Source organism: Arachis ipaensis, chromosome B3, assembly GCF_059453495.1.
Source record: "Arachis ipaensis isolate K30076 ecotype BB chromosome B3, ASM5945349v1, whole genome shotgun sequence".
Lineage (NCBI taxonomy): Eukaryota > Viridiplantae > Streptophyta > Magnoliopsida > Fabales > Fabaceae > Arachis > Arachis ipaensis.
The window spans coordinates 9,455,370-9,525,328 of NC_142438.1; the positions used below are offsets into that span (position 1 = coordinate 9,455,370).

The following is a 69,959-nucleotide window of genomic DNA, read 5'->3' on the forward strand; positions in this document are numbered from 1 at the left end:
AAAATAATCTTTAGTAAAAAATTTATTTTTTGTGATTAAATTTTATTTATCAAAATACCTTTAATAAATTATTTTTTTATTGATTAAATTGTATTTTTTTTAAAATATTTTTTTTAAAAAAATTAATAACCTAAGATACCCTTCAATAATTTTTTAATTATTAAGGAACTTATTTTGTAAAGATGTGAAGGAATGAGATGTTAATATTTTAAATTTAGGATTTATCTATCTCAATTTATTTTTAAGTTTTGATAAAGTTGTTAATAATTTTTAATAGTTCTATGAAATAAATTATTTATTAATATTAATTGTTATAACAAAGGTAAGATTTTTTTAATTTAATATTAAAATAATATATATTGATATCGAAAAATTAATAGTAAAGTATAAAAATAATTGTTAACAAAAATTTTGGTAAAATCACAATTTAATAATTTTTATTAAAAAATTATTGAAGAGTATCTTGGAAAAAAATAATTTAATCATTAAAAAAATTTAAAACAATATTCTGGTAAAAATACAATTTAATCAATAGAAAAAAAATTATTAAAGGGTATTTTAGTAAATAAAATTTCATCACAAAAAAATAAAATTTTTACTAAAAGGTATTTTTGTAAAAAATAATTTATTTTTTCTCAAAAAATGGATAAAGTTAACGACTTAACGTTACTTAGTACAACAAATTTAAAATGGATTAAAGAGGGGATATTTTTAAAAGTTATAAGGGAGGGGAGTGTACATTTTATAAATAGAGAGGAGGAGAGTGTCATTTTAACATTTCTCAACAAAGGAGAGTGAAATTTTTGCTAATTTTTAATATGTTGTATTTGAGGTCGATACAAAGTTGGTGTAGTGAGTCAATATGTGTGAGTTTGAGTGTATACCCATCTAGGATATGAGCTCTATATGAGAGTTTGGTTAATGTATTGCTACATGTACAAAATAAAATTTGAACCTCCAAATACCTATTTAAGTAAACAAGTGAGCTAATTACTCGATCAATCAAAGTTAGTTAAGTATTTATAATTTTTTTAGACATATAGTTAAGTGTTTATAATTTTTTTAGACATAGACTTACATTGTGTATGTAATAGAAATTGTTTTTTCCAATCTACTTTCTTCATTTCATAAACCACACATATATACATCTAATATTCTCATACAACAGCAAAATTTTTCTAAAATATGGAGACTAATTATAAACTAAACAATAGAAATCTTCCTAAATTATATACAAATTGATACTATCTATATTTACTTATATTTCCAAATTACAACTTAGCTATTGATTGATATTTTCTATATTTGGTAAGCTTTATGTTATTTTCTATATTTAGCTAAGTTTTTCGTTATTACCTCACCTCAAGTTGGAGCATGTAAGTCATGAATGTCCAACTTGACCAAGATTGTTGTAAATTTGTGTTGGGACATATGATGGAAGAAGACGCTACTGCACAATTTCATCCCGAATAAGGTGGACCTCAATGTACTTCGTGCGTTCGTGAAAGACCAAATTTTTAGCGATGTACAGGGTTGCTTGACTATCACAGTATAGGCAAATGGGGGCAGGATAAGGTACGAATAAATCAGAAAGAAGATCCTTAATTTACTTCAGTTCGCGTGTCATCATAGCCATTGAACGATACTCAGCTTCAGGCTTCAGCAGAGGAGGCATAGATTGTCTGTTGTTTCTGAGTTTTTCATGAAATGGGAGAGTTGCCAAGTTGAGCAAACCACCCTGTGAGAGACTTGCGAGTTAGAAAACAACTCACCCAATTGGAGTCAAACCATCCATACAAGTATAAATCATTGTTCCGTGGGAGCAGAATACCTTGGCCAGGATGGCTCTTTGAATAACGAACAACTCTCAAAGCAGCTTACTAGTGTTATATGCGAGGAGTTTGCATAAATTGAGACAAAATATTCACACTGTAAGCTAAATCAAGTCTAGTAAAACATAAATAAATCAACCTTCCAACAATTCGGTGATAGGTACTAGGATCATAAATGATAGGACCAGTAGCTGATGCCAACTGATGATTTTCATCACACGGTGTAGTGGCCGGCTTAGCACCTAACATCCCCGCTTCAGTGATGATGTCCAAAGCATATTTTCTCTGACACAAGAAAATATGAATGAGAGACCGAGTAACCTCAACCCCCAAGAAATACTTTACCCAGTCGAGATTTTTCATGTGAAAGTACTGGTGCAAATATTGTTTAAAATTATTAATTGCAGCACCCTTATTTCATGCAACATACACAAGCACAACCAGTTGTACACCAGAGCGACAAAGACTAAATAGGGAATAATCCTTTTGAGATTGATGAAAACTATATCGAATAAGAGTAGAAGACAGTTTCGTAAACTAACAGTGAGGAGCTTGCTTTAGCCCATACTAATATTTTTGGAGCTTACAGACGACACCTTGTTGAGACACTTAAAAATAAACCAGGAGAAAGCTTCATATAAACAACAATATCAAGGTCTCCATGTAGAAAAGCATTGTGGACATCCATCTGGTGTAGTTTTCAGTTCTAAGCTGTTGCTGCTACTGTAAGAGTCGTTCGAATGGTGACGATTTTCTCAACCGAGAGAAAGTTTCATTGTAATCCAATTCTTCCACCTAATTATTTCCCAAAATGACTAGTCTTGCTTTGAACCGTTCGATTGTCCCATTAGCATTATATTTTATTTTGTATATCCACTTACAGCCAAGTGTCTTCTTTCTTGGAGAGAGAGTAGTGAGCGTCCACGTATTATTGATCTCAAGAGCATGAATTTTGCGAGACATAGCTTTTCGCCATTCCTCATCTCTCACTACTTGAAAGAAAAACAGAGGCTCCTATTCTGTTTGGAGAGCAGCAAGGAAAACACGGTGTTGTGGTAAAAAAGAATTGCAATTGACAAAATTTTGTACAGGATAGGACAGTAGGACACACCTGAGGATTCTGATGGAGAGGAAGACTGGACGGATGGGCTCATTTGGATTGTGGTAGCGGTGACGAAATTGCAAAGACGAATAGAGGATGCCTTCACACGATGGCCGCAACCGAGTGAAGCTTCCATTGTTGGTGGCAAATCAGTGGACGGGCGCATCCACAGATGGTGGTTCAGTGAATGGCGCTGAGTCATCTGAGTTATCCAGTCTTGGGTCCAAGGCAGTGGCAGCATGGTCGTCAGTTTCAGCCTCGAGTGCATGACCCCCCTATTGTTGGTAGAGTTTGCAACTGTGTGAGACTCCCCCATACATTCATTTTGGTTAGATGATTGGGGCGCAGGTATTGAAATTGACCGTGTCCTATGAAAAATTCTTCTTCAAATATTTCTTCAATCATAGGGGCCCGCGTAAGTGCTGTTCCAAGAGCATTGGTTTGGGCTTGTTTGAAGGAAATATATGCTTAACGAAACAAACATCACATGACACGAAAAATAATTTATTTTCCAAGTCAAACAATTTCCATTCTTTTTGTCCAAATGGATACCTTTTCGACTTTGACCTTTAAATTTTTCCTTTTGTCAGTTTTGATTGTGAACATAGCAAAGGGAGCCAAAGATTTTCAAATACTCGCCGAGACGTCGCTTGGGTCACCAATCTTGGCGAGGTTAACAACCCCACTATGGTGACATAGTTTAGATTCACCAATCTTGGTGAGGTTAGCAACGCCACTATGGTGAAAATAGCCATAAACCCACCTTGGTTGGCCAAGCCAAAGATGCACCTCTTACTCTCAAAGAGCCTATAGGAAAATAAGCACACAGCTTATTTCATATTCAAATTAACTTCAACTCTTTTTCATAAATAAAAGGTACATGAGTTATTTATACTAGTGGGAGAAGGAAAAGTCTTCATAACTTGGACGATGTGGGACTAATACATAACACAAAGTTCACTATTCTAAACAATATGAGACTTGTATTTCCTTATTATAATTAACTAATATAAATAACCTACTAACTCTACTTGCTCCCGCATCACATAGCTTGGAGCTTTTCCATGAAATACTTTATAGGGAGTTTTTCCCTGCAATATTTTTTATGGAGTTCGATTAATTAAGTACCCGGCTATCAACACACATTCTCCCCAAAATTGAGTAGGAGGATGGGCTTAAAAACGTAAAGATTGGGCAATATTCAGGATATACCGATATTTATGTTCCACTCTTCCATTTTGTTGTGGGTGCCAATGCAAGAAATTTGGTGAACAATTCCTTGTTGAAGAAAATATTGTTTTAAACAGGCTTGTTGTACTGTTGATCAACTAAGATTTTTTTTTCAAAGTAATTGAAACTTCTGTCTTTTCTTTTAACAAATATATCTAGACTGTACGTGAACAATCATCCACAATAGTTAAGAAATATGATACTCTACATGAAGAAGGGGTTCTATAAAGTCCCCAAAAGTCACAATGAATTAAATAAAAAATATTTGATGCATGATACTTACTCAAAGGAAATTTGTTTCTTGTTTGCTTGGATTTTTCACAAACTTCACAAATTTTGTTCACCTCATTACTGGTACATTTCTCATTTAAAACAGGAAGTATTTGCACAATTTTAAAAGTTGGATGTCCTAATATCTTATGCCAAATATCGAATTGATTCTCTGTTTTGATGTGACAAGCTTGAGTCTTGTATGTGTCACGATATTAATAAAACCCATCTTTTCGTTCACCTACTCCAATCAGCATCCTGAAAGTGCGGTCTTGCATAACACAAACTTTGTCAGTGAAATTCACAACACAATTTTTTTCATCTATTAATTGAGAGATTGAGATCATATTGCATTTTAATTCGGGCACATAAATAACATTTTTCAACCCACGCCCTCCGTCAAGGATCACTGTTCTTGGCTTGCATGCTACCCACATGTTCACCATCAGATAACCCCACTAGGCACTCGCGTATAATTTTTCTTTCCCATAAATTTTTCAAAGTTCTAGTCATGTGGTTGGATGCATCACTATCAATGATCTACAAATTAAACATTCTCTTACCGGTCATTTTTTCAGAATCATCAGGTTTTTGCTTGCCAATCATATCTAGTATCACTTTCCGTTGTTCATTAATAAACCTACTTTCTCAAGTTTATTCGCGTCTATATCATTGGCCTGACTTCCATTAACATGCATCACATTTACCCGTGCTTGATCTCCACAGTTTTGAGCCCCTTGATGCCATGAACTTTTGCCATTGCTCTTTCCTTCATATTTGGATCGGTTGCTCCACCATTCCGGATATCCCGCAATTTGAAAGCATTCTTTTACATCATAGTCATTCTTTCACATTTCAAGCAAGTCACCGTCTTTTTTCCATAGTATCCACGTCATCTCGCCTTGCTTCCTATTTGTATTACAAGGCCCACAACCATCCCTCATTCTTCTGTTGACTTCGTGATTGTTCTCACTCTCTCCTCCTGGATCAGCATCGTGTAGACATGGCTCAATGAGGGCAAGGGATCTGCTGCCCAAATATTTTACCTTACCGTGTCATAGCTTGTATCATCCAATCCCATCAGCAGATGATGAACCTTCTCTTCCTCTTTTCGTTTCTCAAGTTCACTCCTAATTCCGCACTTGCAACCGTCACAGGTACAAGTGAACATTTGTTCACAATTTACTAGTTCATCCCATAGAACTTTTAATTTTCCAAAATAGATTGTCATGTTCATACCCTCCTGCTTGCATCTTGACAAATCAGCCTTTAGTTGCTGGATCCACAGGCCATTCACCACAGAAAACCGTTCCTTGATGTCTTCCCACAACTCATGTGCGGTTTCTGCATATGCCACAATCGATCGCAAGCTTGGTTTGATTGTATTCAAGATCCAAGATACGATCATGGACTGCACTGTCCACCAATCCTCTAGTTCGGCTGGGGTTGTCGCTCGCACTGAGATCATATGACGAGTAAGTCTTCTTGGTCCCTCCTTCTGAGAATTTTTTATTTTTCTCCAATGTTCTTCTCTGGTTCTGCAATTGATGCCATGGTTTTACGCTGCCCTTTGTTCTTTTTTTTTTTCGGATATCAGAGCACGCACTCTGATATCATAATAGAAATTGTTCTGTCTAATCTACTTTTTTCATTTCATAAACCACACATATATACAAGTATACAACTGATATTCTCACACAGCAGCAAAACTTTTTTGAAATATTGAGATTAATTATAAACTAAACAACAGAAATTCTTCTAAATTATATACAAATTGATACTATCTATATTTACTTATATTTTCAAATTACAACCCAGTTATTGATTGAGTATTTGCCTAAATTTTCCGTTATTTTTTATGTTTGGCTAAATTTTTCGATATTAGTATGTGACTTTTTTTGGGCTATATTCCAATTTTATTGGGCTCCTGTTTCTTTTGGATTGAGAACCAGGTAGGGGCAGCTATAATAGTTTTCGAGATGGTGGATTTAAGCCAACTTTCGTGGTATGTGGATTAAAAGAAAACTAGAAGAAAAACGTGTTTGGTTGGCCTATTTGGGCCTACAAGGCTTGAATTGTAATTATTTCAAGAGGAAAAGAAATCATGAAAAAAAAAAAAGAAAAAGAAATATATTTGCAAAAAGGAACACTATGTTTTTCTTGATAAATTGCAACATTTTAAGTAACAAATTCACTAATTAAATTATCAATACAACCAACCAAGTTGGGTTGGTCTAGTGGTTAGCTCACTAGTCCGCTTTAGTAAGTGTCAGGGGTTCGAATTCCGCCTTATGCATGCAGCAACCCATTGACCAATGGCAAACCCTTAAATGGAGCTTAGTATTGCGACGGATTAGTCCTTAACCTGTCGGATTGTTGATTAAATTACTTCTCAACAATTTATTTATATGATTAAATATTTAAAAGAATGTTATCTTCAACAATGACCAATATAGATAATGAAAATTTTCGCATATTAGTCTAACTTTCCTCTTTTTCAATCAGAATATAACGGATCTTGATATTTCAAAACATAAAGTACATAATAATTTTTTGTTAGCGGATATATTAAAACTATAAATTACTATTAAGATGTGAATTCAACAACTATATAATTTCATGACAATAATTATACAAAAACCAGCGTTGTTATGCATACTTCATCTCTCCTATCACTTCAAATCTATATAAAATAATTGTGCATAATACCCATAATCAAAATCTAAAGATTTTAAGTGCCAACTAGGTACGGTAACATTAATTATATTTCCCTTCCTAAAAATGGGTAACTAAGAATGCAGCAGGAGTATAAAACTCCCCCCAACTTTATTATTCATTTGGAACCAAGAATCTTGCACTTCTGTTATAAGATTTTGATGTTAGAGAATAAATACAACAGGAAAACTGTGGGCTGCTATATAGTACTGGGATATTATATAGTACTACTATCTTTTAACAATTATGAAATAATGGTTGGCATATACTTGAATTGTTACAAATTTGTTGGTGGGACAGTATTATTCAGTCTGAACTAATTAAATTTCTGCCTACTTGTGTGATTCTCTGAGCATTTTAATTACATGAATTGAAGAACATGGCCGAATATAAGGAACCCATATTACAAATAAATGAGTCTATATTATGACGTAGTACCAATATATATTGATGTGTTTGTTGTTTAGTAAATAATCATCTTTGGAAACTCTTAACACCATTAAATTGATTTATTTATACGTGTTTTACATATCCTTTTAACAAAATAATCAGATATTAATATAATCAAAATTTTCACACTATCTGTCGATAAGTGACTTCATTTTTGGATTTTTTTTAAATAAAAAAATATTTTATTTATTGAAATAAATAATATGTAAAATAATTACAAAAATACTTAACATATCTTATCTCGTTTACGGTGTAAATGAAATAAGACAGATGGAATGACATGTGTATATCTCGTTTAGTGTGACTCACTCGTTAAAAAAGAAGTAAGCGTCTGACAAAAAATAAATGATCAGAATTAGAAAAAATAAAGTCCTAATAATTATTGACATAACAAACTGATTTAACTATTATATACATTTATTTAACAGAAATTTATAAATATGTACTAACTGAATTTATTTAAATAAAACTTTTTACGTTCATAATTACTAAGTTAATTAACAAATATCTCCTCAATACGTTAATTAAAATAAAAATATTTACTAAAATAATTAACAATCTAATTAATAAATTTTTACTTAGTAATTTAATTTAGGTAAAAACAAAATTACATAATTATTTAGTTAAAAAATAATTTTTACTTGGATAGTAATTATTAAATTAACTTTATGAAAAATATCTACTACAACATATAATATCTAAATTAATAATTATGTGCTTAATAACTTAATTACAAAAAAAATAGAACCACATTCCTAAAATCATATCCTATCAGTAAACCGTTATTAAGATACATTCAGCTACCTAAACCATAAATTATGTACTAGTTCTTGACAAGTATTCTAACCATGGCTAGAATAGAAGAGAAGAAAAAATTGTCGAAAAATTAGAAATGGAGCCCGAAACGTCCCTGTTAACCACATATATAGGCCGCACCCACTTTTTTTTCGTTTACAATGTAAACAAGATATACACATGTCATTCCATCTATCTTATTACGTTGACATGCTACGTATTTTCATAATTATTTTACAATTTATTTATTTTAATAAATAAAATATTTTTTATTTATTTAAAAAAATTCCTTCATTTCTTTCCGTAAGTCGATCAATACAGTAAATTAATTAAAATTTGTATCATAAATGCAATAAATAAAAAGCAGCCAACAATATGTTCCTTTAAGCATTTCTCATATAAAAGATATAACGCCACAACGAAATGACAGATTAGAAACTACTTTTTTTTCAAGTCATACATTTGAATTTTGAAAGCGTTAAAGTTAAAAGGTAAGAAAATTTTCAAATTTTCCAAAAGCATTAGTATTTTAAGAAGAGTTTAAGTAAAATTTTTTACACAGTCGTATAATTATATCTGTCATTTTTTTAGATGACTATTCACATTTATTTTTGCTAATAATGTGGTGTTACTTAATTGGATGTATTAAAATTAAATTCTTTTAATAATTTTAACTGTTTATATATAAAATAAAAATCAATAGCTAAAACTGTCGGCACAAAACACTTAAAAACCTTCCTAAACTATCTATTTTGGATTCGCATTGCAAATACAAACAACTTTACATTATTGCATCATGCACACAATTTTGACAGATCTTCGAAATGATTGCCTATGCTTGTTCATTTCAGTGTGATGATTCATTGAGTAATCCCTAAAACTGAAAGTAATTTTAGTTTATTATAATTTAACTCTCAAAGTTTATATTAACTACTATATAAGTGATTCGGATTTATACAAAAAGAAGTTACACTATTCTTGCTGTCTGGAGTAAACTTAGAGAGTAATAATAATACGTACACGTGAATCCATTAAAATTATACGTCACTAAGAAATAATGATTATTATAAAATAATAATTATTGTGCTGTGTGTGTGGGTGAGTTGACAGATTACTTATAATATAAGGCAAATTGCTAGTAGTCTAGTACTTAAGCTTTTGATTATTGCAAGTTGCTTTAATGGTTGATACAGAGAAACCCGTGATTAGAGCTTTAATTAATTAATTTGTGGTTGTAGCATATTTTGGAGGCAAATTTTCAGCCATCAAAATTTTTAAAGTAGTTCATTGATATTTCGTACGCACTATTTTCCCTTTGCCGACCGATTTATTGGACCAAAAATTTGGCACCGACGCTGCTTCCAATTAATTCAAATATATCAAAACAAGTTACTTTAAACCAAAGCAAAAGGATCATAAATTAAGGAACAAAAGTAAAAACTCGAGAATAATTAAGTTAGGATAAGGCTATTTTAATACAATAAAAATAAAAAAATATTGTCTATATACATTATTAGTCGACACACATTTTTTTAACAAATACTTATTTTATATTAAATTGATGAAACTTTTTCTCATCATATCTTGACATATTATGACCTCATATAGGATGAAATAAAAAATATTATATATACATAAAAAATTATATTTGTGTATAAGGAAAAATATAAGTAATTAACAATATTTTTTAACAATGTGAATTAATAAGGTTAAAAGAATAAATTTAATTAGTAGCATTAAATTACGGTGTAGTGTATTTTCATTTGATTGGTGGTTGTTCATGTTGTTTAAAATATTCATTGTTTACCTAGCACTCCCCTTATGTATAAATGTATTATTGTTAAATTTATTTGTATTATTGGAGCTTCTTTCACCTTGGGAGGAGTTTAAGAGTAGTCTTAAACGGGACTGTCCCTCTATTTAAGCAGTTCCTTGTTTTGTTTTTTTTGTTTTTTTTTGTTTAATTTATTTCAGTCACAAAAAAAAATATTTTATACTAATAACTGATTTGATGATTGATATTTTATGATATTTAACATGGTATCACTATGAAATATATTTAATAAGTTGTCTATGATGCACAGAACACTGACACGGGACACGACACGACACGGGACACGCCGACACGCAAATTTTAAAATCTTGCATGACACGGGACACACATACATATAAAATATAAAGCATTTTTTAGATAAATTGTAATGATATTTTGATATTTTATTGATATTAAAATATAAATTAAAATTTTTAATTATTTTTAATATCTTATTTTAATTATATCAAGTATTTAAAATATTTTTTTGTTTTAATAAATAATAATATATACTATATCTAAATTTATTTTAAGAATATATGTTAAGAATAAGACTGGACACGCTGATACGTGATGGTATTTAGGTGTGTTTAGGTGTGTCCGAAAAAGAATTTTTTATTTTTTATTAAGACACGGTTGAACACAATAAACACGCGTGTCGGACGAATATCGGTGAGTGTCATATCCGAAATGTATCCGACACGTAAACACGACAACTCAGCAAAGTATCTGTGCTTCATAAATAATAACTATAGATTGAAATTAAACTCTGATCTGAAGCAAGTAATAATGTAATATGATGCATATAGCTTGGAAAAAGATTAACAGAATAATCACTTGTTTATAAATAAAATTGCACATTTATAATTTGTCTTTTTTATACAATTTCATGGACGTAGTAGGGTCCATGTTCACATGTTCCGAAACTGCATCATCACTCATGCAAAATCTAAAGAAAGAGCGAGGAACCTTATTTGCATTACGTGACAGAAATGAGGAAAAGAAAGTGCGTTGGGTTCACGTACTTAATAACGTGGCAGTCATACTGTTTTGTTTTCTGCATCAGACAGAATCCTCACATAAGGCGTTGCTATTCGTTCCACCAACATGCATATATATATATATATATATATAATTATCTTTTTAACTACCAAAAACATTTTGTTTGATTTAATTTGATTCAAAACTTTGTACTTAATATACTATATAATTATTCGTAGGGTTGAACAACTTGTGGGTACGTAGATAATAAGGACAATTTAGGCAAATTCATGTAGGGCATTATCTCCTGTGACTACACGTCTATTAATAATACCATAACTTGCCATATGGATGGGACATATACATGGGATCTGTCATATAAACTAACCAAAACTAGATATTATATTTAACACTGTAGAGTCACGGCATAAAATCAATTAAAATTCAGTAACAAAACAAATCATCACTATGTGGAATAAGAAGGAAGAAGCAAGAACGATGGTAACAAGCCAATACAATCAAATAAGATAGGTCAGAATAATTTGGTGGAAGTTTTAGCTTAAAGGAGGAGCATATAATTTAGGATAAACTACACTTATTTGTTTTGCAGTTAACTTACACTACACATGTTTAATTTGTCATACTTGTACTGATGTTTCCAAAGGAAAAAGTAGTGTCACAGTTTTAACAAAAATGCTATTTGTATATTAAAATCAGTTATTAAAATTAGTCACTGATGTATTTATGTATAAATATCAATATAATTTAATTTATTTTTAATATATATTTATATTTTAACATATTTTTTACTAGTAGTTAATTTTAATATACAAATAATATAATTATATCTTTAAAAGGGGAGTCAATTATAGCGTGGCTATGTTAATTTGATAATACTTAAAAAAATATTGTTAAAAGAACATTATCTTAATTTTAAGGATATGTTTTAAATATTATCAAAATTGTAGAACTATTATAAATCCTAGTAATAATAGCCATTACAGCATGCAACTTTTAAAGAATATATAAAAATTAGGTACTACTCAAATAAAAATATCAAAAATATTTTTTCGTAAAGATGTTTTGTTTTAAAAAATATAATTTGTTTATTTAGCTACATTTTAAATAAAGTCAATATTTTCATAACATATCAAAATTTAATCTTATAATCTATCATTTAAGGGTAAAAAAATATATACTTTTATATAAAGACAATTATAAAATCTTTGTTGGAGTATCATCTAAAAATTAAACCTTTGAAGAGTAAGTGTTGTGATATCTCCTATTCTATGGAGTGTTCACTCTACAATTTAGTCAGACAAGTTGCGAATGACCAACCAACCCCCCCCCCCTCTTTCTTTTCTTTCCTTTTTCTCCCTTTTTTTCTTTTCACTCCCTCCTCATCTGCATATATTAAAACTAAAAAGTCACCAAAAAATAAATAAATAAATAAATAAAAAAGAAGGTACCCCACTTGGGGCTAAAAGATTAACATATATAACCTGGCCATAGTGTGATGATAATAGAAGATTAACATATTCAATCATTTTGTCCCCCTCTCAAAAGGACTCATCACATATACAAAATCAGAGTTTTATCTGTCTTTGTTCAGTGCATGAAGTAGCTATGCCGAAGCATTGTGACATGCAAATCAATATTGATGGTCAGCAGATATTCCTATTGAAAGAGGTACTCATTTAGTGTTATTTGATAATTATATTCAATATATACCATATATATGATGAGTTCATGATGTTTCAATCAAGAGAGGGGGGGGGGGGGGAAGCCATACATAATCACCAGATTTTCAAGAGTGATGATTATTCTAGTTCACTTGTTTTTATTGCAGAAGGTTATGTCAAAATACTGTGGAAAGTTGAAGAGAATCTTGAATCATCAAAAGAGATGTAATGTTACGAAGTTGGGGATTAGAATCAATAACTTCCCTGGAGGCCCAGATGGGTTTGAACTTGTTTCAAGGTTCTGTTACAATAACGGCAACATTCCAATCACTGTGGCTAATGTTCCTCTCCTCTATTGCTGTGCCATTTATCTTGGAATGGCAGAAGGGGTTTTCAGCAACAATCTCTTGCAACAAACAGAAACATTTCTTGATAGAATCTCTCAGTGGAAATGGCATGATATAATTGAAAGTCTCATGAATTGTGAGCATGTGTATGCATATGCAGATTGCTATGGCCTCTTAGAAAGGATCATTGTTGGTGGAGTGTTACCAAAGATTAATCAAACTCCAAATTCTTCAGATGTAAGCTTCATCAATTCATGTTCTTCACCATCCTCATATTCTTCCCCAGAAAGCACTTCTGGTAATAAGAGATTCTCTTCCTCATCAAACAAACTGGCTAATACTCCAGAAAAAATCAGGTCAACTTTGCCAAGCAAAGCATGGTGGTTTGATGATTTGGCAACTTTACCCCCAAAGATCATTGAGAAACTCTTCCAATTTCTTGGTGCATACAAAACTGACAACAACAATTTAGTCCTCACAAGGTTTTTGTTGCATTATCTGAGAAAAGCAACTCAAAAAACCAGAGTTGTTGATTGCAAAAACAGCAGTGAGAGTGAGTATGCCGCTCTTGCAGAAACAGCAGCTTATGGTGTCATTTTTGTTGGAAAGGAAACATTTTCATGCAGAGGGCTATTTTGGGTAATAAGGATTGTATCCGGTTTTGGTTTGAGTAAAGGTTGCAGGACTGAACTTGAAAGATTAATTGGTGGTGTCCTTGAACAAGCTACTTTGGATGATCTTTTGGTATCTGGCCATGATATGGGAGTTTATTATGATGTTAATTTGGTCATAAGATTGGTTAAACTCTTTGTTGATATCAATGGTTCTGATGAAGGGGTTTCATTACAGAAACTGAAAAGGGTTGGTAGGTTGATTGACAAGTATTTGAAGGAGATATCACCTGATCAGAATCTCAAGATCTCTAAGTTTCTTGGAGTAGCAGAATGCTTGCCAGATATTGCAAGGGATAGCTTTGATGGGGTCTATAGAGCCATTGACATCTATCTTGAGGTGAATATCACATACCCTTCTTTTACTGTTCTTATCTGCAGCATCATCTTTTAGCACAAATAATATTGTTTTGGTTAATAAATTTTTCGTTCTTGTAAAATTGTCGATTGATGATTTTTATTACTGTGAAACTTTTTCTTGTGGTTTTGGTCTCCAAAAGGTTTCCAAATTGAAAGTGGTCCTTGTCATCATTCTACCTGCATATTACTTTACACCTATGGTTCAAAACATAAGGAACTGTCTTCGAATTGATTTGTATGAGAGATATGGTAGGGACCAATTTTACTTATTTTTTAAAATTGTTTTTACTAAAACCACAGAAAATTTTTTTCATAAAGTCCAAAATCATAAATCACTAATTTACAAGATAAAACTTAATTAACCCTGATAACATTCAGGTTTTCAAATCTACTTTGTTTTGTATGGGACCTCTTTTTAACTTAATCTGTGTAGTAAAGAAATTAAGATGAAAAACCTTAAAATTGTCACTTTTACTCACCTTTAGTTGTTTCGTTCAGCCTAATAATATATATTGCTCAATCTTTGTCATGTGGTTAGTATTATGTGTCAAGTGCAATAAATAAATAAATAAATAAGATGGAAACAGGAACTAAAACGGAAAGGGAAAGGAAGATGCATGTCCAGATTACATACAAAACTATATCCATAAAAAATTCCATGCATTATTAACTTTATGCTTGGATTTATGTATGTAAGAATATAATTTTTTGTTGACATATTCAACATCAAATATGACTTAAAACCCATATTGTATTTTTCTCGTCTTTCTCTAAGTGTATCTCTAGCATTGTCTATAGTGCTTCGGTAGTCAAAATACAAAATTAGATGTTTTATTGTCAGATTTTTCATATTAAGATTTTTTGTAATTTGTATTTTTGTTTTTTCTTTCACCCTTCTGTTATTGTGGTCTAGAAATCTCATCATCCTTCATGTGCTTCGTCATAGAGTAGAGTAATTTGGATGTATTATTAGATAACATGGGGAAAGGGAAACATATATAAATCCAAGGCATGTGCATACTGCATTGTGCCCCTTAGTCTAGGAATTCTCACACCTGCGTGTCTGATACTGCTGTAGAGTTCACATTCAAACAAGTGTTTTAGACTGAGGAAATGAAAACACTTGTCATTCATAGACACATGCTGTCATTGATCTTGATTCTTGAATATTTTCTGAGTAATGTGGACAAATAAAACACAGAGCTGGCCACCCTTAGTATTTGTTTCTATATGCAATTAACGTTACCTTTTTTACTTTTTTCTTTGACAGCACATATTATTACTTTAACCTAGCAGCAAAAGTTTGTTGTTCATTAGATTTGTTACTTATACTCACTTTTATCTCATACTTTATAACCTTTTGTAATTATTAAATTTTGTATTTTCCTAATTTACTCCCCACCTTGTTCAATTTTTTTCACAAATATTAACAACACTTAATATAATAAGCTCTCGTCATGCATGTATTTGACAACTAGTATATTACATTATTATTATATAAATTTTTCTAATTTTGGTAGCCAATGAAATTGCAGTCTCATCCTATGATCACATTCGAGGAAAGATCAAGATTGTGTAGATGTCTTAATTACATTAAACTCAGCTTTGAAGCTAGTAAGGATCTGGCCAAGAACCCCAGAATACCTCCAAGGATTGCAATGCAGGCTCTTATTTCTCAGCAATCAAAGATTGCAACACTGGACTATGATGAGACTGAGACTCCAAGAAAGAAGAATCCTTATCAATTAGTTTTGTACAAAGAAGGTAAGAGGAACAGCTTCTCCAAGGAGAAAAAAGACATGACACTAAACATGGATAAAATGCAATGGAAGGTAGTAGAATTGGAAGAATTATGCAAGGAAATGAACTCAAAGATGGTTAACCGGAATGCATTGTTTAATCATGCTCGTGCCAGATCCTCACCAAGATTATGCTGATCATCTTCAACTTGTGTTAGTACTTGAATTGTACAAAGCTTAAATTGTATTTTTATTTTGTATTGGGTAGAATCTCAAATTGATACAAGATATAAGAGATTCCTGCATTGTTGCGGGCTGCATTTATTCTCAACTGGTTTGGTTCGATTTTTGAACCTAAAAATCAGTATGTGGTTTGGTGTGGTTTTTCTAGTGAACCAAATCATGCCCAGTACTAATTGCAGCACTAGAACCTATTGAAATACATAAGTAATATTCGATAAGATTGTACAAAACTAGGACCATAATGGGTATAAAGTTTTTGCTACCTAGTCATTGCAAGTTTGAGGAGTTGCATTCTGCTTAAGACAATATACAGCTACGTGAATTTAATTGATAGTATTACATTATACATATTTTCCTTTTTATCCATTCACAAGTACAGGAAGTGATATGCTAGCAAACTTAATATGCATATTATGTTAGAAATAAGTAAGTAAAGAGGATATTGGAGAAAGAAAAGATAGCGGTTATTAGAAAGTTATACTTGTGTCATGAGGCAATACTCTCTTTATATTGCACTATGCACTTCTCAACAGTCAACACCTATATCTTGTTACTTATTTGAGTTAACTAACATTGTTTATCTTCAAATACACAAGTAAATGATTCTGTGCATTTCAACAATTGCAACCAGAAAATGACATGTAAGCACCAAATTTCATCTAAGTTGGCAATTAATTAAACTAGGGTGAGTAAAATTGTGATTGTGACCTCTTGGAGCTTTCCAAGTGCTTGATCCCGGAAGCTTTCCCAAATCAGGTTGCAATATGAGATCCTTCTTATAGCACGCAAGAATAACTTAAATTCTGATGCAATGGATCTTCAGAAAGACTTGGATCCTATTTGCTTCATGATGTTGTGACCAATGAAGACAGTTACATGCCCTTTTATAAAAGCATTGCTGAACCTATATTTACATCAGCTAGCAGCACAACGAACATAAACAAAATTAGAGGAAGAGAAAGGCGCCCGGGGGGGGGGGGGGGGGGTGGAGGGAGTAAGCAGACTGATAATAGTAAGTGATAATGATGAGCAATAACTATTTACAAACTTCAGAAGATATTAAAGAATCCCTCACCCACAATTGGCACCGTCCGCAACCATGGTTCATGAATCAACAAAAACACCATTCTACAAGTTCAGCAAAAAGTAAAAAATGAATCTAATAAAAGTCAAATTTGATTAACTTAAAAGTTAAAATCACAATCTACACATAATGTTCTTACATCCTTCACTATAATCTTGTCTGGAAGTCCAATTCTTGGTAATAACCATTCCAACACATACAATGAGGAGTTTTCAGAATTGTTTATAACAGGTTGATCATCTGAAAAGCAAGAATATGCTGAAGTCATGGCTGATGGATAAAAAAAATTAGTTATTAACAACGGGAATGGAGCCCAAACCTGAACGGCGTAGAAGTATTCTATGTGTAACAAAGGACTGCAAGAACGTAAGGGGCGCCATAAAATTAGAAATATTAATAGTGACTGTAAAAAAAAAAGGTACAAGACATAAGCAACATTAGGAGCCAACATCAACCACTTCATAATATACATGATGTACTAGTAACAACCTGTACCTGCCAGACTGAAGGCATGTACTCACGATACTGAATATGTTGTGGGCTTCTTGTTACATTTCTTGAACACCTTTTCAAGAAGTACAGTAATATTAAAATTAGAACAGAAACTACGGCTTCTCAGTAATGAATTTGCAAAGCAACACAGTAAAAACGTTTAATACAGAAATGGAGACCAATTGGGTATCATTTAATTGTCCTACCTTAAGAATGTGCTGAAAAACAAGAAAGAGATAAATAAGGACACAGAAATAAAAAGGCCTGAAGGTTGCATTGCACCATAGTTTCGACTTCATACATTTATTTATACTAGAAAAAAGTGTATATAATAGGGTGATTGTCGATCAATTTCTTCTTAGTCTACCCCTAATTAAATCCTCTTACTAATCACCATTGAAAAGGGTCAGTACTTCTTTAGCTCATGACTTTCATAAACAATTTAACACGATCGATTCTCTTGACATAGTGGAAGAATTTTTATTGAAAGCAACCGTTTTCAAAAATACTTTTCTCTCTAGACACAATTACATACAATATTTCCAATTAGTCCTATACGGATAATGAAAGAAACGTGCTTTAATTTCTCTAACCACCATGGATTGATGGAACTCACCCGTTGACCTCCTCTGAAGCCGTAGAGTATGTATTTCCAAAAATAACCGACTTTGTGGCTATAACTAACATAGGATGCACCTGAAGTAGTTTTTTAATATCTTGAACTACAGCTTCTGATACACTCTGTAAGAAAAGCTTTTTCCTGCATCACAAATAACATCTTCAAGTTAAACTTTGCATATACCTGAATCATGGATACTATTAAGAGAAACTCTTGCAATTATCAACTTTCCCTTGCTTTCTGTCTATGTTTTTACCCTTCATTCAAAAAATATATATAGAAAAAAGAAAACAAGCAAGCCACAGAATGATCATCTAAGAATTCTAAATATAAATTGAACTTCAGAGGATTCTAAAGCTTGGAAAAAAAAAAAAGCGGCATGCATCAAACAAGGGTGGTGATGGGTATTAGTTACCTATTATGTTCTTTTAGAGACAAGAACATTGATGCCCGATCTACCCAATGAAAAGCTCCAATGCTGTCAAATACAGTTTGGACACTCAAACTTTAGTTATCAAATCAAAATGTAGTTTCTGCATAATAATGAGTTAATGATGCCATTTCAAGTAACATTGATTAATTTGATAAATTTTGTTTTTTAAAGAAAAAGCAGCAAGAAACCAACCTGTCAATCAGTAGCAGTTGCACACTAACCCCATGATCTTTCTCCCTTTTTAAGCGATAATGTAAACTCTGTTGGTCAAGAGATGCATAAGCAGGTATTAAAAATAATAAACAATGTTACAAGGTAGTGTGCTCTCTCCCCCATAAATTTTTTTGTGCTGTTTGTGTATAGAAATTAATCTTATATCTTCATCACAATGACTTTAAGTATTTCACATGAATCCAATTAGGCTTTATAACTACTTGGACTAATATCAAACATTCTCTCATGCCAACAAAAGTAACTACCTTTCTCCCTCCGCTACTTGAATCATCATAAAACGGAATTGAACCTAAGTGGATCGTCACACCCTCAATGCATCAAGATTAAGCTAATTGAAGTAACTTTAGAGTAAGAGTGGGTATAGGATGAAGTGACCTTGAGAGTCTGAAGGAATTCGAAGCTGTTGGAACACCGGGCATACAAGAAGCGTTGCATGCACAAATCATACAGGGTCTTATCACAATCCCCAATCGCATTACCTTCCATAATCCGATGAGTGAGCATTTGCGAGAAGCGCGAGATATCGAAGCGACAATCGAGGTCAAGAAAGAGCACGGAATGGTCAAAACCACCGTAGCGAACCCCGTTCCATTCTTTCGGAAGTACACAATTTATAGCAACCTGAGATTTTTCAGTTATTGCAAATTAAATTTTGATGAAATAGAAAAGAAATTTTTGTGTGTGTTAGTGTTACGGTTGAAGAAGTTGTTCAAGTAGGTACTTGAATGAGAATTTGTGTTTTGGCGGAGGGTGAGGGACCGAAGATCTCGATGACGTTGCCGAGGCGGAGCGGAACCCTGTGCAGCGGCGGAACGAGGAGGGTGGATCGGAGGGCGGAGATCCTACGTAGCATATAGTGAGCGGTTTCATCGCCGTCGATCCAACCTTTAACTCCTCCTTTCTCATTCTCCTCCTTCTTGTTCATATGCTATCAATTAATCAATGTTATGAATTATGATTTTGGTTTTCAACCTCTTCTTTTTCTCTACTCTTCCAATTCAGTTCTGTTCTGATAAACGATAATCATATGAATTAAAATTAACCTCTCCTCAGCTGTCGACGGATTCTGCACCGGACTGCTTCCCGCGCAAACTAACCATTGGGCCTAAAGAGATACATGTTTATTGGGCTCGGCTCTTCTTTTTTGGTCAAGTTGGATTCATATAAGTGTGAAAGTAATAAATAATTTGATTAATCGAGTGGTTAATTCATTTATCTATTTAGATAAGTATATGGAGTTTGACAGATTAATTCTTGATCTGCGCAGCTTAAAAATACCGCCAAAAGAAAAGTATGAAAGGTATGTTTTTGGCAATTTATTTACTTTGTTCTTTGAATTTAAAATTTAGCTGAAGTCAAATCTTTATAAAGTATTATATGTGTAATATATGTAAATTTATAATGTTATAATATTTAAGATTGGAATAGATATAAAAGTTATATACTTATATTTTATGCAATATAAGAAATGTGATTAAGTGAGAGGGCTTTATTCTCCCTTCTTTATTTAAACGTGGCGGAATTTTTTTATTATTTTCATGTTAAAATAAAAATGGTTGATGATATAAATATTATAGTTAAAATTTTGATTTAACTCTTAACATTTTTTAATATTATAATTTTAAATAAATTTATTAATTTTATAAAATTTATACTAAATATAATAATTTTACTATTTAAATCTTATTATAATTATATATTTTACGTACTTAATGAACTTTTTTTTTTATTTTAGTTAAGATCTCGATTTTTTTTATCTTGATACAAACACACGACGCTAAAATGAATGTTTGACCGAGATGGTGTAGCAGAGTGGAATGCATACGCAGGCATGCGGTTTGCACATGGCAGTTTGTGGTTGGCGTTGCGTAGAAGAAAGACAACACGTGAGGCTCTTATTTGCCTTAAAATTCTCACTACGTAACAATTTCTATTGTCCACAATTAATTCATTTAATTAGTTACTTCCTTTCTCCCACCTCGTCTTAGTTGTTATCTTTCTCCACGCACCACCCTCTATTTCTTGATAATATTAGCAAATCAATAATAATTTTATAATAATATTACTCTACTAAAATTGCACCTTCAACCGTCATTAAGAGAAAACACAAGTTCCATAAACCATTTTTGTACCTGAATTTCATTTGTACCAGGTTTGCTGTCTTTGCTAATTGCTATAGTAAACCTTTAACATAGTTTCATGTCTTTAGATTCTGTGTTTTACTCTTTTGTCTCTTTTTGCCATAAGCATGTTTGCATGATGATTACTTGATGAGATTTTTAGCTCATCTTTTGGTTTTGATGATTAATTTTTACACAAAAACAGGGGGGGAAAATCTCATTCCACTGTTTTATATCTGTTATTTCTCTTGTTTCTTGTTTTGGTAAAGTAGAATCAGGTCAATTGTTCAAACCTTTGATATAGGAAGACCTTTTTGATATACTTACTTGATGCAAGTAGGATGGTTACTTAATTGTCTCTATATTATCTTATTCATGGTATTTTGTTCATACATTAGGTAATGATTTCAAGTAGTTTGATAACCAACTTAGGTTGGTCAAATGGTTAGCTAACTCGTCTGCTTAATCAAGTTCGGGTTTTAATCTCGCCTTGTGTATGCAAATCTGAGAAGTGCTCAAATCTGCGGCATACTAGTGTTAGGCCTGCCGAAGTAGGGTATAGTGGGAAACCAAAAATATGATGATTTCAAGTAGCTTTATAATTGTTTTCCTTAAAGAAGGTCCGGAGTTTGAGTCTTGTGAATGAGAAGATTAAATTCAGTGCTGAGATAGCTTTATTCTGCAGTGACGTGGCACGATGAACATTATGTCGACCAACCAGTGTGGTTGGCCTCTGAGAGTTCACCATGATCATCATACTGATAAAGGAGGTATTATTAAGGCTCCGTTTTTAGGATCCAGAGGATTGGACTTTGTTAATGCTGCTCATAAATGTCATCATCATGGTGCAAGGAAATGTAGGCCAATTTCTTGCAGTGCAGTGAGTGACAATGTGGATCCTTACGACTCAGATGACATTCAAAAGAACAAATCTCAGAAGGGTGAAACTGGAGGAGTATGTTCACTTCCCAATTTCCCTTATTTTCATGTAATTCATTGCATTGCAATTGAATCATTTGTTTTTATTGTTTTTGACCAACACTTTTATCCATTAGTCCAATTCCTTTAGTCTAACAATCTAACAATATACTTTTAGCTTACACTTCTAAACATTTATTTGCTAACTGTTGGCCAAAAACAATAAATTCTGCTGGCCCTCCAACATTTCTCGTAAGCTTATTAGGTGATATTATACGCGACACTCGTTTGTTTGTCATGCATATTTTTTTTAGTTTTCTTTAAAGGATTAATTTTATGTTTGCATTAATTCTTATTCATACTTTTAATGATTAATATGTTGATTATTAACTTTCGTTTGCTGTGCATATATCCGAATCTGATATGTTTTGTGAAATATGCTTCAGGTGAATAGTGAAATGCTTAGAGAGAGTCTTGAGAAAATAGTTGGTACTGATGATTCCACGTTTAGTGGATTTGACCTTGCTACACTCATTAGGAAAAAATATGGCAGGTCTTATGATGTTCAGCTAATAAAGAAGGTAAGCTTTTGACAAAGTGCAATTAAGTGCGAGATTAAAACTTGATATCGGTATGATGTTTATTTCTTTTGTTCTTTGGTTATATTTCCTTTCCTTATTTTGTTGTTACATGATTTGTAATAGGAATTCATGGGAAGAAATCTGCTTGCTTTGAATGTCATGTGGAAGTACATGGAACAGGTAATGTAAAAGCATTTCTGTGCTACATCTGATGGTTTCATACCCTAGGCTACATGATTGTACATTCTTTTTCCTTTTCCATTGAAATCTGCAATATATTATGAACAAAAAATGAATGGAAAGTACTGGACAAACAGCATTTGAATAAGTACTTTGAATTGCTAAGGCATTGTTTGTATACAAGGAGATTACACTTGAGAATAATGAGATTCTTATCCTTGTATGATAGCTCATCCTTACATGCTCTTTACTAAGTACTTTACACGCTCTCTGTTAATTAAACAAATCTTAGCTCTCCATTTATTATATTTTATATCAATGGTTCAGATTTATAATTTAGGATTTAAGATTTAAAGTTTAGGGTTTAAGGTTCAGAGTTAAAGGGACGTTGCACTCCTCATTTTCTCTGGAGTGCATTAATATTTGCCTATATGACTAACGACTCTTTTCATTTTTTCTATAGAGATCATTTCCATTGACCGAAGAAGAGTATATTTTGAGGCTTGATGATGTGGCAAACACATTGAAATGTTGGGGAGCTGTCTCACATATTCGGAACAGCCTACAAAATTCTAAAGAACGGCCTCGGATAGGGAAGGTAAAATTATGCTACTTCCATCCTATGTTACTAACTTACTATTAACTCAAATATAAGTTGAACTATTACAAGAATGAGTTTTCTTATTTTTATATACTGCAGGCCGTAAGCATTTTCATTGATATGGATGAGTCCGGTGCTCGTTCAAACGAGTGGATATACAAATAGATTGCATTGATGAATTGAAATTCATCTTAATTCAGTCACTGAATTCCATTCCATAACGTGACAAGGGAGGAACCCATACTCATTACTCAGCAGCATCACTTTTGTTGAACTTTATTGAATTCAGTGAATTGTCATCTTAACAAAATCTACAGCCTCTAAAGTTTCTGTTGGCACCAGGTCATGGCACCTATAATTTTTGTTCTTCCCTTAAGTTCACAATATTGATGTAAAATGTGTTAATATAAGGAAGCATCCAGGTTATAGTAAATTTCTCTCTTGTTTGGAAAAGATACCATGTACTTGCCCCCATACTAATTCCATGCAATTGCAAGCATTTATATAGTGATTAATCCAAGAAAACCTGAGTAGGATGAAACTTCCCTGTAGGGATGTAATAATTCATAATAATAACTTTGAAAGCAACAAACTCTAATCCATTTCAGTAATTGCCAACTACAATTTACATGCTATGTAATAATCCATCTTTGCCTGCGTTCTTTACAATAAATATGACATGACCTAGCATTACCATCTACACAAATAACCTCTCCTTGATACATTCAAAAGTTACACAAACCTCTATCACATACTCGCTGTAAGGAGCCGGTATTCTTTACAATCAAAGATCAAGACTGAAAAAAGTTAATTTCTTTTCTTTTATCTCTCTCCTGGGCAGAGAGAAAAGTTAATTCTTTACTATGAAGGGATAAAGATCCAGTAGTTGTTTCCATTTTTCTTTTAGTCAAAAATTGAAAGAAAACCCAGAATAGGTATATTCTAGGAGCTGCTATTTTGAATTGGCTGTGTAGGACACTGGTCCTCTAAAGCTGGTGAGTTTAAGAGCTTCCTAAGGGAACGGTACTGCAAGCGGACATTCTCTCCAGTTTCAATAATCTTGAGCAAATACCTGTACAAAAAGTATATTCAACTTCAAATTAGATTTTCATCAAATCTGATTCAACATACATAGTTGTATAAGAATGAATGTGCAACAAAAAGGATGGGAAATATTTTTACAAATTAAGCATGTAAAAGTTTGAAAGCATTAAAAAACAAGTATCAACTGGCAAACCCTACTCACCAAAAAAATAAAACTGGCAAACCCTACTACCAATAGTATCCTATCCGCTATTGTAAACAAAAGCACCCTAAATGTCTAACATTGACACACATTTTGTAAAATCACAGTGAAACCACCTAGTAATCGTCATCTAATAATACAGCTTTTACATTGAAGGTAAACTTATTCATAATTCACGATGCATCCATATATTAGCTACCATTCAATGCAAATTTAACAAATTTAACTCACCAGCCATTAAGACACTGAGACGTAATGACAGCTTCTTTCCCAACAAATTTTTCTGGTGTTCTCCTGTTACCCTGCATATAAATTGATTGACCAGGATTACCAGCCTGTACCATTTAATACACAAGTTCCAAGAATTAGAAACATAAAAACCAATTTTCTTACCTTAATAATAACCTTCTCATTTACTGAAAATGGATATTGTACTCCCCTTTGCAGTCCATCAGCAGCAGTAAAATCTCCATTTTCCTGCAAAATTAAGTGCTAGTACCCATGAATTTCACTCTTGGAAACAAAATACTTTACAGTGTTGAGCATTTTATTCAGTCAGAAATTTGTTAGTTATGGATGCCAGCTGCTAGGTCTCTTCAAAATACACACATCCACCATGAAGAGAGGTCACTTTTTTTAATGGTTTATATAAGGCAATTCATAATACAAAAATTTTGAGAAACCCAGCAAGCATTTCAGTGGCAATAACTTGTTTTTGACAACTTAAGGCTACCGCCAAGGTGTTTAACAAAGACGAAATTACAGTTCACCACACCTGTAAAGAAGACTCCGGAGATTTACAACAGAAAACCCCTATTCTATAATATCCCTTAATAATGATAAATTATGACACTGCCATGAAAAGGAAAAGAGAACTCCGTTGAGACAAAGAAATTAAAACAAGTTTTCTGGCAAGTGTTAAGTTAGTGATCATAGAAATTAGCTAAACTTATACTATGGCTATTCTATTAAAAAGCCAAGAATGACATGATACTTAAGTAATATACCCTATTCACTCTTCTGATTGGATCGATTTGGTCACCCATTTCTTTTCGCCGCTTTCGTAGAGCAGCATTGCGAAATAACCTTCGATCATCCTCATGCTTAACAGCAACAGCTGCAGCTCTAAGAGCTGGAAAAGAGACAAGTTTATGTCACATCGGACGAAATAAAAATAACAATCAAATGCCTGCAAAAATAGATGAAACAAGAAAGCTAGAGAGGAAATGGAATATACCAAGGTTAGGGATCAAAGAACTTGTCTCTACATCAGCATTGCAGACAGTACATCTCGACTGTGACGGAAACAATAACTGTAATTATGATTCTTGTCTCTCTCCATCTAAGAGTTATAATTCCATAATGAATGTGAAAGGTATCATAAATGAGACAACAATGTACAACCAGAATAACAATCCACCAAGAATGTAAAAAGTTAAATACACAGCAAACATAAATCATGGAATAATTTGATTCTCTAGTTGGACAATCAGGACATTAGCTATATTAAAGAAATTTATATTATTTTATAGAAATTTTAGCATTTAAGACGCCATCATAAGTTTTCACCTTTTAGCTATATCATTGGTAATCTCTATATTTACTGCATAGTATATAGACTAGAAGTATTATAAGGGATTCTACAATTCCATTGAGCTTCAGCTACACAAATTTTTAAATGTCAAATCCAAATATCTATTACTGAGCCTTCAATAATCAGTACATCAAATAGTGTTCACAGCATTGTACACAACCAGTCAAATGTAATATAAACCAACCTTTCCTTCCCCAAATCAAAGCATAATGTTATACAAAAAAATATAAATATAAATTAAAAAAAAAAATTCTATGTCTATGTATTTTTTACCCCTTAGTCTCCAAATAATCTAATCCCAACGGTAGGACATTTCATTTGCTGCAGCCACCAAACTTCCAGCAACCAGACAGCAAGTGAAGTTTAATATGTTAACTCAGTGTGAAATCTAGCAAGACAGACTATGTCCATCCACCTAACTGACATTTTAGTACCCTATGGACTATCATTTCTTATTGCAGACACATGATCAGCACATGCTTATAAAATGTATATAAGAAAAACCTTACTTACTGTTTCAATGACTCTCCTCAGCATGAGACCACCAAATGAGTGTCCACATGAGACAAGCATGGCATCTTCAAGGAATGCACCACTGAAAAATAGGTTAAAACAGAAAAGTGTAAGAGATATCAGAATAAAGTATAACCTTTGTTAATGATGAATTACACATCATCTTCCCCCCCCCCCCCCCGGTGCCTTTTTTCTCTTTTTTTTGGCAAGTCCTACTGTTGATTTTTTCTTTATACAGTTTACAATATCATTAAGAACAGATCGCAATAAATCAGGAAAATGAACATTAAATAAAGGATTTCAGATTATCTAGATCATGGCATGCTCTAAGAGTCATTGTCAAGAATGTCTGTAATCACTATAAACACTTCAGGGTAAGGATTAGCAGAATGTTTTATAGATTTACCTAAGTGGATTAATAAATGAATTCTTATCTCAGCTTCAATTTCTTTTTTTTTTTTTTTCTTATGTCACCTCTTAATACAAATCACATAACACAAAAAAACATGCTCCTTTGATAAAAGGACAAATCAGTTGAATAGTCAAATTTAAACTTACGATAATGGATCTGATAGAACACTTCTTAATGAGGGATCCTTATTCACATTGTCTTGAGCAACCTGTTAGTAAAAATTGCATAAGCTTCCTCTCATACATAAAAGGAAAAATTCTTACTAGAAGGGAAATGGCAACAGAATATTTACAAGAGGAACCACGAAATTAAATACGATAGAGCTGTTAGAAATGTCAGGGAAACAAGGGAAATGCCTCCATGATCAACCAGATGTGACAACACCAACAAACTTATACAAAAATATTAAATCTGTAATTTTTCACCTATAGATTAGAGACACAGCAGCCATATGAGAGAACATTAGGAGAGATAACTTACATCATCATTATCGCTTCTGCTACCTATGAGTTCTTCAGTAGCCAGGTCATCCATAAACTGGCTAACAGATATTGGAACATAGCTTTGGGGTATAACATGGCCAGCTGCTGCAATTGGAGAACAATCTAATATTGCATTTCCCTGTGGCATGAGTCTATAAGCAAGAGAAGTCCTACAATCACAAAGCTCCAAAAGGCATCATAAGTAAGCTTGTTATAAAACACAAGTCATCACAAATACAAGATAAAGAAATATTTAAGTGTGTATATATATGTACCTTCCTCCACTATTAGAACCTAGAAAATAATCAGGAGAAGCTCTATATGATGCAGCAGGACGTAGGCCTGCAGTAGCATGGCTAAGTGCCTTGCCAGTTATCAATAAAAGATCCCCTGGCCCAGACCCACTGTCTGCCAGATACCAGCGGCCATTGGGGTCACATACCTAAAGAAGAAAACAGACTATTTAATATTAAACTGGCCGGGGTGATATAGAAATTCATCAAGCTAATAAGGAAAAATCCTCAATATACGATAAAATATACACGACTCAATCTTGATGAATAGGATGGGACCTGTTGCCACTTGTTTTTCCTTCAGCAAACCACCCCCTGGTTTTACAATATAAGTCAAATAAAAAATAAACAGAAACACACACACCTGAAGACCAGGAGTGTCTGTAGATATCAATGTCAACAATCCCTTCTCCACTTCTCCATTGACAGTAGGCTTGCCCCCTCCAATAGCCCCTTTTCCATTTTGCAAAGAAGAATGTGAGTGAGTGGCAACAAGAACTGATGAAGATACCTCATTAGCAGGCAAGGGAGCATCATCAAGCAAATGGTTAAAAACACTGCACAAAGTGACTCTTTTCTGTGAGCAAACCCAAAAGAACGGAAGAAAAAAAAAACAAAAAAAAAAAAGATCCAAGAATATACATATGAAGCAAGTAAACTAAAATCTAAGAAGGAAAGGTCCTTCACAGACATCCTTACTCGCTTCGGAGGCGCAGATGCCTGGCAATGGCACACAAAGCAGATCGAGACGCCTTTCCCATGCACCTAAAAATATCAGCCATACAAGGTGGAGATGAATCCCAATCCTCGAAAGCCCTGATACAAGTCACCCATGAACTATAATAAATAAACAAGAGTGATACCGTATAAAAATAAATAAATAAGAGTGGCAGCAAACGTGTTCAAATTTTTTTTTTTTTACAAAACAAAAAAACAATTGAACAACCACGATTTCACTTAAATATTTGTGGGGGGATTAATTCTTCTAAGAGCAATAACAGCAAGAAAGTTCCCTTGGTTAGGTTTGCTCGAGAAATCAGCATCCAGGTAGTAGTTAGTAAATGAAACCCGCTATCTAGCTCTCAAGTTAAGAATTTCTCTTGGTGTGAGTTAGAAGTCACCATTAAATGACAATTCATGGGAGATTTCATGATGCATATATCCTACTGGTTATCATTTCTCTATAAATAACAGTAGCATGAGGCCAAGGCAAACATATATCTACATACCAAATAAATAATTATCATACAAATATGCTCCAGACAGTAAGAAACTAACAATATAACAAGAGAATCATCACTGTGTTCAGTTCATACCTTCCTGCTCTGTACATGTAAACCCCACGGCTTCCCTTCCCATCACCCAATTGAGCCCTGCTCCTGAAGAACAATCTTGAACCTTCCAACCCGCACCGCATCAGAGCCGAATCCTCGCTCCCCAACTCGATCAAGGCCGCATTGTGCCTCATCAGCGACCCAGACAAAGCTTCCACAGCCCTAACATAGGGCCCCGCCGGTGCCCCGTCGTAAGGCGCAATGTCCGATAGCCGGACTCTCGCCAGTGGAGACGTCACTGACACCACCGGGGGGTCACCAGCACCAGACGGCAGAGCTGCGGCGATGGGAACCACCGCTCCAACAGCATGGTCAGGTGGCAGCGGCACTGAGGAGAGCAAGGGTTGCCGCTGCTGAATGGGAACGGGAGCAAGAGAGGAAGGCGAAGATAGCTGAGAGTGTCCAACGGCAGTGGCGGAGGAGGAGGGTGACCTAAGGGAGGTGACAGCTGTAGCGGCGGCGGAGGCGGAGGAAGCTGAAGACTGAGCGTTGTTGATGTGTTGCGGCGGCGGCGGCTGCGGCGGTGGAACCAGTGCAGAGGGGTTCTGCTGCTGTTGTTGCATGATCACCACCATGAATCATTCTGAAACCGGGGAAATTGAGAATTAGGGTTTGGTTTTGGAAACGTCGTCGTTTTAGGGTTTTGTTGAATGGTCGCAATTTCACTCAGTTAGTAGTAGTTTTGCGATGGATCGTGAAATGTGAAGGGTGATCCATCTTCATATGCTGACTACTCCGTGAAAGAGTGAGTGAGTGAGTGAGTGACTATGCACCAAGCTAGAGCTGTTAGTTTAGAATTTAGATTATAGAACTTGAAGAACTATAACTGCTTTTTTTATTATTATTATTTTCTTTTTTCCCCTGAGAAAGCAGCATCATAAACTACGCACTGTGCACAAGCAAGAAACAATTTTGTTCATGTTCAACGCTCTCTTTTTTATTTCATTATTTTCTTATCAGGAGAGAATGTTTGTCCTTATGCTCGAGTTCGAAACTATGGTTATAACCATAATTTTTAAGTTGCTATTTTCTATGTTTTAAAAATGATCATTTAGTTCTTAATAATTTATTTTAATATTTGGTTTAATATTTTTAATATAACAATATAATAAAATAAATATATGTAAATGTTTTGTAAAAATATACTATATTAAAAATTAATCACTAAATAATTCATGCATGTTTATATTTAAATACATACGCTGTTTACATGTTTTAATGCGATGATGTTAAGAGGATAATAATTTTATATATATAATTAAGAAATATAAAATAAAATAATTAAAAATTATAAAATAAAATTATTTTATCTTATTTTAGTTTTTTTTTGTATTTTAAATATTTTTATTTTAATATATTTTTTATATAATACTGTTAATTTGATAATTAATTTTTAATATACATATAAAATATAAGATAGTTGATATTGAAAAGATAATATGAAAAATAATTATAGTGTATTATAATTTAGTAGGCAAATTATATTGATAACAAATTTAAGTAATATAAAAATAAAATTCAAAAGATATATAATATAAAATAAATTTAATTTTAACATTATTATAAAATAATTTTATATATATTTAATTGCTAATGAGTTATAACTCAAATGGCATAGTCTCTTCATACTCAATTAAAAGGTTGCGGGTTCGAGTCTCCTATCTTTAAAAAAAAATTATATATATTTAATTATGTAGTATTAATATATTATATTAATAAAAATATTATTTTTAAATATTAAATATATAAATTATCATCTAAATAAATTAATAAATAATTATATAAAATATTTTACACTACGATAAAATTACATCCATGTCACAGATTGGATCTTCCATGTTGGCCATGCGTCAAATGTTTTTCCACTAATTATAATCGTCCATAACCATCTTATTTGGATGCAAGAAAGTGGCTTACACTAAGTCAAAGATGTGAGAGAGATGACAAAGAGAAGAAGGAGAGAGGGGTGTATTTTTTTTTTTTTCGATTCTATTGAGGAACTAATTAGAGGTGTAGTTAACTAGAATCAATTAGTTAAAAAATAAATTTATTATAAAAAAATAACTCTTTAATATTATAATTTTTTAAATTTTAAAATTAAAAATAAAAATAAATAATTAAGTTAATTTATATTATAGTTAATTTTTTAAATGGCATTTATTTAAATAAAAATGTTAAAAATATCTTTTTATAAAGATCTTTGTATTAAAAGTGTATTTTATTTGTTTAGTCACACTTTAAAAAAATAATATTTTTATCATATATTAAAATAAAATTTTACTATCTATCATCTAATGATAAAAAAATATCTTTATATAAAGACAATTGTAAAATCTTTATAGTAATATCTATCTTTTTAAATTTTTTCTTATTTTTTAGTCCAATTACATTGCGCCCAATCTCATTTAACTGCCCCACTAGTGAATGTATGATATTATTATATTTATAGCTAATTGTGTCATTACCTCTACATGTATGGCTTGGAGTAGTTTTATTAACTCATTTTTCTTTAACTAGCATGTGATATATCACGAAAATATATTTCTTAAAAAAATATTTAACTCATGCATGTAATTATTTGCAAAGCTTAAACATATAATCTTTTAATATATATGTTATGATCTCATAAAAAAAAATCTAAATTACAAATTAAATTCTATACACTTAAAATTAGTTGTATACACTAAAATGATTTTCAAGATACTAATTATCCTATAAATGTTTTTCAAGTTAAAAAAATTATACTATATTAATCTCCCATCACTTTTTTTTCATCAAATTACTCCTTGCAAAGTTAGTGAGATAATGATAATTAGACTAAATAACAGTTAGCTGAACTACCATTTAAAATTGACTGAACTAATATGATCCTTTTTCTTTTGATAACCCTAAATTTCAATAAAATTTTATCCTCTGTTGTCTTTTTTTTCTTATTCTTTTTTCATCGTTATAGCATTGTTGTGATTTAGAAACATGATTGGATGTGAGTATAAGGCACAATAGAATTCTATTGGATATGAATAACAAAGACTCTAAATGGTAACAAGACTTCATGAAAATTTGACATGTATAAAAGGAAAACTATTTAGTTAATTTTAAATATCAAATTTGCAATTAGGTCTTTTCCACGATTTAAGTCCTTTTTAGATTTACATTATTAATACGAAATAAACTTCACAAAATAATTATATAATTTTATGGTTAACAAGGATGTTGATTTTTCTACAATGATAAACTATTTTAGAAATCACAAATATTTAGTATTTATTTAAAGGAAATCACTTAGATAAAAACGTCTAAAACGTCTTTTTTTTTTAAATATATTTTTTAGTAATTAAAATTTAACATATATAATCGATTAAACTGTGTTATTTTTATCAAAATTAGGCCAAACAATTTAATTTGACAGAAAAATAGTGAATCAAATCTTGAACTGAACTAAATTAATATTATTTTTTATAAAAAAATATTACAATACCTTTGTTATAAAAAATGACTAAAATACTCCTATTATATATATTAATTTTGAGAATCTTAAATTATGGCCCTTTACTTCTCTATCATCATAAAGTTAGGATTTAGAGTTTTCATATATATATATATATATAGGAGTATTTTAATCATTTTCTATAATAAGGAAATTGCAGTAACTTTTTATAAAAAATAATATTAATTTATACCGATTCAAGATTTGATTTACCGTTTTTTCGGTCAAATTAATTTGTCTAGTCTAATTTTGATAAAAATAATACAATTCAATCGATTATATGTATTAAATTTTAATTACTAAAAAATATCTTTAAAAAAAAGACGTTTGGCTCCCTTATTTAAAAATTACAAGATATAAATGATACTCAATTATATATATATATATATATATATATATATATATATATAATAGGAGTATTTTAGTCATTTTCTATAATAAGAATATTGCAATAATTTTTTATAAAAAATAATATTAATTTATACCGATTCAAGATTTGATTTACCATTTTTTCGGTCAAATTAATTTGTCTAGTATAATTTTGATAAAAATAATACAATTCAATCAATTATATATATTAAATTTTAATTACTAAAAAACATTTTTTTAAAAAAAGACGTTTGGCTCCCTTATTTAAAAATTACAAGATAGAAATGATACTCAATTATTCTATTTTTAGACTTCTTTCCTCTAGTTTAATTTTTCTATTCATACTAATGTCTACTAGTAGATTGACATAGAAAGAAAACTACAACATTAGAGACCAAACTTGATAGCTTGCAATCCCTTTTATCTAAGCTTCTTGCAAAACAAGCTACGTGAGTATTTACTTCTTGATGATTGATGATTGAAAATGGAAGCACATGATGTGACAATGAAAGAAAAAAAAAGTTGGTGTTTGCTTCGGTACGACGGTAAACCATAAATTTATACGTACTGATATAATAAAAATGTGGACAAATTAAAACACGATATGTGGATTATATTTTCTACGTTAATAATTTTTTTTATACATATCATATCAAAGATTTTACTAAATCACCCTTATACTTTAATAAAATAAAAAAATAAATTTTATTTAATTTTTATAAAAAATTTAAATATTTTTTTTTTGTATTGGACAAAAACAATCCTAATCCTTTTAATTTAATCAAAATTTAATTAATTTTAGTTTTATAATTTTAAATTTGAATCAATTTAAAAATCAAAACCAAAATACATTTCATTATTCATAATTGATTCCACCGTCGCCGTTGTGTCCCTCTGGAAGATTATTTTCCGATATCACCAATGCAGCATTGCCAGCAGCTCTCGTGATGTTGATGGAGCCGCCATGTGTCTCTTAAATTTGGCCCACAAGATTGGAGCTTTGAAGGTGTTGATGGCCACGGCGATCAAAAGGTGGTTTTTGTAACGGCGTTGGAACCATCGCGATGATCGAAGGGAAGATATAGCGGGAGATTGTTGAAGCTGAAAGGGGAGATCGAAAGATGATCAAAAGCGTCCTCTAGGGTTTGAATCTCAAATTTTTCATTATTCATAATTGAATCAGGATAATGAAATGTGTTTTGATTTTGATTTTTAAATTGATTCAGATTTAAAATTATAAAGTTAAAGTTAATTGAATTTTGATTAAATTAATAGAATTACGATTGTTTTTGTCTAATACTAAAAAAAAATTTAAATTTTTTTATAAAAATTAAATAAAATTTATTTTTAAATTTTATTAAAATATAAAGATGATTTAGTAAAATTATTAATATGATATGTATTTAAAAAAATAATTATTGACATGAAAACATAATTCACATGTCATGTTTTAATTTGTCCACATTTTTATTATATCAGTATAACGGTACGTATAAATTTATCGTCGTATCGAAGCAAACACCAAAAAAATTTATTGAAATTTTAGGTTATAAAAAAGGAGAAGGATCACGCTAGTTTACCAAATTTAGATTGTCAACTCAACTAGTTGTTACCTAATTAAGCATGGAAGGATAAATTCCATCCTACTAACGGTGTGAAGAATAATAACTTGATAGAAAAAAGAATAAGAACTAATATGGTACAATTTTTTTAATACGAGATTTTATAATTTAATTAGAATTTTGATTACCATTTGAAAGTAAATGATTAATGTCAGAGATCATTTTTACTGTTTAACTTTTAAAAATCCTAACAATTTTATGTATATAGTAAAAAAATTTATCAAAAGCTAATTATTAAACCACTCTTCTCTGTTAGTTCATGATAATAATAAAGATGAGAGGCAAAATAAAAATAATAAAGTTTAACTAGAAAACCAAATCAAGGAAGTTTAAAACTGAAGATGAAAGAGAAACCAAATGCTAGCATCGCCACCGTCTATCAAGCACCCAATTCTGAGACTGAGTACTGTACAGAGGTAGCAATCTACGACACCAAACACTAAACAAGATACTTAAGGTAGTTCCGCCAGAGACATAGCTCACGAAACATTTATTCATAATAATAGATGTAAAAGCATGCTGAAGCCGCACGGTTCATTTGGCAGCTTTCTTGGCAGCAGATTTAGTGATCTTAGCAGAAGCATCCTTCTTCTCAACGCTCTTGATGACACCAACAGCAACAGTTTGACGCATGTCCCTCACAGCAAACCTTCCAAGTGGAGGGTACTCAGCAAAAGTCTCAACAACCATTGGCTTTGTGGGAATCATCTTCACCATACCAGCATCACCATTCTTAAGAAACTTGGGCTCCTTCTCGAGCTCTTTGCCAGAACGCCTATCAATCTTGGTCTGGAGCTCAGCAAACTTGACAGCAATGTGTGAGGTGTGGCAGTCAAGGACTGGAGCATAACCTTGGCCAATCTGGCCAGGGTGGTTCATGATGATGACTTGAGAGGTGAAGCTTCCAGCCTCCTTAGCAGGATCATCCTTTGAGTTAGAAGCAACAAAGCCACGCTTCAACTCCTTCACAGAAACATTCTTAACATTGAAACCAACATTGTCACCAGGGAGAGCCTCAGGGAGAGACTCATGGTGCATCTCCACAGACTTAACCTCAGTCTGGAGTCCAGTGGGGGCAAAGGTCACGACCATACCAGGCTTGAGGATACCAGTCTCTACACGACCAACTGGAACAGTTCCAATACCACCAATCTTGTAGACATCCTGAAGTGGCAACCTGAGAGGCTTGTCAGAGGGTCTCTTTGGCTCATTGATCTGGTCCAGAGCCTCAAGCAGGGTAGGTCCCTTGTACCAATCAAGCTTGGTGGACCTCTCAATCATGTTGTCTCCCTCAAAACCAGAAATCGGGACAAATGCGATCTTCTCAGGGTTGTAACCAACCTTCTTCAAATAGGATGAAACCTCCTTTACAATTTCATCATACCTAGCCTTGGAGTATTTTGGGGTCGTTGCATCCATCTTGTTGCAACAGCAGATCATCTGCCTAACACCAAGGGTGAAAGCAAGCAGAGCATGCTCACGGGTCTGGCCATCCTTGGAGATACCAGCCTCAAAACCACCGGTGGTGGAATCGATTATCAGAACAGCACAGTCAGCCTGGCTGGTACCAGTGATCATGTTCTTGATGAAATCACGATGACCAGGTGCATCGATCACAGTGCAGTAGTACTTCGTGGTCTCAAACTTCCACAGGGCGATGTCAATGGTGATACCACGCTCGCGCTCTGCCTTGAGCTTGTCGAGAACCCAGGCGTACTTGAATGAACGCTTGTTCATCTCAGCTGCCTCCTTCTCGAACCTCTCAATCACACGCTTGTCGATCCCTCCAAGCTTGTAGATGAGGTGGCCGGTGGTGGTCGACTTGCCGGAGTCCACATGGCCGATAACGACGATGTTGATATGACTCTTCTCTTTTCCCATTCTCTACAGAAAAAAAACACAACGAAATACAGTGAAAGAAGATGATTGAAGGATGAGAATCACGAGAGGGTGCGATCGCGAATGTGTGAACAAAATTTTATTGATTGTTAAATTGATTGAATTATGAAGGTAAAATTATATATATATATATATATATATATATATATATATAGAGTATTATTTATAAGAGATAAAGAAAGATGAAATAAGATAAGAAGATAATATAAAGATAAGATAATATAATAAAGGCTACAATTTAAGTATTTAACTAGGTATTCTTTAAAAATTGTACAATATTTAATCTTTTATTATAATAATTTAAAAAATAAAATAAATATATTTAAAATTATAAATAGATTTAGTGTCTTTTTAAAATTAAATACATATTTAAAATACAAACTAAATAAAATTGAAATTTAAAATTTATTTCTGTTTCTATTTAATTATTAATATATTATAATTTAAATACATATTTAAAAATCAAATTATTCCAAATTTAAAATTTTGATTTTAAAATTTTAAAATAAATCTTAAACAATCTAATTATTAAGTAAACTCATACAAAATACTCAAAGAAGCAGAGAAATTACGTTTGCCCACATTGAAAATTCAGAGGTGCACATCGAAAATCCAGAGAAGTCATCCTCCGTCGGTGTTCATTCGCGCCACCTTCCTCTTCCGCGCTCATCCTCGACGTTGCCTTCTTCCTTCTCGACGCTCATTCACAACGCCGCCTTCCCCCTCCTCGTCATCGTTCGTCCGCATTAATGTCGCTATTCGTCCACGCCGAAAACTTATCTAAATGGGTCTCTGATACTATTACTTTTTTTTATTATTTTGTATAAATTTTTTATAAAAATAGAATAAAATGGCCTGAAAAGATTTTCATATATATTGTAATGTTAAATTATTTTTGCATATACAATTTCTGTATTTTGGAAGTGTTTTAAAAATATTTTCTTTATAACTTCATAATTTTAAATGTGTTACAATTATTTTTTTAATGTTTAAATTTAAATTTTAGATTTATATTTTTGGATGTATTTCAAAAATATTTTCTGTATAACTTCATAATTTTAGATGTGTTATAATTATTTTTAATGTTTAAATTTAAATTTTAGATTTAGGATTTTGGACATGTTTTAAAAATATTTTTTGTATAACTTAATAATTTTAGATGTATTACAATTGAAAAAGAAACTACAATTGAAAATATTTTAGTTTGTGTATATAATTATATTCGACCATTCATCACAGGTCTGCATTTTATCAAATGTACAATAAGTAAGGGATTAATTTTTTTCTAAATGAACTGACTTTGAATTTTTTTCTGTATATACAAATTGAAATATTGTAGCAGAATAGAAGAAAGAAGAAAACTGTGTTACCGAGGAAAAAAGAACGTAAAAGAAGGAAATAATAACTAACTATGAAGTGAGTAGGAAGTTAGAGAAATTTTAGTTTTTAAAATTTAAATTAATCTTAATTATAAATGTGTATCCTAAAAAATAGGAATATGTTTTAATTAAAAAATAATTAAATGATATTAAAGGCTGACCAATGGCTGAATTTTGTTGTACAAGTAGCATTTTTTCTAAAGACTAAAATTGTAACTGGATTTGTGTATTTTGTTGGGTTGAATTTGTGGGCGGTGAGACTTCTTTATTGTTGTCATGTGTTAAGGTGGAGGAAGAGTAGGCAAATTGATGGATGGAAGATGTCAATAATCCACACAGCCTGGATGAAACTGTTGAGGAAGACGCGTCTCGCGTATAGAGCGATAAAAAAAAGAGGGCGTGTGAAGCGCAATAAGAGTGCAGATAGAACTGCTAAAACAGAGTGCACATTGAACTGCTGAAGCAAAATACAGACATGACTGCTCAAACATAATATAAATGAAACTGCCGGAAGAAGATGCAAGTCATAATGACTATTCCATGAATGATAGTTGTTTCTTATTATAACAAAATAGGGTATTTGATATTAGATTTTTACTTGGATGAATGTAATAGAGATTGGTTGAATTTTGAGCTAAATTGAAAATTGATTATTCATTATGGTAGGGGGTTAAAAAAGAAAAAATGTGATTTTTTACCGAAAAGATGATAGCTTCTGTATTTTTTTCAAGGAGGATACCATAATAAAATTGTAACTGAATTTATGTATTTTTTTAGACTGAAATTGTGGACTATAAGACTTCTTTTTTGTTGTTATGGATTAAAGTAAAAGAGTAGTTTAATACTAATTAAGATACCGTACAATGAAAACAAAATAAAGATTCAATATATGCAAACTTGATAAATAAATCACGTATATAAATACATCTTAAATAACATGACAATTAATTTTTTGAATATGTTCTATTGCTACATGAAGGGAAAAAATATGGGAAATGTTAGGGGAATAATGACTATTTTGAACAACATGAATAACCACCAATTAAATAAAAATATACTATACTTTTAAATTAATTATCTAAATTTTAATATTAAAATAACCATCTGTACACTAATACAATGAACATCTGATATATCTATTATTTATCTTATTTAATATTTTTATTGTCTATCTATACTTTTCCAAAAAACATAGTTAGAGCCTTCATAAGGAAAAAAAAGAAAAAGAAAAAAGAAATAGAGGGTTTAGGTACAAAGGTAACGAGTGTTAATAATGTAACTTAATGTATGATTCATAATTTATAGCTCTATGTATTAATCAAAACTAACAAATCATAATGACCAAAGAAGAAAAACAATAGAACATTAAATACAAGATTAATACCTTTCCACAAAATAACAATCTGCTAATACTCTCCCTTAAGTTGATGAAAAAATGTTAATGATTCCCAACTTGCTGATTAAGTTCTTAAATAAGATAAGCTGTACAATTTTTGTTAAAACATCAGCAAGCTGATGTCCTGACTTTATATGCACCAGTTTCACGGTACTGTCCTGTACACGTTCTCGAACAAAGTGACATTCATTTTAATATGCTTGGTACACTCATAGAAGGTGGGATTCTCTGCAATGTGGATTGCAGCTTTGCTGTCACAGAAAATGAAAGGCGGATCAACTTGTATCTCAAAATCCTGAAGCAGTCGCATAATCCACACAACTTCAGCAGTGACATTGGCAAGTGCTCGATACTCTGCCTCAGCCGTGGACCTCGAAACGGTGTCTTGTTTCTTCGACTTCCATGAGATTAGAGAATCGCCAAGGAAGACGCAATAGCCGGTAGTGAATCGTCTGGTTTCGGTACACCTTCCCCAATCAGCATCCCCATATGCCTTGACCGATAAAGGGGAAGAAACCGAAAAAAGCAAGCCATGCCAGGTGCAGCCTTCAAATACCTCAAAACATGATAGACAACATCCAAATGGGTAGTGCGAGGAGAAGACATGTATTGGCTCAGCTTGTTCATAGCAAAGCAAATATTCGGTCTTGAAATAGTGAGGTAAAGCAACCTGCCAATCAACCTCCTATATTCTCCCACATCCTCAAGCAAATTCCCATCAGTGACAGTAAGTTTTATGTTTGGATCCAAGGGTACAGAGGCAGGTTTACAATCCAAAAAACCAGTGTCTTCAAGCAAAGAAAGGGTGTAATTTCGATGAGACAAACAAATGCCTTCCTTAGATTTTGCTATCTCCAATCCAAGGAAGTACTTTAAGGGGCCAAGCACCTTGAGTTTGAAAAGTCCTTGCAAAGTTTGCTGAGTTTGGGCAACCATATCACCAAATTTACCAGCAACAATGATGTCGTCGACATATACAAGCACCATAACAAGTGAATCACCTGTTCCTCTATGAAATAGAGAATAATCTGATTTGGACTGAGTGAAACCAGTACCAAGTAAAGCAGTGGAAAACTTGGTAACCCATTGCCTCAAAGCCTGTCTCAAGCCATAAATTGACCTGTTTAGTTTGCATACAAGCTTCTCCCCCTGCTCTCCCTTGCTGGCATATCCCTGAGGTAGTTGCATATACACCTCCTCATCAAGATCACCATTCAAGAAGGCATTATTAATGTCTAGCTGCAACAATTTCCAATTCTTCACAGCAGCAACAACAAGGAGTAAACGAACAGTGGTGAGTTTGGCAACGGGTGAAAAGGTATCCTTATAGTCTACACCAGCTTGTTGAGTGTTTCCTCTAGCAACCAAACGAGCTTTGCATCTATCAACTGACCCATCTTGCTTGCGCTTCACCTTATATACCCATCGACAACTAATACAATGTTTTCCGATCGGAAGCGGAACCACCTCCCATGTACGGTTATTCTCCATAACTTGTAATTCCTCAGCCATAGCCTGTTGCCATTGAAGATACTTGGCAGCTTGGTGATAAAATTGGGGTTCATAAAAATCAGAAACTTGCATACAATAATCCTTATATGCTGGACTCAATCTCTCATAAGAACAAAAGTGCACCATCGCCAAAGGATTCACCACATTGTTGCAATGGTAGTCTGTAAGATAGGTAGGCACACTATGGAGTCGCTGACTTCTTCTCAACGGCTGTGGGTTCTCAGCTTGTGGCTGTGTCACAATAGGGACAGGTGTAGCCGGAGCAACGAGTTGAGGTGTATTAAGGAAAACTTCAATTGGCTTAGGAAGGACATGATCATCAAAAGGATCAGGTAAGGAAGAATAAGTGCTGCCAATCTTGAAGGAAAAATTTAATTCATGAAAAATCACATCCCTTGAAATAAAGAACTTTCTATTCTTGAGATCATAGAGTTTGTACCCTTTGTAACCTCGTGGGTAGCCAATAAAAACTGCTAGAATGGCTCTTGTTGAGAACTTGTTCCTAGAGGAAGGTAAATTCGAAGCATAGGCAAGGCATCCGAACACCTTCAAGTCTTCATATGCGGGTGCCTTATTGTAAAGTAATTGATAAGGGGACTTCCAGCCAAGAGTATAGGAGGGAGATCTATTGATCAAAAAGGCTGTAGTAGTAACACATTCACCCCAGAAATAAATTGGGACACCGGATTGATAATACAAGCTCCTTGCCACATTCAAAAGATGTTGATGCTTCCGTTCCACCACCGAGTTTTGTTGTGGTCGCTCAACACAACTGAATTGGTGGAGAGAACCTTTTGATTTTAAGAAATCAGTAAGAGATAACTTAGGTGCATTGTCAGACCAAATCTTCTTAATCACACAGCCAAACTGAGTGTGAACCATGGCAAAAAATTCTTTAATGATGGTCGTAGCATCAGACTTGGCTTTCAACAAATAAATCCAGGTATATTGACTATGATCATCTACCAAAGTGAGAAAATACCGCTCCCCCAAATGCGTAGCAACATGATAAGGACCCCAAGTGTCGCAGTGTATCAATGAGAAGCATTCCGACTCCTGATTATTGTTGGAAACAAATGGCAACCGTTTTTGCTTGGACAAGGACATATGTCACAAAGTGAATTTTTATTAGAAGATGAAGAATTACAATTCAAGGGCAAATGTTGCAAAACAGGAAAAGATAGGTGGCCTAATATATGATGCCATAATATTGCACTTATTGCATTACAAGGATCAGAAATGGCTAACGTATTCGCACAATCGGCACTATTACATGTAGGTTCATTAACATTGACAACTGGTGTGTGTGTGTGTGTAAACATACAATCCGTGTTTCAATTCACCTTTCCCAATCATCTTGGAGTTCAGGTGGTCCTGAATCACAAAACCAACATCAGAAAGAAGAATATAAAAATGCTGCTTTAATAACAAGGAACTCACTGAAATCAGGTTAATTTTGAATGAAGGCACATACAAAACTTCAGTGAGTGTGAGGGTTTGAGATAAGGAAACAGAACCAGAAGCAAGCACAGGTACGCGAGTATGATCAGGGAGAACCACAAACTTATTTGCAAACCAAATTGAAGGTTTGAAATTGTCCAAAGTACAGGTCACATGGCAAGTAGCGCCAGAATCTAAGATCCATGATTTAACTCCAAGTGCATAAATTAAAGCAGCAGAGAAAAGTTTACCTTCCCCTGCGCTTGAAGCTTCAGCAGTGATAATAGGGGGCATTGTGGATGGAACTTGTGTGGATAATAGTGATATTAATTGTTGATACTGTTGAGAAGTGAGCTGAAGAGGAATGTCCTGACTTGTGTCCACATGATTGACCCGAACTGTGGCTGGACTTTGCTTCTTGTAATTAGGTGGATAACCATGTAACTTGTAGCATTTATCCTTGGTGTGGCTGAGTAAACCGCATTGAGCACAGAGCGGCTTATCTTTCTTCCCTGGACGGATCTTGGAGTTATACTGTGTGTTCTTCACGGCAAAAGCCAGTTGCGTCTCATTGCTTGTTGGAGGAGCAAGAGTCAATCCTCGTTGCCGCTCTTCTTGAACGATTAGCGAGAAAACTTCAGAGATGCTAGGCAAAGGCTTCATCAACAGAATTTGGCTCCGAACTTGATGGTACACATCATTCAACCCCATCAAGAAGACAAGAACATATTCCTCATCAGCATGAGCTAAAAATTCACGAGCACCACCACAATTACAGTGTACTGAAGGTCGAAAATGGCATAATTCCTCCCACACACACTTCAGCTTAGTAAAAAATTGAGAGATAGAGAGAGAATCCTGTTTCAGATTGATTAACTCTTTTCGCAGTTCATAGATTCGAGGACGGTTCTTTTGCTGAAATCGGTGACCTAGATCTATCCAAATCTCATGAGCAGAACCAGCAAAGATCAAGCTCGATGCGATCTCCTTGGAGACAGAGTTGAGAATCCAGGTGCTGACGATGTCATTCAGACGATGCCAGTGGAGCTTGAAAGAGTGAGACGCACCTTCCTCAGGCGGCAGAATCGTGCCGTCAACGAATCCAAGTTTGTTTTTGCCATTGAGCGCCATTTCCATCGATCTCTTCCATGAAGGATAATTGTCACCGGTGAGCATTTGCGTGACCAAGGCAAGGTTCGGTTGATCGAAGGAATGGAGCAGAAAAGGATTGGCGTCATCGATCACCGCCATTGCAGAAAGAAAATTGAAGGTTGGAGAGAAGGGAAAAGATAAGAAATAGAAGAAGGTTCGAGAAGAGAGGGAAAGTGAAAGGGGAAAAGAAGGTTCGAGAAAGAGGGAAGAAGATCAGAGAAGAACGCAGAGAAGTATGAGAAATTCTTCTGATACCATGTTGGAACCAAAATTGGTACTGAAAATGATTTTCTGCTGCATCTCTATTAGCTTTGGGTGGAATATATACACATACACACATCAGGCTAACAAACTAACAGACTAGGCTAACAAACTAACAAACCCCTAATCTAACGGAAAAGATTCCTCTCTAAATAAGGCTAATTAACTGCAGTAAATAAATAATAATCTGCTAATAACAATTGTAAAAATGAAAATTGCTTACTTGAAATAAAGGTTAATATCTAACAATACTCTAGTAGTTTATGAGTGCATGCATTATCTTAAATAAAAAAAAGTCAAGCTTGTAGAATAAAATGACTCTTAAATTAGATATGAGTAAGATTTATAATAGAGTTAAGTGAAATTTTTTATAGTTTATTATGGAAAGGAGATCTTGATGTTAGATGGATTTTGTGGATTAAAGAACTGGTTTTTATTGTTTCTTACTCTGTACTTATGGAAGGTCAACCCAATGACTTCTTCAAGCTAACAAAGAGTATCCGTCAAGGAGATTTCCTATTACTATATCTTTTTCTTTTCTATGTGGAAGGTCTTTCCTTTCTGCTATACAGGATAGAGCAAAATAGAGCTATTTAGGAGATACAAATTTATAAAAGATGTCCGGCGATCAACCACCTCCTTTTCGCAGATGATTCGGTTTTATTTTGTAAAACATTGGGAGAATCATGTGCTAATATTCTGACTCTACTCTATGACTACGTGATCATTAGTGGTCAGAAAGTCAACTTGAACAAAATGCGCAATATTTTTCAGTCACAACACCCCTCTTCCTACCAAACAATAATTAGCAAACTCTCTGAATATTATTTATATAGGAGCTCAGGTCAAATACCTAGGTTTTCCTTCGATTATCCATAGATCTAAAAAAATCACTTTTGAAGTCATTAAAGGTAAGGTTCAGAAAAAAAGTTCAATCTTGGAAGAAAAATCTATTGTCAAGGGGTGAAAGACATGTTCTGATTAAACACTTTATCCTGTTTTAAGTTATTTAACTCTCTTTTAGATGAAATCCACAGGATTTTAACACAATTCTAGTGGGAATAAAGAGGATCAGAGAGGAAAATGACATGGATCGGCTGTGATAAAATGATGAGATTCGATAGAGAAAGTAGTTTAGGGTTTAAGAACTTGCGAGCTCAAAATATAGCTCTATTCGGGAAGCAATTTTAGAGGCTGACCGTTAATCCTAACGCTCTTATCAGTTGAATGCGAAAGGGTAAATACTTCATATATAAATCACCATTAACGATAAAAAAAGGGGTAAACTCATCCTAGGAATGGCAGAACATTTTGGAGGGTCGAAAAGTAACGGAAAAAGGTTTGAGGTGAAACATCGGGTCAGGAAAAGAGATTAACATTTGGCACGATCCCTGGTTCCCCCTGCCTTCCCCCTTACCCATATCATATCAGCCTCAGCAATCAACCCAGCAATATCAGTTTTGCAGGAATCAATAGAGTGAAGGATCTACTAATCTCAGATAGAAGATGGAACAGGGAGATTTTGGAATCAATTTTTTTCCTTGGAATAAGCTCTTGAATCCTCTCCATTGAGCTTAATAACGATGGGAATGACTTTGTGAGCTGGCTTTGAACTCGAAAAAGATGTATGATATAGCATCTGGTTATCTGGTAGCATATAGCTTCACACACGAGTCGATTGAACAACTCTCTACGATTATGCAAAACTCTATGATTTGGAGGAAAAACTAGGGACTAAAGTTGCCAACAAAAATTAAAACATTTGTGAAGATCTGTGCATGAAATATTACACGTTCTTAGTCTCATTTACCAATTGTTCCATTCGATGCCATTGTTGTGTCCTAGGTGCAAAATAGCGCTGAAAACTATCACCCATTGTTTACCATGGTGCGACCTTACTCAGGAATTTTGGAATGAAGTGGATTCAAAATTGACACCTCCACTGCAAGGAGAACCAACTTTTGCGGTGTGGTGGCTCCGGGTTCTATCAGATGTTGGAGTGGAGAGAGTTTGGCATGATACCCTCAATTTCTTTGGTGCTCTTAATTGGTGATTGTGGATAACACGAAATAATGAAGTGTTTGAAGGTGAAAAGACTTCTGCCCAATAAATTCTAATCTTACCTACAAAGTTCTTGGGGAAAATTAACCAGAATTAAGTTCTGTAGCGTTCTAGTGTTTCTCTTTTTTTTTTTCAATTTTTAATTTATATTTTAGCCGATTAAATTTTTATAGTGGTACTTGAGATTCACGACTTTTATTATTTTAGTCCTTTAGATTCAAAAGTCCCCGAGATCCAGTTCCAGGCACCATATTAGTCCCTGAACCCTTTTCGATTTGAGTCAACAAACGGAATGTTGATCTCAGTAGCTCTGACTTGCTACGCTAGACACATGGCTAAATAGCGTCTTTTCATTTTAGATCTTAAATAATACAAAAATATGGTCGTTTTGGAGAATGAATAGAGATAAAATGATTTGCACACATATAAACTCTTATTCCTCTTCGTCATATTTAAGTGCCAAAACAAAACAACGTTGTTTAGCCATGTGTACGGCGTGGCAAATCAGAGCTAATTCAGCACTTAATTTGCTTCTATTAGAAAGAGTCGAAGGACCAATATGGTGCCTAAAACTGAATCTCAGGGACCAATATAGGTCATTTTGAATTTGAGGGATTAAAATGGTGAAAGCTCTGAATTTTAGGGACCATTTTGGAGATTTAGTCTATTTTAGCCGTTTATGGCTTTACTTGGGAGAACTTCATTACTGTTTTATTTGTCCCACATCAGACTGTGTATCACTTCTATCAAGTAATGCAATTATCTTACTTTTGAAAAAAAAATACGTTTAGAGAAAATACCCAAACTTCGTCCTTATCCATTTTTACGAAGCACAAAGTGATTCCTGTAAAAAAAAAAAGACACTTCGACTTTCAATCTTTTTATTTTGAAACAATACGATTCTTCTGTTAAAAAATCCGTTAAATAAAAAAATAGTTTTGTGGGAGTTTTAAACTCCCACAAACTATTATTAAATTTGTTTTTGAAGAATTCCTTCACTTATGGTAGTTAAGTGAAGAAAGATGATGGAAATAATGTCTCAAGAAAAAAAGTAATTGTAATACGAATACTTTTTAAAGGAAAAAATAATATCGAATAAGAAATAAAATAAGAGAATATTAATGTTAATAATATTGGTATTGGTTATGATAATTGTAGAAGAGATAATAATGATGATAAAGTATAGTTACATAATAGAAATAATAGAGGTAGAAGTGATAATGATGAAGATAAAGAAGGTAGTGGTAGTAGCGGTCATAGTTAGTTATATTGTTGGAAAAAATATGAAAGTTTAAAACTTTCACAAAATACAAATAAAATTTTCAGAAAACTAATTATTATTATTATTTAACAGATTTTTTAATAGAAAAATCGTATTATCCCAAAATAAAAAGGTTGAGACCTAAAATGTCCATTTTTTTTCATAAAAATTGCTTTGTCCTTCGTAAAAATGAACAAAAATCGAATTAAATCTTTACTCAAATGCTTACTTTAATGGAAAAAAAATTTAAATAAAATAGATTCCAAATGTCTAACTAAATAATGTTACATACAAATAAAAAAAAGGTGATCACGAGGGATACTTAGGGTCCGTTTGGAAACTCTATAAGTAACTTTTTTTAACTTTTGACTTATAAAAAGTGGTAGTATTAATGTCTGGTGCAATTTTCAAAACCAAATTGCAACTTTCTAAGAAGCTATTTTGGAGCTTATAGAGAAGTTAAAAAAAAATGACTTCTCTCATAATACTTCTACTTTTTATTACATTTCTATAAAATAAGCACTTTTAGAGTTAAAAATCCAAACACAAAATAACTTATTTATAAGTTATTTTTAACAGAATCATTTATTGTTTAAGTTATTTTATCAAAAGGAACTTAATTAAGTTGGTTACCCAAACTGGACCTTAGGCCCAGTTTGGATAAACAACTTAATTAAGTTACTTTTGAAGAAATAACTTAAACAATAAATGCTTATACACAAAATAACTTATACAATTAAGTTATTTTGTGTTTGGTTTTTTAGTTCTAAAAATACTTATTTTAAGAGAAAAGTGATAAAAAAACTTTTTATTATGAGAGTAATTATTTTTTTTTAACTTCTTCTTAAGCACTAAAATAGCTTTTTAAAAAATCGCAATTTTATTTTGAAAATTGTATCAGACATTAATACTACACATTTTCATAAATTAAAAATTAAAAAAGTCACTTATAAATCTATCCAAACGAACGCTTAATAGAAGAATAAAAGAAATTAAGGCTAGGTACTCATTAGTCAAATTTCCTTAAAGACAAAGATACTTATGGATCACAATCATAGCATAGAGAATAATATAAATGAATATGTAACATATAATTGAAAAACAAAAAATTAGAAAAGCCAATTCGCACATGGGCTTGATATTAAAAAAGAAAAAAACTGAAAATTATAAAGGTAATTCACCTTGACAAATTTTCTTTCTCAAAAATAAAAAACTTTCATTTTGCCACACAAATTAATAATTTAAAAATATCTTCGGCAATTTTACTTTTTCTTCTATTCCCATAAATTTCCCATAATCTTCATTGGATTTTGGATTTCACTTATCATTCAACGATATTAATTTTTTTTATCTATTTTTTTAATCCCTAACTATATAATAAAATTATACATTCAAGTCATAATCCTAATCAAATTCAACCAAATATGATTTAATAATCAAAATCGTCTCTGAAAGATACTTCAATTTCCATTTTTATCCCCTAAAGATATTCTACCTGATCACGTTTGTCCTTCCGTCATCTCCTTCACTGAGTTGGCAAATATCCGCTGACATATGTCGTTAAACGTGACAGACAATCAAAACGACGCAGTTTTGGTACAAAACTCTCCTAGCCTTGAAACGTCGCCGTTTAGTCTTTAGAAGAGAGATTCAAACGTACTTGAGAGCTAGCTTTCTGTAAGCAGTTTTAATTTCTTGATCAAAAGAGTCCCTTGACATAGACAACACCTCATATGGGTCACGACGATTTGCTGGGGTAGACGGTCCTTCCAATTTTGAACCCATCTCCATTAACCAGCCAGTCACTCCCTTTCTCTCTACCCTCTTTAAACACAGAGCTAAACCCAAAAATGATAAAAAAAATCACCTTTTAAATTTCGAACACTATTGTGGCATGTTATTCATCGACCTAAGCGAGAGAATTCAAAATTTAAAGATAGATGAAGGGGAGCTCCGAAAGAAAGCAAGGAATTCAAAAAGTCATTGGATCGAGCATGGTTTATGGTTTCCTTGGAATGGAAAAAAAGTGGAGATTTTGCGAGGTATGAACTTGGGGATCTAAGGGAAGGTGCATGAAGGTGAGGTCAATTTGAAATGAAATCGGAGATGGAAAAGAAAAGGGTTGGATTAGGTTTGAATTTTCAGGAGAGAAAAAAGAAGAAGGAGATGATGATGGGGTAAGGCTTTGCAACGTTTGAATCTCTCTTCTGAAGACTAAATGGCGATGTTTCAAGGTTAAGAGATCTTTGTACCAAAATTACGTCGTTTTGATTGTCTGCCACGTTGGCAGCTAACGACACACGTCAGCAGACGTTTGCCAACTCAGCGAAGGAGATGACGGAAGGACGAACGTGACTAGGTAGGGTATCTTTGGCTAACGAATTCGATTAATTTTATCTTTCGAAGACGAAAATGAAAATCGGGATATCTTTCAAGGACGATTTTGACTATTAACTCAACCAAATATTTTAAATTCATGCACTTGTTGTCGCTTCTTCTTTTTCTTCTTATTCTTCTTCTTCTTCGTTATCTTTCTCTTTCGTTATCGTCATCACCAACAACACTACACTTCATCCTCCTTCTTTTTTCATTTGAATTTCTTCTTCTCCTTCCTTTTTCTTCTCCTCCTCCATCATCATCATCATTATGATCATCATCGTTATCGTTATCATCATATTTTTCTTATACATATCGTCGTTATTGTTATCGTCATTATTGTTATTGTTGAATTTTTACCATGTTTATGATGTTGTCTAATCCAAAATTGATTTTCGATGTGTTTTTGTTCATGATTCAGTCTTGTTTGTGTGATTGTTTTCAAACTGAGTTAATTGTGTCGTAATTATTATGTAATTTCGGTTCATTTATGAGTTAATTGTGTTGCAATTTATTATGTGATTTCGGTTCATTTCTGAGTTAATTGTATTGCAATCATTATATAATTTCGGTTCATTTTTTAGTGAATTAAAGTATATTTGGACTCGTTGTCCTGCACATTCAAAACCCTTTCTCCTCTTTATTAAGGTGTATTTAGACTCGTCATGCACAATTCAAAACCCTTTATCCTCATCTTTTACTGCTGCTGCTTCTTCTTAATCATCTTTTTCTTCTTCATATTCACCTTCTTATTTCATTTTCTCAAAATTCTTTTTGATTTACTCTTTTTTTATAGGAATAAAACCAAGAAAAAGAGAAAAAATATCAAACAAAAGAAAGAAGTAAAAAAATATTAATGACGTTCTCTGATCCAAAATTAATTTTGAATGTGTTTTTGTTCATGATTTAGTCTTATTTATGTGTTTATTTTCGAATTGAGTTTATGTACCCTAATCATTATGATAAATTTCGATTCATTTTTGAGTTAACTGTGTCGCAATTTTTATATAATTTCGATTTATTTATGAGTTAATTGTGTCGCAATCATTATATAATTTCAATTCATTTATGAGTGAATTAAGGTGCATTTGAACTTGTTGTCCTGCACAATTCAAAACTCTTTCTCCTCATCTTCTACTGCTTCTCATCTTCTTTTTCATCATTTTCTTCTTCATCTTCTCCTTCTTATTTCATTTTCTCAAAATTCTTCTTGATTTACTCAAATTTAACACAATTTTTGAGTTTATGTGTTAAATTTGAGTTTAGCTCTTGGACAAGGTCTTAGAAAATAAGTAAAATTAAATAGAAAAAACATAAGAAATAATGAATACAATAAATATCTTTTAAGTATTTTACAAAGACAGAGAAAAAAGCATTTCATCAACCTTCACAACTCTAGAAAATGAAATCTCCCAAACAATTCTGATATGAATTATGAATTTAATATAAGATACCATGAATATACTCTTTTTCTCTAAAAGATATTTTTTAAAAATATTTTTCTCTATTGTAGCTAAATTCTCCTCAGTTTATGTTGAAAATATTTTTCTCTAAAATATTTTTTTAAAAATATTTTTCTCTAAAATATTTTTTTAAAAATATTTTTCTCTATGCAAAAATTTCTAAGTTTATGTTGAAAATATTTTATTATTAACATCCATTGCTTCTCAAACCTGCAGATTTTTTATCATTGTTCTCTGCTTCTCTTTCTTTCTGAGTTAATTGTGTCGCAATTATTATGTAATTTCTGTTCATTTATGAGTTAATTGTGACGTAATTATTATATAATTTTGATTTATTTTTGAGTGAATTGAGGTGTATTTAGACACGTTGTCTTACACAATTTAAAGTTTTTTCTCCTTACCTTATACTGCAATAACAACGATTATAACAGCAACAAAAGAATAATGATAAAAAGAAAACACGTGAAGAAAGAGAAGGAGAAAAAAAAGAACAACAACGATAATGTAGTCATATAATTATATTCTTTTTAATAAGAATAATTTTGTTGGTGTTGAATCCATTTAATTAGATTTAGATGACCATGATATTGTTTGAATAGGTAGCAAGTATGAGAAAAATGTAAGTTGCTCTAAACTGTGTAAGGAAATTAAGAAAAGAAATATTTTTTTTATCAATCAACCATATTAAATTTCTTTTACTCATTTTTCTATAAAATATTTATAGAGTATAATTTATTATTGGGCATTTGTCTTGTCATAAATTATTTTTAATATGGAAAGAGAGATGGTGTTTTGGTTGAATATTGATATTTGAAGTGTATTACAGTAGTATGGACAAATCATTCAACACGCCCCCACGTGTTGCAACACGCCCCCCACGTGTTGGCTTCCCACCCAAAAAATCCACCCATCTGTAATTACACCAAATACTCCTATTTTTAACAAAAACACCAATATTTTTTCCATACAAAAAAAATTAGCCTTGTCTTGTTGTTACTAATTAAAAAAATATAAGAAAAGAGGGTAGAAAAGAAATAAAAAAAGAAAGAAAGAAAGAAAGTAAGAAGGATTGGCATTTGAGTTTTGAGGCGGAGTGAGGAGAACAGAGAAGTAGTGTGGCTGCAAGAGGAGGAGGAGAAGAAGAAGAAGAAGACAACCCTGACAGCACAAACTCACAGATCTATTGCTTTCTGCTTCCGTCAATTCGTTCATCCAGTTCCGCGTAACTTCTCAATTTCCATTTGCCCTTTTTTAAAATCTTACTCCGCAATAATTTCGTTTTCCTGAGGCCAAAACGCAAGCTTCAATCGTCATTTCCAATTGATGTATTCAATATTTCGATACTTTAGACTTGTGCACTCTGCGATTTTCAACTGATGAAGCTTCTTTAGTGTTATTTCAAGATTTATTTATTTAATTAATTTGCGTGTGCGTGTGTGGTTTTGTTAGGGCTCTGTCGTGGTTCACTGTTGGTTCTGTTTCATGAAATTGAAACCCTAATGGCAAGCCATCAAGGGAAAGTTCCTCCTTCGAATGGGTCTGTGTATGTATGCAACTTGCCTTTTGGCACTGACGAAACCATGTTGGCTGAGTATTTTGGCACCATTGGTTTGATCAAGGTATGGATTCGATGCACCTATACTTCAAAATTCGTACTATCTTATTGTTTTGATTTCATTATTATTATTATTATTATTATTATTATTATTATTATTATTATTATTATTATTATGAAAAAAAACAGAAATTTGCCTTTTCTTTTGTTAATACATAATATTGATGTCATATTGTTAATGTATTTGTATGTAAAATGATGTTATTTTAATCTGTGCAAAGCAAGGTTTTATTTGGGGTTTATATATATGAATATGAAGACTGAAGCACACAATAATTTGGAGTTTTTGATGAATTGATTGATGTTTATTGCATTTCTGCCCCCCTTCTATATCCTTTGCACGATATTCTCCTTCTGAACAATCGGTCCTATTTCATCTGATGTTTTGCAGAAAGATAAACGGACCGGGAGGCCTAAAATATGGTTATATCGAGACAAAGAGACTAATGAACCAAAGGGAGATGCCACTGTAACATATGAAGATCCACATGCAGCTGTAGCTGCTGTTGAATGGTTTAACAACAAGGATTTTCATGGTAGTACAATTGGAGTTTTTATAGCTGAGTCAAAAAACAAAGACGAGCAAGCCTATAATTCAGTGGCAGAACCGGCTGTTGCTGGTAATGTTGGTGGGCTAGAGGAAACTACTAGAGATGTTAATGGGGGTAGTGGAAGAGGTAGAGGTCAAATTGATTCTTCTGGCAAGGCTTGGCAACAAGAGGGCGATTGGTTGTGTCCGAATACCAGGTCTGTGATATATGAGATTGGTGAGCAGCTCTTTCTTGCTCTTTTACATTATGTTTTTCACTCTTTCCTTAGACAATTGAGTGTGGAGAGAATAACCATTTTTCTTCTCATATCAGTTGCTCCAATGTAAATTTTGCTTTTCGTGGTGCTTGCAATCGCTGTGGAAGTGCTCGTCCAGTTGGTGCTGCTGGTGTTGCTGGGGGTGGTGGCCGTGGCAAGGGACGTGCCAGTCAAGGTCAAGAGTCAGGGGGTGTTGGCCGTCCAGTTACCGGGGGACTCTTTGGGCCGAATGACTGGCCTTGTCCAATGTATGATTTATACACATTGCTCTCACATTCTCTTTCTTTTTTGTCTAATTCCTCTATAACCAGTTTTCATTCAGAATTTCTCTTTTAAATTCAATTTTATTAGGAGTAATAATTTGTAGAGTTTCATTAAGTACAAAACATGCTGATTACTTGCTTAGCTACATACGTTCATCAATTTATTACATGTTTTCTTATAATGGTTAGGAAGTAGCTTAGGCAAACTTTTTAAACAGGGTAGATTGGTACATGATTGTGAGATATATGTTCATATGTATGGTACATAACCTAACCTGTATATGTGCATAAAGATGACCGAAACAGGTGTTACTGCTTCCCTTATTTGGTGCCGATTCATTGTAAATGCTTTTGCACTTAATAAGTTTAGCGTCATGATATTTGCCAATTTTAATGAGAAAGTTTAGATGCCACCTTATGTATAGGATCCATATTGCAGTGCATTTTGTCTTAAATATCAATTTTGGCATATCCCAATCTAGTCTTAGCATCCCATGACAAATAGCCCCTGCTATTCCAGTTATCTGTAACTTGTATAGGAAAGAACAATTGTGTGACTGAATGTAAATCTGGATGCCTTTCCAAATTCAATTGAGGTCAGTTGGTTCTGTCACAACTTTGTGTTTAGCTATAGATGATAGGATGATACACTAAAATTGACCTCCGGTTTTATTCGAAAAAATACCAGTGAGGTAAGCAGTTATTCCTTTGACTCGTGTGTTATCCTTTTTTATTGATGGTTATGTGGCCCTATTTTCTAATTGTCATCTGTCCTTACGGGACAGTTGATTTTACATTTTCGCTGCATTTTTATTCCAGTTGTTACAATATAGGTGGCATTGTTGCTAACTATTGGCGGCACTTGGGAGATTATGCATGTTGGTTATGATCTGTGGTGATTTCTATCATCACCTGTTGTCTTTGTTATTCACAAAATTTATTCATTCACATGTATTTTGTTATTTTACACATTGCCTGTGGTAGTTATCCCTAACACTCAAACTTGGACACAAACGTGTCCCTGTAGTTCTTTTTTCAAATATTAATTCAGTGTAATGATTTCTGTTTCTTGTGCTCTTTTTCCTTTAGGTGTGGTAACATCAATTGGGCGAAGCGGACTAAATGCAATATTTGCAATACAAATAAGCCTGGCCATAATGAGGGTGGTGTAAGGTAGTGTATCCAATATATTCTCTTTCTCTGGTGATAGGAGATATAAGACTCTGTGATTAGTTTGCACTGACAATTTATAGGAAAACGAAGTTTCAGTTATTGATTCAGTTTTTTCTTTGTTAGTCCTGTTTATTTTGATTAGAAATTTCAAAATATCATATTTGCCATATCATACTTCTTCCCGTCATTTTAATTATGATGTTGCATTAAATGTCCACCTTACTGTTCATCTCGTTACACTTCATTTATTATGAAACCGTCAGAATGACTATGCTAACTTATGGATTGTTTTCTCTAACCTAAACAGAGGAGGGCGAGGTGGAGGTTACAAAGAGCTGGATGAAGAAGAAATTGAGGAAACTAGACGTCGTAGGCGGGAGGCTGAAGTAAGATTGATTAAAAGTTAGATTCATACAAGTTATGGATGTTACCCTGGTTTTTACGATCTTGCTTGTTTAATGTCAGGATGATGGGGAGTTGTATGATGAATTTGGAAATCTTAAGAAGAAATTCCGTGCTAAAACACAGCAGGCTGAAGCTGCAAGAGTGCTTCCTGGTTCAGGGCGTGCTGGGTGGGAGGTTGAGGACCTAGGTATTCATATACATTCATGATCACATATCTTTTATATTTCCTCTTGATATTTCAGTTTCATTTTCCCTTTTTAGCAGCCTTGTTTCTCAGACTTTATGTCAACTGTTGTTTGTCATTATATCTGATTTTCCTTTCAATCCATGCATAGGACTAAATTTAAAGTGGTTTTTGGTAATCTTGCTGTACATATACCAGTTAACTGTTGGACTCTACTTCCAAAGTCCTACATAAAACTAAATAAAAGTGGTTGTTAAGGCGCAATGGCGTTGTTTGATCCATAAAGCCAACCCCGCCTAGTGGGATAAGGCTTTGTTATTGTTGTTGTTAGTTTTGGAGCATATTGCAAGGACTTACGGAGGATTGCCTTGTTAACTTGGCTCTCATTGTTAAGTCCTGTGAGGATATTTAGAGCTCTTAGTTTCAAGTTAGAATACCTAATTCATCAAAAGAGAGCTAAGTTATTTGACGCAGTGACTGGTGATCATTGACGAGTTCAAATGAAGTTATGAATTGGTTCGGATGGCATTAACCAAGTGACGATGTAAATACCAATGGCAGGGATTGACAGGGATTCCAGAGAAAGAAGTAGAGACAGGGTGAGAGATCGTAATGATGGGGAGAGCAGGAACAGAGATCGAAATGAAAAAGAGAGGCCAAGCAGTCGGATCAGAGAGAGGGACAGGGGAAGGGATCGTGACTGGGATTATGATGATCGAGATAGAGATTATGGCCGTGATCGAGACCGGGACCGGGACCGGGACCGGGGTAGGCATCGTCACTAAACTTAGATGTAGAAGGGCATTTTTATGGATTGGCTATTATGATGAACTTGTGTTGGGTCTTTTTGTGCAAGGATTCCAATTGCTTTGAATCATATCCTTTCATGTGGGGATTTACATCATTTCATCTGATGAACGCCCATTTTACTTGGCATGTAGCTTTTGTAGAAACTTCGATATATTTTTTATGTGATTAGTTGTTACTTGCAAGGACAACATATCTGTCTGAGAATGTTCGCCTTCGGCTTGCATGAATTTTGAGTGTCATTAACGCCCATTTTACTTGGCATTTAGCATTTGTAGAATCTTTGATTTTTTTTTTTTTTGAGATTGGTTGTTAGTTGCAAGGACAAAATTTCTGTTTGAGAATGTTCGTCTTTTTCCCTCTCTCTCATTTAATGGTTAGTGTTTCTCCATGCAACTATGTTAAGGAACACTAAAAATTAGTTATGAAATTGGTTATATGTATAAAATATGGTAAAAACTCAGGTAAATTGATTTCACGTGAAGTTGATACCTCAAAGTCATTAGATAAAAATTTAATCAAATCAGTCAAATCATCTAACGGCTTTCAAGTATTAATTTCACGTGAAGTCGACTGCACTTGAGTTTTCACCGTAAAATATATATTGAAATATAATATATTTATATATAAATATATAATAATTAATTTGGTAGCTGATTTTTAGTATGTATTGTATATAGCATATAGCATTTTTATTCTGCATATAGTGGCGAAAACGATTGGGTTTTAGATTAAGACGAATTTGATTTTTGATTTATAGCGTAAATATGTGGTCTAAATTTATATCTATTATTTATTATATGCATTCTTTCATATTTGAGATTGATTTGTTTAAAGATACAATAAGCCTAAAAATTTGTTTCATGAATTATAATAAAAAGTTATAAACTTATAATTTTAAATAAATGTTAAATATATTTTAGAATTTATAATTTATAGTTTATTAGTATATTAACCATGTTCATAATCATATTTACAACTATAGTATATAAAGTTATAAATATAAATTAGCTTTAAAATTAGAGTTTAATTTTGATGCACCAATAATGTAAAGTGTATTACGCAGTCGTGCGATTAATGTGAAATGTAGTTATTTTTTACTAATGTGGCGTTATATAATTGGATTTAGATGATTATTTAAGCGATTAATATGAAAAATAGTTATTTTTACTGATGTGATATTACATAATTAGATGCACTTGTAAAATTACTGACCGTGAATCACAATTAAATTCTTAAAATTATACTTAAAAAATAATATCTAAACCATATATATATATTAGACCTAGACCCGGCGAAGTAGCAAGTTTGAGTATTTGAACATTTTCTTAATAAAAGAAATGAATTAGTACGAAATTGAAAACATATACAATTTTATATAACAAATCCACCAAATATCAACAAAACACAAAATTATCTCATGATCCAAAAATTTTTAAAACAATAGTTGTTGTCCACAAGTTATAATTACCAAAATATTATATATATAATAATTCATTGGAAGGTCGTTAAATAAAGTTTAAATTTACGATAAATTTAATTTTTTATTTGTCAAATTAATAAATTAAACGGCCCACCTAATACATTTTATGTATTTTTTCAAAGTCTATTGTCTAACTTATTTAATAAATTTTTTTATTGTTAAAATTTAAATATAAAATTTCTTACTTCAAACATAAAATATTTATCCTATTAACTAATCTCACATTTCTACAATATTATACGCATTTCATAAATTAAAATGTGAAATAATAATTTAATTTTTATAATTTTTTGAATCCAGAATCCAACCAAATTAAATCCAATAAATGCGTACCAATCAAGGCGATATTATAAAGGGAAAAAGACTTGTAAAATAAAAGAAAGAAAAAATGGAAAAAGAAAAAATAGAACGGAGAAGAGTGAAGATTTGAAAATCAAATCAAAGTTGAATTGACGATATTAGTGTTACCTAAAAAAAAAAGGAAAATCGAAATTGAAGTGTTCTACCGTGTAACAAAATCAAAATTGAAATAGGCACGGGGTAATAAGTAATAACACACGTGGGGTAAGGTTCGGCTATAAGGAACCGCCATGTCGCCAATACCTCCTCCGTTCTCCCAAATCTTAAAGCAGTTTTGTTTTAGATTTTCTCTCTCTCATTAATTAATAACTCTCCTACATTAACATTATATTATAAATAAATATATTATTTTTAATTAAATAATTTATATATTAATTTTATGCTTTAGAATAAAATTTAACACAAATAACCAATCTTATATTATTATATTTATAAAAAAATTAAATATAAAAATTTTATTTAAAAAATAATTTTAATACATAAATTTAAAGTAATAATTATATAAAATTAATTTTTATACTGTTAATATATTAATATTAAATTTAAAATTAATTCACAATATGAATAAAAAACAAAACAAAGAATACATAATAAGAATATTTATTTGTTTCTAAAATATAAAAAATTTCCTTTCTCGTTCAATTCAATTTCTATGGAAAGCGCGTTCCATGCATCCCACCCCCACCGTGTTCCCTCCTCTCCTCTTCTTTCCGTTCGCAACAGTTTCTCTCTCTGTCTCTGCCCCTCTCTCTCTCTATCCCCCTGCCTTCTTTTCAATTTCACAATCTTCTCTCTTCTCTTACATCCTCTAATTCCCAACCCTTATAAATAAAACCCCCTCTTTCTTTGTTCTTCTCTCTCTTCCTCTCTCTACCGTTAGGGCACACCCTCTGCGTTCACCCCACCCTCTTTCTTGACTGCGATTCGTCGCCGGTAAGTTCCCTTCTCTTTCGTTCTCTTTCGTTCTCTTTCTCCCACTGTTTGTTTTAGGGTTCCCCGATCAATTCCTTCGATCGCTGACGACAAACTTTTCGGTATTTCCTTCGATTTTTTTTTATCAACTCTTTATTCAGTTTGTGCGCATCGGTTTAATGTGTGGAAAGGTGTTTGAATATATAACCTGATTCTCATTCTGCGTGCTGATTCTTGTTTAATCTGTGCTAATATCTGTATTATTATTATTATTATTTCCCCTGATCAGCGATTAGTTGCTGATATTGGGAGTTTGGGACCTGTTATCGTACTATGGGTAAATTAATTGGTGGGCTTTGGTATACAGATGATAACTTTGAGTACTGAAATCTCACAATTTTCTCGCGAAACATTCACTGAATCAACTCATTGTATTGGCAAGCATAAACAGTTGAACTCCTTTAGGGTTCTGCAGACCTTTTTTTTTTTTGCCTTTTGTAGTATACTGAAAGTTAGCTATAAGAAGGAGATCAATTAGAGTTAAACTAAAATTTTATCTACTGTGGTGCCTCTGAATGGCTGTACACAGTAGAGCAGGCCTTATGTTTGGAGATCATCGATTGTTTGCTTTTTTTTTTTAACGGAATAATTTATATATTCGGACCATAAAGATTACTTCTTCTAACCGCCTAGAACTGCCTATGATAACCGCTTTTGTGAGGCATAATATTCTAATTTCTATGGTGTTATGTTATTGGACTTTGTAGGGTTTGAGTTGCATAAGATAATTTCGTACCAAGATGAGCACTCGGTCAGGCAGGGGGGCTATAAAAAGTTACAGACGGAGGAAGACAGGTTTGGAAATTGACCTTAATCAGGAGCCTGGTGGTGAGAATCGTGAGCTGGAAGGACCTTCAACTCAGGTGGAACCCCAACAAGTTCAAGCTTCCCAGCAACAGCAGGCTGTACAGATGCCACAGCCAGCACAGCCTGCAACAATTGATGTGGAGGCCATTGTTGATGATGATGTTGTTGAATCTAGCCCAAGGGCTTTTGCTGAGGTTTATACTTTACTACATTACTACCTTCTCCTTGTGCTTTGTTTTTATAATTCTTTCAGTATTTCTAAGAAGTTCTTGGTGAATATTAATCTTGTTTTGTTCATTTTCCTTTGGCCATAGGCTAAAAACAATGCCAGAAACAATGCGAGAAGAAATCGTGAGAGGACTATAGTTGATGTGGATTTAGGTGAATGCTGAAACTCATTACCCCACTTCCACTATGCTTTCTTAGTTGCAATGATTGTTTGACATTGAGTTCAAGCATTTCCATTTTCTGGCAGCAACCGACCTAAATTTTAACCGATGCTTTATTATGCTGTTGGGGACTTGGGGTTACAACGTCTATTGTTTTCAATTGAGATCTGTTAGTTTAAGCCATGTAATGGTAACCAAATTTAAAGTTGTGCAGGATCCATGAACACCACTATCTAATTCAATGTTTTTTACATAGCTAGAGATTATTTATAATTTAGAAGTTGCAGTAGCAATTAATAGTGCATTGAAGCTCTAAATATTAGTATCTTATTACTTGTGTAAGAAAAAACGTTGTTGCCACATCATATCATGCTGATTATCTTGTTCATTCATTCTCTATGATCTGTTGGGTATCAGTTTGCTGGTTCCAACATGTAAGGGTTAGGTGCTAGGTGCTTTCTGTACTTGTTACATATGAAATGGAGTCTTCTAATCAGTGTGTTTTTTTATTAGTATCGATCATGATGGTTCTCTGTCATTCATGACTATTGCAGAAGATCAGAATAGGATAACCAACTATTGCCGCAACAAACGCAGAAGAGAGTCCTCAAGTCGAACAGTTATTAATTGTGATCTTTACATTAATTTGGAAAGCAGTAGCAGTTCTACGGTAAAGCCAAAATCACTTTCTACAAGTCTTGATTATGTGCATTGCTTCGTTAGCCCTCAACAACTTGTATTTTTACTAAATAAATTGGCTATCAGATAACGGCAGCCTGGTGAATGGGAGGATAGGAGCAACAATTGAGTTGTTTCCATGTGAACTTAATGGTCATGGGTTCAAGCCCTGTGATCAGCTACTGATGCTTGCATCAGGTTAGGCTGCCTACATTACTCCCTATGGGTTAGGCTGCCTAAATAGTTATTGCCATGTAGGAAAGATATGTTAGTTTTAATTCTTCTCTTTTGCAGCATGCTACATGAAAAATCTTAGTCAAATTTCAGTTTTTTGTTGTGAAAGAGAAAGTAACAACAAAAACAAGATTTGTTGTCTTCATTTTTTTTTACAAAATTATGGAAGCTGAAAATACTAAAGTTGAAAACAAAGACTTTACCAAACAAACCTTGTGCTTTCCAATTGATGTACTTTTTTGCCTCCAAAGTGCAAATTTGATCAGCTATCAATAATAGACCATTGCCTTAAACAATTAAACAAATAAAGGTCTTAAACCACTAGGATTGATCTATGGTGAGGGCCTGATCGCCTGAGGGATTTGGGTAGCATGCATGAGGTTTTAGATTCAAACCTCATTGCCTTAAATGTACCGACAAAAAATAAATAAATAAATAGAAGACTTAAAGACAATTGAGAATGTTCAATGTTGTTCAAAGTTCTGTATTGACTTGGATATTACTTTTGCAGAGGGAACCTGTTCAAAAGGCCCCTGAACCTCCAAAGGAGCCTGTCTTCAACTGTCCAATATGCATGGGCCCCCTGGTTGAAGAGATGTCAACAAGGTGTGGTCATATATTCTGTAAGAGTTGCATCAAAGCTGCAATAAGTGCTCAGAGTAAATGCCCTACATGTAGAAAAAGGGTTACTGTGAAGGAGCTTATAAGGGTTTTTCTGCCATCGACTAGCTGAAGGTATGGTTAAATTCAGTGAGGTTTATGCATTTTTCTCGAGTGCTTTTTTGTTTCTTCTGCATAAGCATTGGTGATTGTATGGCATTGCAAACTAAGCTTAAAACTTACAGCACGTTGATTGAAACTACCTTGTGTTCTTTAAATTGGATGATGGATGTAATGAACTTTCAAGGCCTTTTCTTTTTATTCTGCTGAACAAAAGACAAATAATAGCCTCTTGTTTTTTGATATCTTCTGCGCACTTTTTCAAATAATATGTATTGACATGCATATTGTGCTAGTATGCTACTATGCTTTTGTTATGTTTATTCAATTTTTTGATGATCCTTTTCTTATATTTACTTAGTTGCTCTTTTGACATGCAACAGGATTCTCATTACAGCTCTTTTAGAGTGGGGAGTGGATGAATTTTCTGAGTGGCTATATTTCTGATATTGTTCCCCACGGCAGAAGCTTTATCATTTGTTAAAGTAGCTGTTTCTCTCCTTTAATTTATGATAATATCAATGTCAATTACACAAATTTCCTTGACAGATATAAATTCCTTGCTCAGTTTTTTTGAGCTTCAAATTGTGAACCCTCCTTCAGTCTTTTTTTTTTTTAAATCTTCGGTGACAATATGTGGCCAGAGGCCGCTTATGACCCATTCTTGAATATTGGACTCAAGGGATTTGTGTGTGTATATTAAATATTAATACCCCTATGAGTGTAGTAATAGGATCTCTTAGTTGCCAGCAGCGGCAGCATCATCATCATTATTATTATTATTATTATTATATATACGTGCTTCTGCTCGGTGTTCTTTACTTAACAAAAGGCTTGCAACTTGCAAGGGCTTTTCAAATGGGAATATATGTTTCTTTTGCTGACTATAAAATCAGAGATTTTTAAGATGCAACAATCAAACCGTGTCTATTTTATATTAGATTCAATTATAGATACTTTATAAGAAAGATTTTATGCACTATCCAGGTGATTTAATATACCAAAAAGCAGGTTAAAAATTAAATAATAATAAAGTATTAGTAACCTCTTAGTTCTACATTGGTTTAATTTGTTAGAAGAGTAATTAAGTGTTTGTAACCTTTCAACTTCAAGTAGTTACAAATTGAACCTGAGCTTGATATTATTCACCAAGTATCCGAAATTTTAGAATAATCCAACTAAACGAGAATAGAGTAACATGTTTTCCGAAGAGTAGCACTAGCATCTAGCATGCCACATAACATGGTACATGGACTAGAAGATAATAGCAGGAAACCGAGCATGTTCAAATAGCAGCCAAGCATGTTCAAATAGCAGTAAACCGAGCATGTTCAACCTGTTTTTGAATACTTCTATAGATTAAACTTCCTTCTTCAATCATATAAAAGATGCGATACTTGCAAACAAAGGTCGCATCTAAAATGTTCAATTAAAAGACTGAACATCCGTGGGTGTTCTACTAATGTAGGCTATTAAGATTAGATCTAAAGGGTAAAGGCATATGTTGAAAAGTATATAACAAATTTAATTGGGTAAAATACTAAATGGGTCCCTACGTCTAGGCGTAATTCTGTTTTGGTCTTTAAGGTTTAAAGTGTTCTATTTGAATAAAAAAAAATTTCATTTAGCTTCAATGTAGTCCCACCATGATGCCAAAGTTAAATAATTAACGGAATGTCTTACATAACAGCAGTACAAGAACAAGGTCGATAATTTGGATAACAAGTACAAGTTTCAGAGGCATAAAATCAACCGTGGATGCATTAATACATTTATTTATCATTTTTTTTAGTTCTATAGAAAATAAATGTATTGATACATCCATAGTTGATTTTGTGCGTCTGGAGCTTGTATTTATTATCTAGATTATCGACTTTGTTCTTATACTGCTGTTATGTAAGACATTCCGTTAATTATTTAACTTTGATCTCACGGTTGGACTATATTGAAGTTAAATGAAACTCTTTTGGATTCAAATAAAACACTTTAAACATTAAAGACTAAAACAAGATTACCCCAAATGTAGGGACCAATTTAGTACTTTACCCATTTAATTTATAGATGGAGTATTAAACTCAAAGATATAGTAAACGACTAAATTAGGTACTTTATTTTGAATAAATAATAATAAAACATATCAATCAATTAATATAAATAAATAATTTATTTAAATAATAGTTGAATTATATAACAAATATGAACAGAATAATCATTTAGTAGCAAAAATATTTTTAAATAACCAATATATACTTTAAATAAGTATTAATTATTATGGTGTAAAATTAATTAATAATTATAAACAAGTTTTCAAACAAAAAATTGTCTCAATTCTTATTTTCAATTTAGTGAATATAATAAATAATAAATAATACAATATTAATATATATGATATCATTGAATATAAAAAATGCAACATTTATTTATTGAATTTTAAAAATAGAGTTAAATGGCATATTGTTTACGATTTTATTTGTATCCTCATGCTTGTGCTTTTTAGTAATTTTATATCCAAAAATTTTATTTTTCACTATAACAAAAATAGAATATTAGATGTCCCAAACTATTATTAGAACATTTTAAAGCCAGAAACATAAGTGCCTGACCGCAAGGACAATATTAAAAGAATCAGGAGCTTGGTGCTTTTGTTTTAGTTTAAAAAACACCTCAAGCAAATGAAACAATAAATAATAGTGAAAGGTTGATATTTTATTTTGATAAGATTTTGTTGCAGATGTGCTTTTCTTATTAAAACTGTAAAGCTGTGTTTGTTTCGGATAAGAGTATAAGATAAGACACTGAAAACAAAACTCAAATAATAGAGACACAAAATTTTGTATCTGTTTGATGATAAATTATAACAAATTATGAAAATCTAATTTATTTTTATTTTTTTTCATTTAAAAAATGTGAGAAAAAAATATAATAATAAAAAAAACAAAAATAATGAAAGAAAAAATAAAAAATAAGTTGTGTTTTAGTGTTTTTGTGTCATTTGATGGACACAAAACACACTAATTTAGTGTCCCTGGATACAATGTCTCTATCCATGTTTCATCTGTCAAAAACAATTTCATATTTCCGTATAGTGTCCTGTTTCTGAAAACAACAAGAAGGACACAAAATACACTAATTTAATATTCTTAAACACAATATTTCTGTCCATGTCTCATCTATCAAACACAATTTTATGTCTCCGTATTCCTGTTTCATGTCCCGTCTATGAAAACAAACCAGCCTAAAAGTGATATTGGCATCCATTTAGGAGTAACAATATTCACCCATCAATCTTAGATGCTTGATTTTGAATTTTTCACATATCTTGGGTGCCCACACGAATAAACATACTTAACCTCACAACCTTATGAATGCTCATGCATGTATGTAACTAGAATTTGTTTCCCCTTGATAATCTCAATAACAGTTTCTTTTCTTTGTCATGATATCTTTTCACACTTTTTACTCTGAATTTACTCATTCATACTCTATTATTTTTACTCCTGGTATTTTAAACCAAAAGATGTATAATTTATTGTACATATTTTCACTTAGAATTTCTTATAAAATTGTTAAATGAACAGTTAGTTAAGGGCTTGAGGCCTTCGTCAGTTTAATAATAATTAAATTTTTTAAATTTGTAATTTTCCTTTTTATTTTAGTATTAAATTTGCCATTTTTTTCCCTTTTTTTTTTGTCATGAATTTATCCATGTTTTTGGTGTTCGATTTTGTGAACTCGTTTCTATCGGCCTTCTCAGTTTTGGGCCTTGCACACACTTTTGGACCCTTAGTAGCATTCAACTAATTTATTTTAACAGTATAAATACGAAAACTAGGGTTTTAGTTTTGCAGCAGCAAGCATTTTGCAGAAGCCGAATCAGTGAGAGAAGCTTGCAACGCAGATATGGTAAGGAACAACACGAAGAAGAAGAAGATTGTGTACTTTAAGCCTTTGTTGTTGATCCAATTAGCTTAGAAATTTTACTGATTCACTTTTTTTCATTGTCATGTTCTGTTTCTTAGGCTCCTAAACGAGGTGGAAAAGCGCCAGTTCCAGCTTCGAAGAAGAAGCCTGTAAGTTTCTCCTCCTTTTGTTTTCTTGTTGTCAGATTCACGATTATGATTCTAGGATTTCATTTTCTGGTTTTTTTATTCATTGTTTTGATTCTCATGCATTTCTTCAGGAGAAGGTTACGAACCCGTTGTTCGAGAAGCGTCCTAAGCAGTTCGGGATCGGAGGAGCATTGCCGCCAAAGAGGGATTTGACTCGTTTCGTGAAGTGGCCTAAGACCGTACAAATCCAGAGGAAGAAGAGGATCCTTAAGCAGAGGTTGAAGGTTCCACCAGCTTTGAACCAGTTCACCAAGACCCTTGACAAGAACCTTGGTGCGTAAATAATTATCTCCATTTTGTTTCATTTGCCTTGTTTTATGTTTGTTTAATGCTTCAAGTGTAGTAATATGTCCTCTTATTTATTTAGAAATTTTTTAATGTTAATCGTAGCTTTTATTGGATACCTTGCTATTTAGAAAATTGTTGTTTCATGCATTGGACAAGGCCTTGTAATTATTCTGACTACACTGCTTTGCATCATTATTGTGTCTTCTTATCAGTTTACATCTTAAAACATTAGATTTTGTTAGCATGATTACTTTTGCTTAATTCACTATTAATAGCCGAGTAGTGAGTTGTGTGACTTTAGTGTGTTTGATGTATTATCTTGCTGTCAGTGTAATGATTCAATATTTAACAAGTACATTGGTTGTTTCGTTCTTGTTGCAATTTTGATTTAACATTCGAACTTTGCATAGCTCATGAGTTGCATTGTTTATTTACTGTAGGTCATTACATGTTCATTACTGGTCGAAATTGTATTAGTGTGTCTGTTAATATCTTTGGGTTTATTCTTCTTTTGTTTGCATTAGTTGTTATGGTCTTCATTAACATTTGATGATCTTTCATGTAGCAACCAGCCTTTTCAAGATACTTCTGAAGTACAGGCCAGAGGATAAAGCTGAAAAGAAGGAGCGACTTTTGAAAAGGGCCCAGGCCGAGACTGAGGGCAAAACTGTTGAAGCTAAGAAGCCTATTGTTGTGAAGTATGGTCTCAATCACGTTACCTACCTTATTGAGCAGGTTGTATTCTATTTTAACATGGAATAACATCAGCTTTTACACCTTAATGTTCTTTAATATTGATTATTGACCTAAAAAGCTATCTCCTTGCAGAACAAAGCTCAATTGGTTGTGATTGCTCATGATGTGGACCCAATTGAATTGGTTGTCTGGCTTCCCGCATTGTGTAGGAAGATGGAAATTCCATACTGCATTGTCAAGGGCAAGGCTCGCCTTGGATCGGTAAGTCCACCCACCCGCATTTCTCTCAACCGTGACTTCACACACTTGTTGACACTAGTGGTTATTTGCGACAACCCTATTTGTGGCTGATTCAATTTGTATCTACTCTACAGATTGTCCACAAGAAGACGGCATCTGTTTTGTGCTTGACCAGTGTCAAGAACGAAGACAAATTAGAGTTCAGCAGGGTCCTAGAGGCTATCAAGGTGGTGGTTAATTTCAACTAAATTATCTTAGTTATTGTATATTCACGCTCTCAAGAAAACTGATTGTGTCTTATGTATTGGTTTGTTTCCAGGCTAACTTCAATGACAAGTATGATGAGTACAGAAAGAAATGGGGTGGCGGTATCATGGGTTCTAAATCCCAAGCCAAAACTAAGGCAAAGGAGAGGCTTCTTGCTAAGGAGGCTGCTCAGAGGATGTCTTAGAGTATTCTTATATTTTGTTGCTTTAGAGTTGCTATTTTTGTGTTTTAATCTTTGATCTTTTAATTAAATCTAAGGATATTTTTGGGAGACTACTCTTTGTATTGTCACAATATATACGTTTGGTTTTCAAATGAGCTGAGCATTTCATTGTTTATTTTTCCACCGCCCCTTAGTCCTTAATGGAAACAAGGTAGCCGTTCACATATTCTCGTGGATCTAAAGATGACTTAAATTGGTATAGATCCAAATTTAATTGTTCGAGTTACAATATTAACTTGATACCGTCTGCTTTGTTTTTAGATATTATTGCTTGCCAAATTTTAACGAGCTCATGGATCCTTATGTTTTCTCCTAACGCGGGTCTCGTTTTTAGATTTGCCTGCGTTATTGAGATTGCTGTGCTTTGAGTTAACTTGAGACGAAGCAACTAATAAATCAAGCGGTGGTATGTATGTAAAGGATATGAATGAAAACGTTGTCTCGCCCACTATTAATTTGTTCTGAATTAGTCGCATCCTGGGTAGAAATCAGAACTCCGATGTTGTTTTATTTATCAGTTTGCACATGATGTTAGCTAATATAAGCGAGGTCTCACTATGTTGGGGTCAAGTAACTTGCTTTAAACTTCCTTTTAGATCAGGTATGGTTTTTATGTATACAGTATACACGGTGTTAATGTATAAAATAAAGGGATTACACTGTTGTCGCATAAATCTTAAGAAAATTGATGAATATTTTGTTTGGTTTTGCTGGCGAATTAATTTCTTTTAACCACAATCTTCTAACAAAATAAAAATTGAGCAAGAAAGTTTGAGTTATTGTGAAGATAGAATATAAATATAAAAGAAAAAAGAGAAATATTGTCTCTTAGGCTGCGTTTGTTTTTAGAGACAGGACAGAACATGACACTTTTAGAGACAGGACAGAACATGACACTGAAACGGAGACACTAAAAATTATCTTTTGTATATTGTGTTTGGATACGATGGACAAGACACTAATGTAATGTCTAGTATTATGTTTGGATACACATAGACAAGACTAAAATATTATATGAAATGACTAAAATAGCCCTGTGATTCCAAATTTTCTACATCAATATAAATTAATTTAATAAAAAATGAGTACGTAGGAGTACAGACAGAACTTGAAAAAAATATTTGAAGAGGCAAAAAATTTTAATAAAAAAATATATTAGTATTTATATTAAAATAAAATTTATAAATATAATTATTTTATTTTAAAATTTATTATTAATATGTAGGAATACATATGGTTAAAATTAACAAAAAAAATAAATTTGAGTTTGATTAATAAAAAAATTTGTTTAAGTTAATAAGCCAAATTAATTTTAAATAAAAAATTAATTTTATAAAAAATCCATTTTTACATGAAAAAATAATTAGTTTTTGAATATAAAAATATATTTTTATTTAAATTTTTTTTTTAATCTAAAAACTGATTTTTTTTATAAAAAACTGATTTTTTTTTAAATTATATAAAATCAATTACAATTTATAAATTATTTTTTAACATTTTAAAAGATTAATTTTACTTTTGCTAATATTTATCTTTCAAAAATTTCAAGATTAATTATTTTTGTTATTATTTTTATTACAAATCAAATAATATAATATAAGTTTAAAATGGTATTGAAGTAAAACGATAAAAAGAAAAGAATTATCTACCCCCAATAAAAAAATTTTACAAAAAGGAGAGAGTACCTGGAAAAGAAAGAGATAGAGGAAGAAAAGGAAGAAAAAAAAAGTATCTCTAAACAACGCAATAGGAAAAATAAGAAGGGGTAATAGTGGAAAAAAGGAAAACAAAATTTATAGAAATTGTCCGTGTCCACTCTTCCAAATCCCGTGTCCATCATTGTCCTTCGTGAAAGAATGGACACAAAAGTATAAAAAACTGTTACGGAGACAATATGTCCACTGTCCATGTCTCTGCTTCCAAACACTTTTTAAACAAGTGTTGTCCATGTCTCCGTGTCCTGTCCCCAAAAACAAACGCTACCTTAGTGACAAAAAAAAGTTCCTTCTAATTTTTTTTTCCATTTACTAATAATCAAAGAGCAGAAAAATTGCATGAAGATACAACAAAATTTATAGAAAGCATAACGGTTCAAATAAATAATTCATTAACGTATTTTGTATTACCAGCGACAATATTTTGTTGTTACGATGGGCAACCGGAGATTAATGGGGGGATTAATAGGGGGTGGTACT

The 69,959-nt window shown here is 32.6% G+C and overlaps 7 protein-coding genes, 1 long non-coding RNA gene and 1 pseudogene across 14 annotated transcripts; 6 read left to right on the top strand and 3 right to left on the bottom strand.

The window, feature by feature from the left end:
- The first annotated feature begins 4,813 nt into the window (after positions 1-4,813).
- On the top strand, positions 4,814-6,577 carry LOC148569786 (uncharacterized). The gene is made up of 3 exons (XR_015907633.1): positions 4,814-5,591; positions 5,701-5,909; positions 6,387-6,577. It is a non-coding gene; the product is annotated as an uncharacterized LOC148569786 (long non-coding RNA).
- A 5,861-nt stretch (positions 6,578-12,438) lies between these two features.
- Positions 12,439-16,574, top strand: LOC107628740 (BTB/POZ domain-containing protein At1g50280). 2 transcript variants are annotated; one of them, XM_016331323.3, is made up of 3 exons: positions 12,439-12,877; positions 13,038-14,228; positions 15,784-16,574. In XM_016331323.3, the coding sequence occupies exons 1-3, from the start codon at positions 12,815-12,817 to the stop codon at positions 16,183-16,185; spliced, it is 1,656 nt and encodes a 551-aa protein (XP_016186809.1). In that variant the 5' UTR covers positions 12,439-12,814; the 3' UTR covers positions 16,186-16,574. The 2 variants fall into 2 exon arrangements, with proteins under 2 accessions (XP_016186809.1, XP_020973703.1); XM_021118044.2 differs by having other exon boundaries at positions 12,716-12,877; positions 13,018-14,228.
- A 123-nt stretch (positions 16,575-16,697) lies between these two features.
- Positions 16,698-20,224, bottom strand: XRCC2 (homolog of X-ray repair cross complementing 2 (XRCC2)). 4 transcript variants are annotated; one of them, XR_015907479.1, is made up of 10 exons: positions 19,814-20,224; positions 19,468-19,713; positions 19,051-19,118; positions 18,841-18,903; positions 18,423-18,566; positions 17,810-17,879; positions 17,634-17,717; positions 17,454-17,554; positions 17,306-17,358; positions 16,698-17,149 (listed from the first exon to the last, which is right to left on the bottom strand). XR_015907479.1 is itself a non-coding variant. In XM_016335935.3 (10 exons), the coding sequence occupies exons 1-9, from the start codon at positions 20,015-20,017 to the stop codon at positions 17,335-17,337; spliced, it is 957 nt and encodes a 318-aa protein (XP_016191421.2). In that variant the 5' UTR covers positions 20,018-20,149; the 3' UTR covers positions 16,698-17,149; positions 17,306-17,334. The 4 variants fall into 4 exon arrangements, 2 of the variants coding, with proteins under 2 accessions (XP_016191421.2, XP_088365476.1); XR_015907478.1 differs by having other exon boundaries at positions 17,804-17,879; positions 19,814-20,149; XM_016335935.3 differs by having other exon boundaries at positions 17,634-17,670; positions 19,814-20,149.
- A 797-nt stretch (positions 20,225-21,021) lies between these two features.
- Positions 21,022-23,945, top strand: LOC107628738 (uncharacterized). 3 transcript variants are annotated; one of them, XM_016331321.3, is made up of 6 exons: positions 21,022-21,244; positions 21,898-22,167; positions 22,577-22,711; positions 22,835-22,891; positions 23,355-23,489; positions 23,592-23,945. In XM_016331321.3, the coding sequence occupies exons 2-6, from the start codon at positions 21,910-21,912 to the stop codon at positions 23,655-23,657; spliced, it is 651 nt and encodes a 216-aa protein (XP_016186807.1). In that variant the 5' UTR covers positions 21,022-21,244; positions 21,898-21,909; the 3' UTR covers positions 23,658-23,945. The 3 variants fall into 3 exon arrangements, with proteins under 3 accessions (XP_016186807.1, XP_088364368.1, XP_088364367.1); XM_088508242.1 differs by having other exon boundaries at positions 21,028-21,244; positions 21,611-22,167; XM_088508241.1 differs by lacking the exon at positions 21,022-21,244 and adding an exon at positions 21,611-21,768 and having other exon boundaries at positions 21,807-22,167.
- A 78-nt stretch (positions 23,946-24,023) lies between these two features.
- On the bottom strand, positions 24,024-30,344 carry LOC107628737 (RING/U-box superfamily protein). Its single transcript, XM_016331320.3, has 12 exons — positions 29,349-30,344; positions 28,732-28,848; positions 28,397-28,589; positions 28,015-28,181; positions 27,738-27,909; positions 27,404-27,465; positions 26,846-26,927; positions 25,976-26,033; positions 25,746-25,870; positions 25,132-25,215; positions 24,970-25,040; positions 24,024-24,564 (listed from the first exon to the last, which is right to left on the bottom strand). Exons 1-12 carry the CDS (start codon positions 29,939-29,941, stop codon positions 24,435-24,437), a joined length of 1,854 nt encoding a protein of 617 aa, XP_016186806.1. The 5' UTR covers positions 29,942-30,344; the 3' UTR covers positions 24,024-24,434.
- A 4,787-nt stretch (positions 30,345-35,131) lies between these two features.
- Positions 35,132-36,837, bottom strand: LOC107628736 (elongation factor 1-alpha pseudogene; annotated as a pseudogene).
- Positions 36,838-52,042: 15,205 nt separating this feature from the next.
- On the top strand, positions 52,043-56,489 carry TAF15 (TBP-associated factor 15). The gene is made up of 8 exons (XM_088509193.1): positions 52,043-52,266; positions 52,494-52,663; positions 53,051-53,406; positions 53,523-53,714; positions 54,819-54,902; positions 55,210-55,288; positions 55,368-55,494; positions 56,053-56,489. Exons 2-8 carry the CDS (start codon positions 52,544-52,546, stop codon positions 56,274-56,276), a joined length of 1,182 nt encoding a protein of 393 aa, XP_088365319.1. The 5' UTR covers positions 52,043-52,266; positions 52,494-52,543; the 3' UTR covers positions 56,277-56,489.
- Positions 56,490-58,770: 2,281 nt separating this feature from the next.
- LOC107628734 (RING/U-box superfamily protein) lies at positions 58,771-62,734 on the top strand. Its single transcript, XM_016331316.3, has 6 exons — positions 58,771-59,074; positions 59,821-60,114; positions 60,235-60,301; positions 60,864-60,979; positions 61,733-61,956; positions 62,325-62,734. The coding sequence occupies exons 2-5, from the start codon at positions 59,854-59,856 to the stop codon at positions 61,952-61,954; spliced, it is 666 nt and encodes a 221-aa protein (XP_016186802.1). The 5' UTR covers positions 58,771-59,074; positions 59,821-59,853; the 3' UTR covers positions 61,955-61,956; positions 62,325-62,734.
- Positions 62,735-65,681: 2,947 nt separating this feature from the next.
- LOC107628733 (large ribosomal subunit protein eL8y) lies at positions 65,682-67,879 on the top strand. Its single transcript, XM_088508966.1, has 7 exons — positions 65,682-65,844; positions 65,961-66,011; positions 66,122-66,323; positions 66,904-67,073; positions 67,167-67,295; positions 67,409-67,501; positions 67,594-67,879. The coding sequence occupies exons 1-7, from the start codon at positions 65,842-65,844 to the stop codon at positions 67,723-67,725; spliced, it is 780 nt and encodes a 259-aa protein (XP_088365092.1). The 5' UTR covers positions 65,682-65,841; the 3' UTR covers positions 67,726-67,879.
- Positions 67,880-69,959: the final 2,080 nt, after the last annotated feature.

What these genes read in the sequence shown, in the direction of transcription:
- XRCC2 (XM_088509350.1), bottom strand. Translation starts at nt 20,017, where the DNA reads ATGAACAAGAAGGAGGAGAATGAGAAAGGAGGAGTTAAAGGTTGGATC. An exon ending in CTTCAGTCTGGCAGGTACAG is followed by an intron (nt 17,671 to 17,803) that starts GTTGTTACTAGT and finishes ACGTTCTTGCAG; the next exon opens with TCCTTTGTTACACATAGAAT. An exon ending in AATACTTCTACGCCGTTCAG is followed by an intron (nt 17,555 to 17,633) that starts GTTTGGGCTCCA and finishes CTTGCTTTTCAG; the next exon opens with ATGATCAACCTGTTATAAAC.
- LOC107628733 (XM_088508966.1), top strand. An exon ending in TTACCTACCTTATTGAGCAG is followed by an intron (nt 67,074 to 67,166) that starts GTTGTATTCTAT and finishes ATCTCCTTGCAG; the next exon opens with AACAAAGCTCAATTGGTTGT. An exon ending in GCAAGGCTCGCCTTGGATCG is followed by an intron (nt 67,296 to 67,408) that starts GTAAGTCCACCC and finishes TCTACTCTACAG; the next exon opens with ATTGTCCACAAGAAGACGGC.
- LOC107628737 (XM_016331320.3), bottom strand. Translation starts at nt 29,941, where the DNA reads ATGGTGGTGATCATGCAACAACAGCAGCAGAACCCCTCTGCACTGGTT. An exon ending in CATCTGCGCCTCCGAAGCGA is followed by an intron (nt 28,590 to 28,731) that starts GTAAGGATGTCT and finishes CACTTTGTGCAG; the next exon opens with TGTTTTTAACCATTTGCTTG. An exon ending in ATGAGAAGGTTATTATTAAG is followed by an intron (nt 25,041 to 25,131) that starts GTAAGAAAATTG and finishes ATTTATATGCAG; the next exon opens with GGTAACAGGAGAACACCAGA.
- LOC107628734 (XM_016331316.3), top strand. Translation starts at nt 59,854, where the DNA reads ATGAGCACTCGGTCAGGCAGGGGGGCTATAAAAAGTTACAGACGGAGG. An exon ending in GCCCAAGGGCTTTTGCTGAG is followed by an intron (nt 60,115 to 60,234) that starts GTTTATACTTTA and finishes CTTTGGCCATAG; the next exon opens with GCTAAAAACAATGCCAGAAA. An exon ending in AAAGCAGTAGCAGTTCTACG is followed by an intron (nt 60,980 to 61,732) that starts GTAAAGCCAAAA and finishes TTACTTTTGCAG; the next exon opens with AGGGAACCTGTTCAAAAGGC.
- LOC107628740 (XM_016331323.3), top strand. Translation starts at nt 12,815, where the DNA reads ATGCCGAAGCATTGTGACATGCAAATCAATATTGATGGTCAGCAGATA. An exon ending in AGATATTCCTATTGAAAGAG is followed by an intron (nt 12,878 to 13,037) that starts GTACTCATTTAG and finishes TTTTTATTGCAG; the next exon opens with AAGGTTATGTCAAAATACTG. An exon ending in CCATTGACATCTATCTTGAG is followed by an intron (nt 14,229 to 15,783) that starts GTGAATATCACA and finishes ATGAAATTGCAG; the next exon opens with TCTCATCCTATGATCACATT.
- LOC107628738 (XM_016331321.3), top strand. Translation starts at nt 21,910, where the DNA reads ATGAACATTATGTCGACCAACCAGTGTGGTTGGCCTCTGAGAGTTCAC. An exon ending in AGAAGGGTGAAACTGGAGGA is followed by an intron (nt 22,168 to 22,576) that starts GTATGTTCACTT and finishes AATATGCTTCAG; the next exon opens with GTGAATAGTGAAATGCTTAG. An exon ending in TGTGGAAGTACATGGAACAG is followed by an intron (nt 22,892 to 23,354) that starts GTAATGTAAAAG and finishes TTTTTTCTATAG; the next exon opens with AGATCATTTCCATTGACCGA.
- TAF15 (XM_088509193.1), top strand. Translation starts at nt 52,544, where the DNA reads ATGGCAAGCCATCAAGGGAAAGTTCCTCCTTCGAATGGGTCTGTGTAT. An exon ending in AATGACTGGCCTTGTCCAAT is followed by an intron (nt 53,715 to 54,818) that starts GTATGATTTATA and finishes TTTTTCCTTTAG; the next exon opens with GTGTGGTAACATCAATTGGG. An exon ending in GTGGGAGGTTGAGGACCTAG is followed by an intron (nt 55,495 to 56,052) that starts GTATTCATATAC and finishes TACCAATGGCAG; the next exon opens with GGATTGACAGGGATTCCAGA.